The 72,089-nt window shown below is 42.8% G+C and overlaps 2 long non-coding RNA genes and 3 pseudogenes across 3 annotated transcripts; 2 read left to right on the plus strand and 3 right to left on the minus strand.

Moving 5' to 3' along the window:
• Positions 1-3,489: 3,489 nt before the first annotated feature.
• On the minus strand, positions 3,490-8,422 carry LOC132414242 (schlafen family member 5-like; annotated as a pseudogene).
• Positions 8,423-18,481: 10,059 nt separating this feature from the next.
• Positions 18,482-29,569, minus strand: LOC132414243 (schlafen family member 5-like; annotated as a pseudogene).
• On the plus strand, positions 24,319-40,658 carry LOC138413888 (uncharacterized). Its single transcript, XR_011246265.1, has 3 exons — positions 24,319-24,621; positions 33,962-35,510; positions 36,172-40,658. It is a non-coding gene; the product is annotated as an uncharacterized lncRNA (long non-coding RNA).
• A 4,855-nt stretch (positions 40,659-45,513) lies between these two features.
• Positions 45,514-61,793, plus strand: LOC132414543 (uncharacterized). 2 transcript variants are annotated; one of them, XR_011246264.1, is made up of 3 exons: positions 45,514-45,780; positions 56,387-56,645; positions 57,307-61,793. It is a non-coding gene; the product is annotated as an uncharacterized lncRNA (long non-coding RNA). The 2 variants fall into 2 exon arrangements; XR_009516972.1 differs by lacking the exon at positions 45,514-45,780 and having other exon boundaries at positions 55,900-56,645; positions 57,307-57,680; positions 57,891-61,793.
• On the minus strand, positions 45,796-50,728 carry LOC132414244 (schlafen family member 5-like; annotated as a pseudogene).
• Positions 61,794-72,089: the final 10,296 nt, after the last annotated feature.

Consider the following 72,089-nt stretch of genomic DNA (forward strand, 5'->3'; position numbering starts at 1 on the left):
TTCTTGTTTTTGAGCGTGACTATGTATATAGTAATGTTTTAAAATATCTTTTTCACTATTTCTATGAATTTTCTTTTGAGAGAGAGATTCCAACATGTGACCTTCAAGGTCTTTACACAAAGGTACAAACTCAATAGAATTAATTCCAGTAATACTGAAAGATAAAAGGAAGCAACAAATCACGCATAATCCAAGCAACCAAAAACATTCAATATTAAATTCCACAGAGCTGTTTTTTAAATACATCTGATAAAGTATAAAAACAGCTAGACAGAATTAGTTATGTTAAATGGAACTATATTACACATACTATTTTGAAATTATTTTTACATTTAATTAGCTTGAACTTAACTGAAGAAAAAGCAACTAATAAAATTGAAGACACAATTACTGAATATAATTTTTTTTAGCCCAAGAACTTTTAATTACTGAAAGAGTTATCCAATATTAAAATAACTAAATTGCAGAAGTGTTTAAAATGTTTGGAATCATTTTAACGTTATTTTGAAATATGTATTAGCATCCAGCAACTTCTTGCCATGAAAAATGACATTAGCAGTCAAACTTCCTCACTACCCCTACCATCCCCTTACTTTTGTTAATTACTGTAATGGGTATCTGTTGTTTTGATCTAACAAACATCCTCCCACCCTACTTTAGTAACTGATATTCTTTTGGGGAACTAACCAAACTAACCACTTTACATCAAGTCTTTCGGAGATTTTCAACCAAGATGTTTTCCCTATGCTAGTTAAGAGTTGAGTACGGTATCCAAGCTAGACAAATACGAGTCTCTGACTATAATTTGACCTTTATAAACCAAGTAAAGAAAATGATTGGAGCCAATTGACACCTGTGATCTATATCCTTGGAACCTCTCAGGTACCTGTCTTCTCTAAGGCCTATATAGTCAGCATGTCTTCTGATTCTGTGAGTGGTCCTCCCTCATGATTCCAGTAAAAGTTTTTATTGTTGTTTGTTTAAATTATCCAGAGCCTGCTTTTGTTGCTTGAAACAAAAAATCTATCTGATATAAAAAATATTTTTACTTTGTCAAGGTTTATAACATTCTTTTCCATAATTCCTATATAGTCATAATTCCTATATATCTTAATTATATACATGTTAATGGATTTAAAGTCCAGTTACCATTATCCTTTATTTTCACATATTGCCTGCTTAGCTGGATTTCCTCGCTGAATAATTTTTCTTCAAGAATGAATCAGGGGTCTTGTATTTATAGAATTCTTTCATGTTCAAAAAAATCCATGAGCTGCCTTTGTACTAGAATAATATTTTGGCTAGGTTTATTATTTTTAAGCTAAAATTTCTTTCCCTAAGAAAGAATTTCTTGCTTCATTGTCTTCTTAGATGCTTCTGGTCACGATGGAGTAACAGTGACCACTTTCTACTCTCCCTTCTGAAACAACTGCAAAATCAGACAAAATATATGAAACAACAGGTCTCAAGACACTGGAAATTAGGACTGTGATCCCTGAGATATGGGAAACTAATGAGGTGGAGGTCACTGCCCCAGCTTACTGCCTGCAGAAAGTTTCTAGGCTATAGTTCAGAGAGTGAAAACTCAGATACAGTTTGGCAGTCTCCATGAGGTGAATACAGAGTTGGGACCCTAGGGAGGGCAAGAAAACTAGAGATTGTAAGGCAGAATACCAAAGAGGACAGAGTTTCATAGACAGAAAATTCTAAAATCTGCAAAGCATTCTTTTTGAGTACTCAGCTGAATACTTATCAGCTTATGCCTGTGAGGAAACACTTGAGAATGGAGAAATATTCACCCCAAAGTATTAGAGGGAACAAGCCTTAGAGCTCACATAGGGCCAGAAATAGTATCTGCTCCTACCAACCAGAGTGAAAGACATCAAAATTCACAGGGCATTAGGTAGAGTACTCAGATGAGTTTTGCCTCAGTAGGTGCAAAAAGTGAACCCTAGACTAAATGCTGCTCTGGTCCTGTGTACAAAGCTTAAAAACAAGATCCAAAAGGATCAAACTATTTCCAATTAACTTAACCATGTCTCAGAACAAAGCTCATGAGTACTTATAAGAATACAAAAACATTCAGCACCCAAAGTGGTAAAACTCACAATGTCTAGCATCCAACAAAAAATTACCATGTGGGACTTCCCTGGCAGTCCAGTGGTTAAGACTCCACACTTCCACTGCAGGGGGCATGGATTCCATCCCTGGTCAGGGAACTAAGATCCTTCAGGCCATGTGGCATGTGCATGGCCAAAAAAATGTTTTTAATAAATAAATTAATTTTTTTTAATTTTTAAAAATTAAAAAGTTTTAATTTTTTTAATTTAAAAAATTAAAACGATTTTTAAATTTTTTTAATTAAAAGTTAAAAAAAATTTTAATTACCATGTCTGCAAAGGAGCTGGAAAATACCAACTATTAAGAGGAAAATAACCACTTGAAATTTTTTAAATAACTTTTAAAAATTTATTAATTTATTTATTTTTGGCTGCGTTGGGTATTCTTTGCTGTGCCCAGGCTTTCTCTAGTTGCGGTGAGCAGGGGGCTACTCTTCGTTGTGGTCAGCGGGCTTCTCATTGCGGTGGCTTCTCTTGTTATGGAGCATGGGCTCTAGGTGCCAGAGCTTCAGTAGCTGTGGCTCGCCGGCGGGCTCTAGAGCGCAGGCTCTGTAGCTGTGGCGCTCAGGCTTAGTTGCTCTGCAGCATGTGGGATGTTCCTAGACCAGGGCTCGAACCTGTGTCCCCTGCATTGGCAGGCGGATTCTTAACCACTGTGCCACCAGGGAAGCCCAACCATTTGAAATTGACTCAGAATTAACATAGATATATAATTAAGAGACTACAACATTAAAATATACGTTTTAACTGTATTCCATATGTTCAAGAAACTAGAAGAAAAATTAAACATGTTAAATAGAAACACGGAAAATATTAAAAGAGAATCCAAATCAAGCTTCTAGAGAAAGACTAGAAGATGAAACTATCTGAGGTGAAAAATATAGTGAATGTGATTAACGACACATTAGACAATGCATGCAGAAGAAAACATTAGTAACTTGAAGACGTAGCAACAGAAACAGCACAGAAAACATATTTTAAGCACAGAACATCAGTGAGGTGTAGAACAAAGTCAAGTGGCCTTATACACACATAACTGGAGTACCTGAGGAGAGTAAGGGGTATAGAAAATACATTGGAAGTCAGTGGGGGAAGCGCTCAAGCAGCTGGGCCCGGGGTTCCCGCTCCCTCTCCCGCACCAGCTCCAGCCCCAGCTCCAGCCCCAGCTCCCGCCCGCCGACGCGGACTTTGACCCCGACGTCGACCCGGACTTTGAGCCAGACGTCGACCCGGACGCCGACCCCAACCTCACGTTAACGCCGACCTCGACGTTGACCCCCGCCCCCCGGAAGCTCCTTCTCCTCACCGCATTCACGGAGCGAGAACCCCGGGCTGCAGGAGGAGAGCTTGCACGGTGAGCTGGGGGAAAAATGGGGGCCCTGGCGAGTGGGGGGCGCCTGCAGGGACGGGGCACCTGCAGGGGGACCCTCGGGAGGCTGGGCTCCGCGGGGTGGGGAAAGGGCGGCGTTCGGCCGGGGCCGTGGCTGGCCTGGCCTCCTCGCGGGTGGCTGGTCGGGTCTCTGCCGGGACTCCCGGTCTCCGGCTTCGGGTGGCCGAGGTGCGGACGGCGTTCAGAGCCCGCGCGGTGTCTCGTCTTCCGAGTGCAGCCCCGTGCTGGTGCGGGTGCCCGTGCCGCTGAGCAAACGCCTAGACTTGCGGATTGAATTTGTGGACTTGGGTTGTAAACCGCTTGCGGCACCGCCCCGAGTGACTGTTGGAAGGACGGGACCTCCCAGGGATTACGGGCTCAAGTCAGCGCAAGATGAACAGCTTTAAAAACGCGGCATGGGGGTGCGGCCAGCTTTTCCTTTAAGTTCATGTTCATTTGTCCTGGAGGGTCGTTCCAAAGCAAAGCTCGAAGTCGACTTGCGGGTTGAAATACCAGGACCCCGTGACCGCTGTGCAGCGCTGTCGAGCAGACACTTGTGGGACCCCTGCGCCAGCTGGTCGTCAGTGTCCAGACCCTTGTCCCCTTTCAGAAAGCCGGGCTTGGGTGGCAACCTTGAGACCCACCCCTGGATCTGGCCTCCGTGGGGCCGCCACCTGGGCCTTGCTCCTTCTGCCCCGTTGAGGAGCTCGAGGGCCCACGAGTTGGAGGAGGGTCCCGTGGTGGTCTGCCTTGGTATTCCCTGAAACAAAAGTTCAGTAGGCAGCAGGAGCACGTTTTGGAGAGGATCGTTGAAAACTCTGAGAGTGAATTTTTAAGTTTAATTAAGATTTTTAAAATCTTTATATTATCTGAATTTGGGGAGCTGCTAATTTATTCTTTAAAACAAGATTTTTACGAGACAAGACTTAGTCAAATACATTGTATAATATGTATTTAAAGCCACAACCACAGTTTAAAAATCCTGTAATCTCCCCTTAAATTTCGACATTGACTATTTTCTTTCAAATAAATTAAGAATCTTCTCGGTTTTTTCTCACAAAAGACCCAAGGAGTGTATTATAAACTGCCTTAAAATCACTCCTATTATCAAATCATTTAGTTTCTAACATTGTATATTTTATTTACTGGTTCAGATTTGTTAGAGTTTTTGTCAGAGTTATGAGTGCCCTGAGCAGGCTCTGTCTGAAGCCACAGTCCTTCTCGGATGGGACTGGAACTTGAACCCAGGATCCCTGTTTTAGGAGGGGATTCAGACCCACTGTCTTTTAATTAAAACCGCTCACTTGGTGTCAGGACTTAAACTGAAGCTCAGGTTCTTTTTTCTCCTTGCAGAAAGAATTCAGCATGAGGCAGAGTGGTAAGCTGAGTTTATTAGCATAGGACACTTGTGGGAGATACAAGCGGGCAGGCAAGGGAGCGCAACCCTGAGAACAAAAGGGGCTGCATTTTTGTAATCAAAGAAAGAGTGGGGAGGGGAGAAGACCACCTTCTTCATATGTGCCCGACGCACAGTGAGGCCAAACAATCCCAAAATGTAGGAGTTTGGAGCAGAGAAAGTTTTATTGCAGGGCCATGCAAGGAGACTGGTGGCTCATGCCTTTAAAACCCTGAACTCCCCGAAAACTTTCAGCAAAGCCCTTTTATAGGAAAGCCGACCCTATAGCTACAGGGGTGTGGTTAGTTGTTGCAAACTTCTTGGTGTCAGATCCTTTGTTCTTTTAAAATTTGTTTTTATTTATGTTATTTTTGGCTGTGTTGGGTCTTCGTTGCTGCACGCGGACTTTCTCTAGTTGTGGCGAGGGGAGCCTACTCATCGTTTTGTTGCACGGGCTTCTCATCGCGGTGGCTTCTCATTGCGGAGCACGGGCTCTAGGTGCATGGGCTTCAGTAGTTGTGGCACGTGGGCTCTAGAGCACAGGCTCAGTAGTTGTGGCGCACAGGCTTAGTTGTTCCACAGCATGTGGGATCTTCCCAGACCAGGGCTCGAACCCCGTGTCCCCTGCATTGGCAGGTGGATTCTTAACCACTGCGCCACCAGGGAAGCACCAGATCCCTTGTTCTTGAGGTCAGGTCACGGGCAGGTCACAATGTTCCTGTAAACCTCCACCAAAACAAATGTTATTCTCTGTTCTGACAAGAAAGGGCAAGGTCCTAAGGCTCAGCTTTCACCCTCTGAGGCCCAGGCCCTGGCTAAGAGGGAGTCCCTGGGCGGGCCAGTTACCCTGCATGGGAACGTTCGTCCAGCACTTGGTCTGGGTCTTTCCACCAGTGCCCAGGCTCGACCAGTGGGTGGCCATGGAGAGGGCTCTGGAGCTCTGCAGGACACAGCCCTCAGCCTGTCCCCAGGACCCCCAGCTCACCTGCCAGTCCTGAGGCTGGAGGGCCTGGAGGGCCCTGGGGAGAAGGCCACGATCTGCCTCTTACCATACTCTGCCTCCAGGACCTGTGTGACTGACTGTTACATGTGTGGGACCTCTAACCACCATGCTAAGGGTCACACACTAGCAACTTCATGCCTGCCCCGCCCCTGTTACAGGCTTACATCATTAGATCCTCCTTGAACCCTATATGATCTAACCGGGACTGTCATGGCGCTATTCAAATCGTATGTATATTAGCAAAAGTGTGGTAACATATACTAAAATGTGGTAATTCATTCAGGTTTCAGTATAATGTCCCCCTTCACCTACTTTCTTTCTCCTTTCACCTATTCCTCTCTTGGCTACATGCAGAAATGCTACTCGTCAAGGATCATTAACTCCGTGACTTCATGTAACAAGATTCAAACCCCATGTCTATTGTCTTGTGTTTTAACTGTAAGAACTTGTAGCTTGAGTGTGCCTGGTGCTTGGATGCACCTGGTCTTCCTTCAAGGTAGTGTAGATTGTTGCTAAGTTACTGGATTCTTTTCTTGAGTGCTCATTAGCTTACAGCAGTCTCCCAAACTCCCTTAAAATTCCCTCTTTGTCTTTAATCCTCTGGTGGGATTTCTAAACTATTTAATTATCCTACTCTATCCCTGTTTCGTTTTCACTGCTGAATAATACTCCATTATGCAAATATACTATAATACATTTATCCATTGTTGTGTCAATAAATAATTTGGTTGTTTTCCTGTTTGGGGCCATTGCAGATAGTGAGTCTATGAGCACTCCTGAGCATATCTCTAAATATATATATATGGATATGTATATATATATTATAAGTATAAGCACTATATATATAGTGCTTATATTTTTAAAAAAAATATGACTAGAAGATGTGAAGGTCAATGAATATAGATTTCTGAGAAGATCCTGAAAGGGACTTTGTTTTTCTGGACTCTTCTTGAAGTTACGATTGATTTTCTTTTGTCTGATATTATCTCAGGCTTTCCTTTTCCAAGGTGCATGCATATCACCAACACTACTCTTCAGCCTATCAGTCATGGTTAGCATCACATGTGGGCTTTTGAAAGGAAAAGTGAGAGAAGAGAGGTTTGATTGTGTTTTTGTTCAAAAATGGAAGTGAGGCTATGAGAAAGGGAGAATATTTGATGAGGGAACCATTACAAGAATGCAGAGGCAAGGAAAAGTGACAGTAAATTAAAGAAGACACATAGGTACATGTGAAAAAGGAATTTCCTGTATAAGTAAATGTGAGTTCATAATTAGAAAGGGAAAGAAGAGACTTGAATATGAACACAAGAAAGGATGTGGAAACAGAAATTGCTAGGTCAAACAGCCTTCTGCACCAACCTCTAGTGGGTCTACTAGGCCAGAGCATCTATTTGTTGAATGCAGGATATTCAAGATGGGCAGAGGGAAAGAGGGGCAATGACCCACCAACTGTATCTATAGGAATTAATGTCAGGCATCTGCAACTCTGAGGGTACCTCTCTTTTCCCAGATTCTAAAATAATATCTCCCTTTCCTCCTTCCTCACCTCCTCCCATCTCAGCAAACATTAAAATCATTGATGATTCTATTCCCATTCCTTGTGGCCAGCTCTCTCACACGATTGTCCTTCACCCACCAGGAATTATGCACTTTGGCAAACACTGCACAGCAGAATCGTTCCATGCTGACTGCACAGACATATCCATGGAGGGCCCCCTGCTTGTGTACTGCAACGAATTTTGTGGCATATTTTATCTCACGCCTCTGTGTACAGAAATGATGGACTGGTAACTTCCTAATATAGCGATCAGTAGAAGCCCTCAAGGTGGCAAGATGTGTTTTCTCTTTTTCACATCCAGTGACTTGATGGGTCTCATCATGCAGGCCAAAAAATACTTACCCTACCTCAGTGTTTGCAAATGCAGAAACACACTTGGGTAAAGCATTGTGTCATCTCTGTTGAGAACATCTTAAATTCAACGCGTGTGGACTTAGTAAAGTTGAACTTTTCCTGGTACTGAAGGTGGTGAGTGCTATCAAATAAAGCAGAAGCTGAAGCCTTTATGTTACCTTCATTTTGTACACGAACCTGAAATTTCTGTGGACTTAATGAATTGGAATCATTAATATTTGTAAGAGTCTGAATCCTGCCTTTGGGGAATGCCAGTGCTTCCTGAGAATTCATGACATTAGTACATGTTCTATGTCTGTGGCACAAAGAGGAGCACAGGTAAGCAAATCATATACCAGAGGCCTTTGGCATCCATGATTTCACAAAGATCAAAAAGAGATATCCCTGCTGCATCTCATCTAAATAGCCTTTGAAAGTTGAAGGCAGATACAATCCTACTCCATGACTATCATAATTATAGTCTTTGTTCTATAGAGCCTTGTGGAGCCTTGACCACTCCCCCTCCGGAATTCAGCAGAGCACATATTGCATGCACGATGCTTTCATGCTGTTTCTTCTGCAGTTTAGGGTTCATTCCACTCCTTTGCTCATTCCCAGGGGTGACTTTTCCTGCATTTAAAACATACAAAGTTCATTTCCAAATCAATTTTTTAAAAATAAATTTATGTATTTTTATTTCTGGCCACATGGAGTGTTTGTTGCTGCGTGCAGGCTTTCTCTAGTTGCAGCGAGCAGGGGCTACTCTTTGTTGCAGTATGTGGGCTTCTCATTGAGGTGGCTTCTCTTGTTGCAGAGCATGGGCTCTAGGCACGCGGTCTTCAGTAGTTGTGGCTCACGGGCTCTTGAACGCAGGCTCAGTAGTTGTGGCATGGGCTCAGTAGTTGTGGCTCACGGGCTCTACAGCACAGGCTCAGTAGTTGTGGAACATGGGCTTAGTTGCTCCGTGTCATGTGGGATCTTCCTGGACCAGGGCTTGAACCCATGTTCCTTGCATCGGCAGGCGGATTCCTAACCACTGCACCACCAGGGAAGTCCCTCCAAATCAATCTTGAGACTCATCTTCTCAGCACTTTTCCTGTTCTTACCCTGAAATGTTCTAAAAAACAGGAAGATACACCATTAGAATAGGCCAAGGATAGGGAAGGTGGGAAAATGGACAGTTTGAGGCCATTCTTCTGAAGTTGTTCACTTCATTTATTCCCACAGAGCTTGAGGCCAGATTCATGCAGGGATTAAGTATGCAGGGCAGGTTGAGGAGCTAAGTGTGGTGGAAGCCCACTGCCACCAGAGAAACGGTCAAGAGGTGATTTTTATGCTGTGATTTTGGTAACAGTTTCTGCCAGGTTCTCCTTGGCAATTGAAGAGCTTTCAGAGTGTCTCTAGGGTGTGCTGATGTGTATTGTTTTTCTTGGTGCTTTGTCTTTCCTCTCTCACTGAGACCTGGGCAGTCTCAGATTATTATTATTTTTAATAAATTTATTTATTTTATTTATTTATTTTTGGCTTTGTTGGGTCTTCATTGCTGTGCACGGGCTTTCTCTAGTTGTGGCGAGTGGGGGCTACTCTCTGTTGTGGTGCGCAGGCTTCTTATTGTGGTGGCTTCTCGTTACAGAGCACGGGCTGTAGGCACGCAGGCTTCAGTTGTTGTGGCTCGCAGGCTCAGTAGTTGTGGTGCACGGGCTTAGTTGCTCCGCGGCATGTGGGATCTTCCCGGACCAGGGCTCGAACCTGTGTCCCCTGCATTGGCAGGTGGATTCTTAACCACCGCGCCACCAGGGAAGGCCTCAGATTACTTTATAGCCCAATTTTTGGAAGCAGAAAATCTGATTGCGTTGATAATTTATCCTTATTGTAATGGAACAGATTCTTTAGCTTCCTCTGGTTCGTGCAGTTCCCATCTTGTGGAAAAAAAATGTATATCATATACTTTAATATATTATATGTTTTTGTAATAGAAATTTATTGTATACGTTATATATATGTATTTTTATATATATATTTATATTTATATATATATATATATATATATATATATAAATTTGTTTGGAACTTACAAATTATTGACTATTTGTTTGGAACAACCAGGCTGTCAGGTTGAGGTGGGTTTCAGCATTTCCTAAATGCAGTCCAGTTGTCCCAGCAAATAGGACTGGAACCATTGGATATCTTCATACAAAAGAAATGAACCTCAACTCATATTTACCCCACTTACAAAAATATACTTAAAATGTGTCATAGACCTAAATGTAAGACCGAAAATCATGTGGAAATAAATGAAGACTGCCCACATGAGAACAAGCAGAGGCTATTTTCTCAGAGCTCACTATATCAAGGGAATTGGCCACCATCACTTATGATGGCAGAAACTCAAGCACAGGCAGAGGAATGTGGAAGCTTTATAGTGAAAAGAGAGAGAGAAGGCTCAGGGATGCTCTGATCTGAGTTTGTTGATCTAGGGAAGCTGGAAGCGGGCTTACTGGAAGTGGGGCATCTCATGTCACTGGTTTGGAGACCCTATTTGGCTTTCTTCGGTTGGTCCTGAGTTGGAGTGGGGGCAGAAGTTAAGGACGCTAGCAGGTGTTGAGCAAGTCCTGACCACTTTTGGCCAGCTGCTGCAGGCGTTGTGGTTAGGCTTCCCAAGCTGGTTGGGAAGTCAGAGTTGTGTCAAGTTGTGAGTCACAACTCAAGGTTGTGAGTCAGAGTTCTGTTTTTATATATGTTCTGGCCAGTGTCCATTAGTATATTCAGTCTCTCAACTTCAGAACTTCTAGAGGAAAACATAGGAGAAAATATTTACCTTGAGTTCAGCAAACATTTCTTAAAGCTGACACTAAATGCACAATACATAAAAGGAAAAAATTGATATATTGGACTTTAAGAACGTTTCCTTAACAGTGAAAGACACTCTTAAGAGAATGAAAATATGAGCCCTTGACCAGAAGAAACTATTTGTAGATGATTATATGATTAAGAACTTGTATCTAGATTATATATAGAACTCTTGAAAGGCAATAATAAGAAAACAAACAACCCAATTTAAAAATGGGTAAAAGAGGGAATTCCCTGGCTGCCCAGTGGTTAGGGCTTCAAGCTTCCACTGCAGGGGGCATGGGTTCAATCCCTGGTTGGAGAACTAAGATCCCACAAACTGTGCAGTGTGGCCAAAAAATAAATAAATAAATAAATATCATTAAAAAAAAAAAACTACAGTAAGATAGCACCATTAGTCATTAGGGAAACACCAATTAAAACTGCACACCTGGGACTTCCCTGGCGGTCCAGTGGTTGGGACTTTGCCTTCCAGTGTGGGGCGGTGCGGGTTCGATCCCTGGTCAGGTGGCTGAGATCCTTCATGCCTCGTGGCCAAAAAAAACCCCAAACCAAAACATAGAGCAGAAACGATGTTGTAACAAATTCAATAAAATCTTTAAAAAAGATGGTCCACATCAAAAAAATCTTTAAAAACAAAACAAAACTACACACCTATTAGAATGGGGAAAATTATTAACCATACCAGGTGTCTGCAAGGATATGGAGGAAAGGGAACTCTCATACACTCCTGGTAGGAACATAAAGTACAACCATTTTTGGAAAGAGTTTGGTATTTTTATACATTTACTGTATGACCCAGTCATTCCACTCCTAAGTATTTACCCAAGAGAAATGAAAACATATCCGTACAAAGACTTGTACATGAATGTTCATAACACTTTTATTTGTAAAAGTCATAAACTGGAAACAACCCAAATGCCCATCAACAGAAACAAATTTTAGTTATCCATACAATGAAATACAATACAGAAATAAAAAATGAAAGAACTATTGGTACCCACAACATAAATAAACCTCAGAATAATTATTCTGAGTGAAAGAAGCCAAACTAAAAAAGAGTGCATATTTGATTCCATTTGTATAAAAGTCTAGAAAATGCAAACTATTCTATAGCGACAGGAAGCCAATCAATTGTTTCTTAGGGATGGTGGCAGGGTATGGAGAAGTGGGAGGGAGAGATTGCAAAAAAGCATTTTGGGGAATGGTATATATGTTCACTACCTTGATTGCAGTGATATGTTCACATGTCAAAATTTATGAAATTGTACACTTTATGTGCAGTTTATTATTTGTCAAAAATACCCAAATAACTCTATTAAAAACTACATATGTGAATGTGAAAACATAAGTAAAAATATTTTATTATACAGTAAGTCCCCTACACACGAACGAGTTCCGTTCTGAGAGCACGTTCGTAAGTCCAGTTTGTTCGTAAGTCCAACAAAGTTAGCCGAGGTACCCAACTAACGCAATTGGCTATATCGTACTGTACTGTAATAGATTTAAATACTTTTCACACAAATGATACATAAAAAACAAACACAAAAAATAAAACATTTCTAATCTTACAGTATAATACCTTAAAAAGTACAGTAGTACCAGCTACATCACCACTGCTTTTACACTTACTTCCGGACATCCTGGGCTTGAAATAAAGATACTATACTACTGTGTTCTATACAGTACTATACAGTAAAGTACACAAAAGCACAACCACTTGTAGAGGATGCAGCATGTGACAGTGTACGACAGACACGTGAACTAACGTGATTGGACATGTGAATGCACATTCGCATCTTTGAAAGTTCAAAACTTGAAGGTTCATATGTAGGGGACTTACTATAATTAGCTCAAAAATCAGTAGGATATTTAAGTGCCTGCTATTGTTAAGTTTTTTTCCATAGAAACTAAATCTATGATAAGATTAGTGGTATAGAGTCTGAAATTCTACATACTCCAGGTGGAGACCTTTGCCGCCATATTCATTTGATAATAATCACCACCCCACCCTGTCCTTTGTTTTACATATTGTAAATTTACACTTCTCAGGCCTGCCAAGTCCTTTCTCAGTGGAAATCTAGTGCTTGGTGTGGAAAACAGCAGGCCTTCCTAACTACTACTGAAAATTACCTCAACAAAATAAGAGAAAATGCTGTCTCCTCCCTTATAGGTGCATTAAAACAGAAAGTATTGCATTTCATAAAATTGCCCTTGTAGGGGCTTCCCTGGTGGCACAGTGGTTGAGAATCTGCCTGCCAGTGCAGGGGACGCGGGTTCAAGCCCTGGTCTGAGAAGATCCCACATGCTGAGGAGCAACTTAACCTGTGTGCAACAACTACTGAGCCTGTGCTCTAGAGCCTGCGAGCCACAACTACCGAAGCCTGTGTGTCTAGAGCCCATGCTCCACAACAAGAGAAGACACCACAATGAGAAGCCCACATATTGCAACGAAAAGTAGCCCCCGCTCGCTGCAACTAGAGAAAGCCCGTGCATAGCAACAAAGACCCAACGCAGCCAAAAATAAATAAAATAAATAAAACATTAAAAAAAATATTGCCCTTGTAGATTTTTTTTCTAGCAAAGGAGTCTTCCAAGACACCTGTTCTTTAGAGACTGTTACTCTGGCCTGTGAACCTGTGTGTTAGCCATGAAAGATACTGTAACTATGAACCATTGTTTACTTAATGTTCTGTTGTCATGACAATACTGAAATTGATTTGTTTTCTGATAGGCATAAACACCTGTGAAATTTCATAATCAGGGCACAAGCGGATCATCTTATTTCACTCTTTGTCCACTTGCAAGAAGGTCCTAAAATTTGTGATTGCTCATTTTCTTATTTAAGCAAAAGACTTGAAGAGTCTTGTGACATTTAAATGAACATTTCTGTCACAGGAAGCTGTCAGGCTTAGTGGCTTATCTTCCCTCCTTCTCTGGCCAAAAGAACTCATCCCCACCCCTGACAGACTGAAATGGAATCAGTTTCTGTTTCCCCATCAAGGTAGGCATAGCCTCACCACCTTCCAATAGAGGACGGCCAGGCAAACGTTATCCACAGCCACCATCCCCTCCTGGAGGCTCTGCCCTTTGGAGATCCACCATGGGTCTGGGAACTGGGAGGAGCCAACGCAGAAGTCCCACTGTCAGGCATCCCCTCCCTACTGCACTAGTCCTTAAGAATTTCCTTATGACAGTCACGTGCAGAAGGGGAACGGAATCACCACAGCCTAGCCTCTGCAGACACAGCACACCAGAGCTCTAGTTAGCCACTTGATGGGGGATACAGGGCTTTGTGGTCTACCCTGGGAGCCCACCCACCCTGCCCCATGCTGTTAACGGTTTGAGGACTGACATTCCAAGCCAGGGGCTTACAGGCAGTTTGCAGAACACAACCTTTTGTAATTAACTGGACACTGACTTATTTGCCCCAGGCCCACCATCTCACTGCCTTCATCTTTAGGAGCCTCGGTGTCTGGTTTAGTTGCTTCCTCTAAAGTTCTTCGTGCTTCTGAACCATGGGGAAATTTTACTAGACATGGTTTGGTAAGATTTAGGCCCTGATACTGTGCACCTCATCCTCATCCTCTCCCCGGCTCTCCTGGAGTTCCAAGCGTCCCAGCTGCCAGATCCTCCACTGTCCGCCTATTGTTGGAAGTTGCTCCTGAGAACCAACAAACCAGATCTCCCAGGGCAGTGCCACAGCCTGCTCGGGGAACCAGGTGAGGACCTGGGGAGGGAAAGAAGCCAAGCTTCTCAGGACCTGCGCAGAGGAGTGCGGGGGACTCATTACCTGCCAAGTGTCCCCTCTGCAGCATGCTCCTCCTGATTCCAAAGCAAAGGTTTTGAACCCTCTGGGTGAGGGCCTTGTATCAGTTACACTCGGTAACCCCTCACGGGAGTGGAGGTGACAGGGAGGACCGCACTGGAGGCAGAGCGACAGCCCAGCAGTATCGCCTCTGTGGACCGGGAAGCCCACTCCTGCAAGGACAACAGCCCTGGTTACCTTTGGTGTATATGGGTGCAACGTTTTGTTTTGGGGAGGGGGGGCTTCTTTGTTGCTTTTCTGTGTTTTCTGATTAATTTTTTTGAGATTTGCAGTTCTCTACCCCACCCAGGTGGGCGGGGGTAGAGGGGATCCCAATGCAAGCCCACATCCCCCAGCCCTCCCCGGCCCCACTCCAGCCCTTCCTGGGACTACCCAGGCTCAGTGCACTCTGCAGCTGTCTCCCCCGCAAGGCCTCCGTGCCCCTAGACTCCGGCTTGAATTGCCTTCCTGGGCCCTGCGCTGTGCTGAGCGCGATGCGGTAAATGAAGCTTTTGCCTTCGTTCCATCTCCACCCCATAACTGGAGAAAGTTGATTCTGCCTCTTTTCTTTTAAGGTACTTGAATTTGTAAAAGGGTGATGACTGTTGCTAAGGACTCCAAAGGAGACGGGCCGAGAGTGTCGTCACTTGGGAGAACTCCGCCAGGCTCACACGATGGAATTTCAGTGAAAGACAAGAGAAACTGTCCTTTTGATTCATCTGTCCACTGCAGACCTCATCACACCCAAGTCTTGTGCAGAACCATCAGTTTTCAGTTCACCCAGCCTGATCCTATCACCAAACGTGTTCTGGGCGCTCGCAAAGGTTCTGGCTCCACGCTCGCTCAGACTCCACCTGTGACTCTCCGGACTTGGACGAGCTGGAGGCGCACCACTGCTCCGCGGTGACCTTGCGGAGAGCCAGAGGGGCGGCCCAGCGTGGCGAAGGAGGTGAGGAACTGGCTGCCTGGGCACTGATTGGAGGCCATGGTCCCGGGGGTGTAAGTACCCTTGGGGACCCTTGGAGCATTTTGTCGGGTCCCTCCCTGAGGCACCCTCCTGTCTTCCTCCGACCTCTTAAAAGTCTTTTATTTATTTACAAAGCAAAATCAGCAGTTAAAATTCTTTTAAATAGATGTTTCTCCATCTCATCACTTCCAGCTCACATGGACCACTGGAGCCTTCCCAGCAAACACTCTCTCTCCCACCTTCTCCCCAAGAACTCGAGGTCTGAGTGAACTGGGCTGAAGAAACTGAGGCTGCCTATGGAGCCTGGGGCAGACAGGGATTTAGCCGCTGCAGTCTGGCCCGGGGACTCTCACTTTACTAGTTTACTTCTCAAGACCTGGTCAAGGATCAGGTCCAACCAGACCCTTTGGGGATGGGGTGTATCCGAAGCTTTTAGCTAATGGGAAAGGGGCTTGAAAAAGGTCATCTTAGGACTACAAACGTCTCTGGTGGGTCTAACTCGCTGCCCAAGCACATTCAAATCACTGCCCAGAACGGACAAGGCCCCGCTGAGCAAGGGATTCTGCCGAGCTGGGGCCGCCCAGGGGAACAACGGGGATGCTGGCCAGTTACTGGAAAATCATAGTGGAGGGAAACGTCTGGACATCACCTGTGGTCATCTCTGGGGACTGGGGTTAGGGGATGGTTCTTTAATTTTTAAAAGCATTGTTAAATAGCTAAGGTATATGAAAGTACAAAAATAATAATACATTCAACACCTATGTATTCACTAACCAGCTTAAATGACAAATTATTAGCAGAACCTGTGTGTATCCCGCACTGGTTTCCTTCCCTCATCCAGCCTGTCCCCTACTCACCTGATAACCAGTATAATTTTCTGAATTTTAAGTTAGTATCCCATGTAGTTCTTTATACTTTTATTACAGGTATATATGTCACTCATTGATGCATGGCTTTTTTTACATTTTATATACACTTAAACCATATGTAAATAGCATCATATGTAAATTGTGTGTATTCTGCAGAACTTGCTCCAACTCCTTTAAAACATTTTGTTTTAAAGATTATCTTTGTCTCTAGATCATGCCGTGAGCTGCTGTGTGAACAGGGTCCTTCCTGCTTACTATTCTTTTCATCCCCGTTGGTCCCCAAATTATCCAGGTCTCTTCAACTTTTCCTACAAAAGACCTCAGCTCCCACCCACTTTGGGGTCATAATTGCTCCCCACTACATGTTCATTTCTGATTCCAGCCCCTCTCTCCCATGCCCCCCTCCTGGTCTCAAGCTTCTGGAGGGTCAGGAGAAAGGGAGTGTTGGCCTTTCCAGTTGTTTGTATGTTTGTCTGTTTGGGATGAGGGGGAAGTGAATACAGAACATGATTAATTCTTAGTATTTTTCTCAAGATTAAAAGTGAAACTCTTCACTAGACTACAAAGACATTTTCAACTCCCCCCTCCCTTTTTTCACTCATTAAATTTTTTCTTAATTAAAAAAAAAAAAGTGAAACTCTTGTGTTTGCTCTGGCCAAGAATAGGAAATGCCAAGAGCCACTACTGGTCACTCACACACACGCATGCATGCGTGCGGTTAATGCAACATTTACATTTTTTTCCTTCAACAAGCTAAGAAAGGAGCAAGCTAATGAGAAGGGAGGTGGGTTAAAGGGACATATGACCTCATAAGTTAGTTTGGGCAGTCTCTCAGAGAAAGACAATCACTATATTAAAGAGAATCACTGCGTAGGCCAGCCACGTGTCGGTGACCTCTGCCAGCATAGGAGGTTGAAGTCACAGTATGGTTGGAGGCTGCATGCCATGGCGTGTATGTCTTGGTTCATAGATACCCGATTCAGCGTTCTCCATGAGAGACACACGGAGATTGATGCTGGGGCCCCATGCTCAGTCACATTGTGGCTGGTAAGACTTTTATGTTGAAATTCTTACTAGGGGACTGAGGGTTATTGCAGCCACAAGTGTTAGCATAGAGCCCTATCAGTGCCTCCACAGTCTTTCTTTCAAATCCAAGCAACTTGTCTATAACATTCACTTTTCAGGCAAAGACATATTTGTCAATTTTCTTTTTTTACTTTTCTCCATAACAAATTTTAAAAGTAAATTTTCTATACACATGGTTACAATATTTTGAGCAGTATTTGCCATTTTACAAAGTGGGGTGAAACTTCACCAAAACAAAATTTACTTGGAGGAGGGATGAGGCATCCCTTACAAATGTTTATACAAATCACACATCAGAGAGGTTGTTGGAGGGAATATCGGTTTTCTGGCCCTCCCAGCACCCGCATAGAGATCCAAGAGTATCCTGATGTTTTTCCTGTCCCAGTGGGTGATTATCCTTTTCCTGAAGGAGCCCAGCTGATATGAGCCCAATGCTCCATTTGCTTTTACATGTGTAGGGAAGGGAAAGTGTGACTCAGAATTTTCTCACCACACCCTCCCTCAGATCTTTAGCTCATTGAGAATGAGTGTGATAAGCACAATAATGGCCCCTTAAAGATGTCCACATCCCAATCCCCAGAACGTGTGAAGAGGTTATGTTATGTGGCAAGGGCATTAAGATTACAGGGGGAATTAAGGTTGCTAATTACTTGACCTTAAAATGATAAGATTATCCTGAATTATCTAGGTGGGCTCACAGTAATCACAAGGTCCTTTAAATAGAGAAGGAGGAGACAGAAGAGTGAGTGTCAGAGTGATGCACCCTGAGGAAGACTTGACCAGCCATTGCTAGCTTTGAAGACGGAAAGGGTCATGAGCCAGGGAATGCTGGCAGCCTAGAGTCTGGAAGAGCCAGAAACAAAATCTCCCCTAAAGCCTCCAGAAAGGAATGCGGTCCTGCTAACATTTTTAAAACATAAATTTATTTTTGGCTGTGTTGGGTCTTCGTTGTTGCGTGCAGTCTTTCTCTAGTTGTGGTGAGTGGGGGCTACTCTTCGTTGTGGTGCATGGGCTTCTCGTTGAGGTGGCTTCTCATTTCGGAGCACGGGCTCTAGGCGCGCGGGCTTCAGCAGTTGTGGTGCATGTGCCTAGTTGCTCTGCAGCATGTGGGATCTTGCCAGACTAGTGATCAAACCCGTGTCCCCTGCATTGGCAGGCAGATTCTTAACTACTGCGCCACCAGGGAAGCCCCTGCTGACATCTTGATTGTAGCGCAGTGAGACCCATTTTGGACTCTGATCCCCGGAACTGTATGGTAATAAAGTTGCATTGCTTTAAGCCACAAAATTTGTGATAATTTGATACAGCAGCCATAGGAAACTAAAACTGTGATTAGATTACAGTACAATAGTCATTAACTCACATGTTCCCCCATTCAGCAAAGAATCATGAAGATTCCACAATAACTTGAGAGAAATAGGACATTTAAGAACAGTTCTCATGATGTAGTCTCAGGAACCAAGACCCTTTCTGAGGGGCCACTAGGTCAAAACTAATTTCATTGTAATACCAAGACATTATTTACCTCTTCAGTCTCATTTTTTCACAAATGTACAATGGAGTTTTCCAGAGGCTTTATGATATGTGATATTGCAACAGACTGAATGCAGAAGCAGATACGAGATCTAGCTGTCTTCTCTTAAGCCAGATATCAGAGCTTTTCAGAATTATGAAAGAATGTCTCTGTTCTCACTATGATTTTTGTTTGCAAAATATCATAACTTTTCATTAAAGCATGGCATTAATGTCATTTTTGATAGTATCTTAATAAGATGCTGTCATTTCCCCCACCTCCCAGTCCCTGGTAACCACTGTTCTACTCTCTTGTTTTATGAGTTTAGCCTTTTAGATTCCATATTTAAGTGATACCTTGAAGTATTTGTCTTCCTCTGCCTGAGTTACTTCATTAGCATAATGCCCTGAAGTTTCATCCTTGTTGTTGCAAATGGTAGGATGCCTCAAGGGCATATTTTAAGTGGAGCTTTAGAAACCAAAGGGAGGTAGTCTATTTCCTGTCTCAGTGAGGATACAGTGGGGTCATGTCTATTTCCTTTTTATGATTCAGAGGGCAGCCTGAAACTACAGGAAAAGTGAGATGAGGAAAGTGAGTCACAGTGAGCTTAAGTGACCTACCCAAGTTGTGACGGGAGCGTTCACATCCCATTTGAAAGCAAAAGTCCAGTAAACATTTGATAGGCATAACCTTGACCCTCTCATCCATCTTGGCTCTATCACAGATACAACTATCCATCGGTCTCAAGTGTCCCATCTCTTCAGGGTAAGAGTTTTTGAAGGTGATCTCCATTTATATCTCTGAAGAATGAAACTGCATTTTAGCAAGAATGGAGATAATACCATACAAACATACCTTATTGGGTTGTGGTGAGAATTCAGTGAGTTCAGGAAGTGAAGAGCTCAGAACATAGGAAGTGCTTCATAAATGTTAGCTATTCTTATCCATTAGAAGGCAACCTCGAGAGCAACAGCCAGCTCTACCCACCATCAGTCCCACCCATCAGGAAACTTGCACAAGCCTCTTAGATAGCCTTATCCACCAGAAGGCAGACAGCAGAAGCAAGAAGAACTACAGTCCTGCAGCCCGTGGAACAAAATCCACATTCACAGAAAGACAAGATGAAAAGGCAGAGGGCTATGTTCCAGATGAAGAAACAAGATAAAACCCCAGAAAAACAACTAAATGAAGTGGATATAGGCAACCTTCCAGAAAAAGAATTCAGAATAATGATAGTGAAGATGATCTAGGACCTCAGAAAAAGAATGGAGGCAAAGGTCGAGAAGATGCAAGAAATGTTTAACAAAGACCTAGAAGAATTAAAGAACAAACAAGCAGAGATGAACAATACAATAACCGAAATGAAAACTACACTAGAAGGAATCAATAGCAGAATAACTGAGGCAGAAGAACGGATAAGTGACCTGGAAGACAAAATGGTGGAATTCTTGAAACAGCTGCTTTCTTCTTGGGTCATTTTTCTCTCATAGAAGGACATTATTCAGTGATTCTTTAGGGGATGGGCTATGATTGATTTTTTTTTAATCCCTAGTCGTTGCAAGTCTGAAAATTTATTTATTTTGCCCTCAACCTTAATGATAGTTTGATCAGGGAGAGAAGTCTAAGTTCAAAGTTGTTTTTCCACAGTACTTTGATCATACAGCCCATATTCTTTTTGCATCTAATCTTGCTCATGAAATAGTTATTGTCAAATTTATTCTTCTTTTTGTAGACTATCTAAACTTTTTTCTCTTTAGGATTAAAAAAAATCTTTACTGTTCTGAATCTTTACTATAGTGTGTTACATGTTTGACTTATATATCCTGCCCACTATTCTGGAAACTCTTTTAGTCTAAGGAGGTATGATGGTGGTGATTTTGCACACACACCCTGGGGACATTTAGCAATATTTGGAGATATTTTTACTTGTCACAACTGGGGACGGAAGGATTTGCTGCTAAACATCTTATGATCCCCAGGAAGGCCCCTCACAGCAAAGAATTATCCAGCCCAAACTGCCAATAGTGCCATCACTGAGAAACCCTGAAGTATGGGATTTTAGTTCTAGGCCTTGGTCTGGCCAAGTGGGTGAAAATTGGATTTGGCCTCAGCCTCAGGGTAACAGTTTCTGGCTGGGGGGGATTCAATCTTGGCTTTGCAACAGTGGTTGTCCTGGCCCTGAGGTGGTGGCAGCCTCTGTTTTTTACTATGGTTTACCTCACTTTTTCCTACTTGTACAAATGCCTCATAGTTTTTGGTCCATGAAGAGGTGCTTTTCTTGTTTTTGAGCGTGACTATGTATATAGTAATGTTTTAAAATATCTTTTTCACTATTTCTATGAATTTTCTTTTGAGAGAGAGATTCCAACATGTGACCTTCAAGGTCTTTACACAAAGGTACAAACTCAATAGAATTAATTCCAGTAATACTGAAAGATAAAAGGAAGCAACAAATCACGCATAATCCAAGCAACCAAAAACATTCAATATTAAATTCCACAGAGCTGTTTTTTAAATACATCTGATAAAGTATAAAAACAGCTAGACAGAATTAGTTATGTTAAATGGAACTATATTACACATACTATTTTGAAATTATTTTTACATTTAATTAGCTTGAACTTAACTGAAGAAAAAGCAACTAATAAAATTGAAGACACAATTACTGAATATAATTTTTTTTAGCCCAAGAACTTTTAATTACTGAAAGAGTTATCCAATATTAAAATAACTAAATTGCAGAAGTGTTTAAAATGTTTGGAATCATTTTAAAGTTATTTTGAAATATGTATTAGCATCCAGCAACTTCTTGCCATGAAAAATGACATTAGCAGTCAAACTTCCTCACTACCCCTACCATCCCCTTACTTTTGTTAATTACTGTAATGGGTATCTGTTGTTTTGATCTAACAAACATCCTCCCACCCTACTTTAGTAACTGATATTCTTTTGGGGAACTAACCAAACTAACCACTTTACATCAAGTCTTTCGGAGATTTTCAACCAAGATGTTTTCCCTATGCTAGTTAAGAGTTGAGTACGGTATCCAAGCTAGACAAATACGAGTCTCTGACTATAATTTGACCTTTATAAACCAAGTAAAGAAAATGATTGGAGCCAATTGACACCTGTGATCTATATCCTTGGAACCTCTCAGGTACCTGTCTTCTCTAAGGCCTATATAGTCAGCATGTCTTCTGATTCTGTGAGTGGTCCTCCCTCATGATTCCAGTAAAAGTTTTTATTGTTGTTTGTTTAAATTATCCAGAGCCTGCTTTTGTTGCTTGAAACAAAAAATCTATCTGATATAAAAAATATTTTTACTTTGTCAAGGTTTATAACATTCTTTTCCATAATTCCTATATAGTCATAATTCCTATATATCTTAATTATATACATGTTAATGGATTTAAAGTCCAGTTACCATTATCCTTTATTTTCACATATTGCCTGCTTAGCTGGATTTCCTCGCTGAATAATTTTTCTTCAAGAATGAATCAGGGGTCTTGTATTTATAGAATTCTTTCATGTTCAAAAAAATCCATGAGCTGCCTTTGTACTAGAATAATATTTTGGCTAGGTTTATTATTTTTAAGCTAAAATTTCTTTCCCTAAGAAAGAATTTCTTGCTTCATTGTCTTCTTAGATGCTTCTGGTCACGATGGAGTAACAGTGACCACTTTCTACTCTCCCTTCTGAAACAACTGCAAAATCAGACAAAATATATGAAACAACAGGTCTCAAGACACTGGAAATTAGGACTGTGATCCCTGAGATATGGGAAACTAATGAGGTGGAGGTCACTGCCCCAGCTTACTGCCTGCAGAAAGTTTCTAGGCTATAGTTCAGAGAGTGAAAACTCAGATACAGTTTGGCAGTCTCCATGAGGTGAATACAGAGTTGGGACCCTAGGGAGGGCAAGAAAACTAGAGATTGTAAGGCAGAATACCAAAGAGGACAGAGTTTCATAGACAGAAAATTCTAAAATCTGCAAAGCATTCTTTTTGAGTACTCAGCTGAATACTTATCAGCTTATGCCTGTGAGGAAACACTTGAGAATGGAGAAATATTCACCCCAAAGTATTAGAGGGAACAAGCCTTAGAGCTCACATAGGGCCAGAAATAGTATCTGCTCCTACCAACCAGAGTGAAAGACATCAAAATTCACAGGGCATTAGGTAGAGTACTCAGATGAGTTTTGCCTCAGTAGGTGCAAAAAGTGAACCCTAGACTAAATGCTGCTCTGGTCCTGTGTACAAAGCTTAAAAACAAGATCCAAAAGGATCAAACTATTTCCAATTAACTTAACCATGTCTCAGAACAAAGCTCATGAGTACTTATAAGAATACAAAAACATTCAGCACCCAAAGTGGTAAAACTCACAATGTCTAGCATCCAACAAAAAATTACCATGTGGGACTTCCCTGGCAGTCCAGTGGTTAAGACTCCACACTTCCACTGCAGGGGGCATGGATTCCATCCCTGGTCAGGGAACTAAGATCCTTCAGGCCATGTGGCATGTGCATGGCCAAAAAAATGTTTTTAATAAATAAATTAATTTTTTTTAATTTTTAAAAATTAAAAAGTTTTAATTTTTTTAATTTAAAAAATTAAAACGATTTTTAAATTTTTTTAATTAAAAGTTAAAAAAAATTTTAATTACCATGTCTGCAAAGGAGCTGGAAAATACCAACTATTAAGAGGAAAATAACCACTTGAAATTTTTTAAATAACTTTTAAAAATTTATTAATTTATTTATTTTTGGCTGCGTTGGGTATTCTTTGCTGTGCCCAGGCTTTCTCTAGTTGCGGTGAGCAGGGGGCTACTCTTCGTTGTGGTCAGCGGGCTTCTCATTGCGGTGGCTTCTCTTGTTATGGAGCATGGGCTCTAGGTGCCAGAGCTTCAGTAGCTGTGGCTCGCCGGCGGGCTCTAGAGCGCAGGCTCTGTAGCTGTGGCGCTCAGGCTTAGTTGCTCTGCAGCATGTGGGATGTTCCTAGACCAGGGCTCGAACCTGTGTCCCCTGCATTGGCAGGCGGATTCTTAACCACTGTGCCACCAGGGAAGCCCAACCATTTGAAATTGACTCAGAATTAACATAGATATATAATTAAGAGACTACAACATTAAAATATACGTTTTAACTGTATTCCATATGTTCAAGAAACTAGAAGAAAAATTAAACATGTTAAATAGAAACACGGAAAATATTAAAAGAGAATCCAAATCAAGCTTCTAGAGAAAGACTAGAAGATGAAACTATCTGAGGTGAAAAATATAGTGAATGTGATTAACGACACATTAGACAATGCATGCAGAAGAAAACATTAGTAACTTGAAGACGTAGCAACAGAAACAGCACAGAAAACATATTTTAAGCACAGAACATCAGTGAGGTGTAGAACAAAGTCAAGTGGCCTTATACACACATAACTGGAGTACCTGAGGAGAGTAAGGGGTATAGAAAATACATTGGAAGTCAGTGGGGGAAGCGCTCAAGCAGCTGGGCCCGGGGTTCCCGCTCCCTCTCCCGCACCAGCTCCAGCCCCAGCTCCAGCCCCAGCTCCCGCCCGCCGACGCGGACTTTGACCCCGACGTCGACCCGGACTTTGAGCCAGACGTCGACCCGGACGCCGACCCCAACCTCACGTTAACGCCGACCTCGACGTTGACCCCCGCCCCCCGGAAGCTCCTTCTCCTCACCGCATTCACGGAGCGAGAACCCCGGGCTGCAGGAGGAGAGCTTGCACGGTGAGCTGGGGGAAAAATGGGGGCCCTGGCGAGTGGGGGGCGCCTGCAGGGACGGGGCACCTGCAGGGGGACCCTCGGGAGGCTGGGCTCCGCGGGGTGGGGAAAGGGCGGCGTTCGGCCGGGGCCGTGGCTGGTCTGGCCTCCTCGCGGGTGGCTGGTCGGGTCTCTGCCGGGACTCCCGGTCTCCGGCTTCGGGTGGCCGAGGTGCGGACGGCGTTCAGAGCCCGCGCGGTGTCTCGTCTTCCGAGTGCAGCCCCGTGCTGGTGCGGGTGCCCGTGCCGCTGAGCAAACGCCTAGACTTGCGGATTGAATTTGTGGACTTGGGTTGTAAACCGCTTGCGGCACCGCCCCGAGTGACTGTTGGAAGGACGGGACCTCCCAGGGATTACGGGCTCAAGTCAGCGCAAGATGAACAGCTTTAAAAACGCGGCATGGGGGTGCGGCCAGCTTTTCCTTTAAGTTCATGTTCATTTGTCCTGGAGGGTCGTTCCAAAGCAAAGCTCGAAGTCGACTTGCGGGTTGAAATACCAGGACCCCGTGACCGCTGTGCAGCGCTGTCGAGCAGACACTTGTGGGACCCCTGCGCCAGCTGGTCGTCAGTGTCCAGACCCTTGTCCCCTTTCAGAAAGCCGGGCTTGGGTGGCAACCTTGAGACCCACCCCCGGATCTGGCCTCCGTGGGGCCGCCACCTGGGCCTTGCTCCTTCTGCCCCGTTGAGGAGCTCGAGGGCCCACGAGTTGGAGGAGGGTCCCGTGGTGGTCTGCCTTGGTATTCCCTGAAACAAAAGTTCAGTAGGCAGCAGGAGCACGTTTTGGAGAGGATCGTTGAAAACTCTGAGAGTGAATTTTTAAGTTTAATTAAGATTTTTAAAATCTTTATATTATCTGAATTTGGGGAGCTGCTAATTTATTCTTTAAAACAAGATTTTTACGAGACAAGACTTAGTCAAATACATTGTATAATATGTATTTAAAGCCACAACCACAGTTTAAAAATCCTGTAATCTCCCCTTAAATTTCGACATTGACTATTTTCTTTCAAATAAATTAAGAATCTTCTCGGTTTTTTCTCACAAAAGACCCAAGGAGTGTATTATAAACTGCCTTAAAATCACTCCTATTATCAAATCATTTAGTTTCTAACATTGTATATTTTATTTACTGGTTCAGATTTGTTAGAGTTTTTGTCAGAGTTATGAGTGCCCTGAGCAGGCTCTGTCTGAAGCCACAGTCCTTCTCGGATGGGACTGGAACTTGAACCCAGGATCCCTGTTTTAGGAGGGGATTCAGACCCACTGTCTTTTAATTAAAACCGCTCACTTGGTGTCAGGACTTAAACTGAAGCTCAGGTTCTTTTTTCTCCTTGCAGAAAGAATTCAGCATGAGGCAGAGTGGTAAGCTGAGTTTATTAGCATAGGACACTTGTGGGAGATACAAGCGGGCAGGCAAGGGAGCGCAACCCTGAGAACAAAAGGGGCTGCATTTTTGTAATCAAAGAAAGAGTGGGGAGGGGAGAAGACCACCTTCTTCATATGTGCCCGACGCACAGTGAGGCCAAACAATCCCAAAATGTAGGAGTTTGGAGCAGAGAAAGTTTTATTGCAGGGCCATGCAAGGAGACTGGTGGCTCATGCCTTTAAAACCCTGAACTCCCCGAAAACTTTCAGCAAAGCCCTTTTATAGGAAAGCCGACCCTATAGCTACAGGGGTGTGGTTAGTTGTTGCAAACTTCTTGGTGTCAGATCCTTTGTTCTTTTAAAATTTGTTTTTATTTATGTTATTTTTGGCTGTGTTGGGTCTTCGTTGCTGCACGCGGACTTTCTCTAGTTGTGGCGAGGGGAGCCTACTCATCGTTTTGTTGCACGGGCTTCTCATCGCGGTGGCTTCTCATTGCGGAGCACGGGCTCTAGGTGCATGGGCTTCAGTAGTTGTGGCACGTGGGCTCTAGAGCACAGGCTCAGTAGTTGTGGCGCACAGGCTTAGTTGTTCCACAGCATGTGGGATCTTCCCAGACCAGGGCTCGAACCCCGTGTCCCCTGCATTGGCAGGTGGATTCTTAACCACTGCGCCACCAGGGAAGCACCAGATCCCTTGTTCTTGAGGTCAGGTCACGGGCAGGTCACAATGTTCCTGTAAACCTCCACCAAAACAAATGTTATTCTCTGTTCTGACAAGAAAGGGCAAGGTCCTAAGGCTCAGCTTTCACCCTCTGAGGCCCAGGCCCTGGCTAAGAGGGAGTCCCTGGGCGGGCCAGTTACCCTGCATGGGAACGTTCGTCCAGCACTTGGTCTGGGTCTTTCCACCAGTGCCCAGGCTCGACCAGTGGGTGGCCATGGAGAGGGCTCTGGAGCTCTGCAGGACACAGCCCTCAGCCTGTCCCCAGGACCCCCAGCTCACCTGCCAGTCCTGAGGCTGGAGGGCCTGGAGGGCCCTGGGGAGAAGGCCACGATCTGCCTCTTACCATACTCTGCCTCCAGGACCTGTGTGACTGACTGTTACATGTGTGGGACCTCTAACCACCATGCTAAGGGTCACACACTAGCAACTTCATGCCTGCCCCGCCCCTGTTACAGGCTTACATCATTAGATCCTCCTTGAACCCTATATGATCTAACCGGGACTGTCATGGCGCTATTCAAATCGTATGTATATTAGCAAAAGTGTGGTAACATATACTAAAATGTGGTAATTCATTCAGGTTTCAGTATAATGTCCCCCTTCACCTACTTTCTTTCTCCTTTCACCTATTCCTCTCTTGGCTACATGCAGAAATGCTACTCGTCAAGGATCATTAACTCCGTGACTTCATGTAACAAGATTCAAACCCCATGTCTATTGTCTTGTGTTTTAACTGTAAGAACTTGTAGCTTGAGTGTGCCTGGTGCTTGGATGCACCTGGTCTTCCTTCAAGGTAGTGTAGATTGTTGCTAAGTTACTGGATTCTTTTCTTGAGTGCTCATTAGCTTACAGCAGTCTCCCAAACTCCCTTAAAATTCCCTCTTTGTCTTTAATCCTCTGGTGGGATTTCTAAACTATTTAATTATCCTACTCTATCCCTGTTTCGTTTTCACTGCTGAATAATACTCCATTATGCAAATATACTATAATACATTTATCCATTGTTGTGTCAATAAATAATTTGGTTGTTTTCCTGTTTGGGGCCATTGCAGATAGTGAGTCTATGAGCACTCCTGAGCATATCTCTAAATATATATATATGGATATGTATATATATATTATAAGTATAAGCACTATATATATAGTGCTTATATTTTTAAAAAAAATATGACTAGAAGATGTGAAGGTCAATGAATATAGATTTCTGAGAAGATCCTGAAAGGGACTTTGTTTTTCTGGACTCTTCTTGAAGTTACGATTGATTTTCTTTTGTCTGATATTATCTCAGGCTTTCCTTTTCCAAGGTGCATGCATATCACCAACACTACTCTTCAGCCTATCAGTCATGGTTAGCATCACATGTGGGCTTTTGAAAGGAAAAGTGAGAGAAGAGAGGTTTGATTGTGTTTTTGTTCAAAAATGGAAGTGAGGCTATGAGAAAGGGAGAATATTTGATGAGGGAACCATTACAAGAATGCAGAGGCAAGGAAAAGTGACAGTAAATTAAAGAAGACACATAGGTACATGTGAAAAAGGAATTTCCTGTATAAGTAAATGTGAGTTCATAATTAGAAAGGGAAAGAAGAGACTTGAATATGAACACAAGAAAGGATGTGGAAACAGAAATTGCTAGGTCAAACAGCCTTCTGCACCAACCTCTAGTGGGTCTACTAGGCCAGAGCATCTATTTGTTGAATGCAGGATATTCAAGATGGGCAGAGGGAAAGAGGGGCAATGACCCACCAACTGTATCTATAGGAATTAATGTCAGGCATCTGCAACTCTGAGGGTACCTCTCTTTTCCCAGATTCTAAAATAATATCTCCCTTTCCTCCTTCCTCACCTCCTCCCATCTCAGCAAACATTAAAATCATTGATGATTCTATTCCCATTCCTTGTGGCCAGCTCTCTCACACGATTGTCCTTCACCCACCAGGAATTATGCACTTTGGCAAACACTGCACAGCAGAATCGTTCCATGCTGACTGCACAGACATATCCATGGAGGGCCCCCTGCTTGTGTACTGCAACGAATTTTGTGGCATATTTTATCTCACGCCTCTGTGTACAGAAATGATGGACTGGTAACTTCCTAATATAGCGATCAGTAGAAGCCCTCAAGGTGGCAAGATGTGTTTTCTCTTTTTCACATCCAGTGACTTGATGGGTCTCATCATGCAGGCCAAAAAATACTTACCCTACCTCAGTGTTTGCAAATGCAGAAACACACTTGGGTAAAGCATTGTGTCATCTCTGTTGAGAACATCTTAAATTCAACGCGTGTGGACTTAGTAAAGTTGAACTTTTCCTGGTACTGAAGGTGGTGAGTGCTATCAAATAAAGCAGAAGCTGAAGCCTTTATGTTACCTTCATTTTGTACACGAACCTGAAATTTCTGTGGACTTAATGAATTGGAATCATTAATATTTGTAAGAGTCTGAATCCTGCCTTTGGGGAATGCCAGTGCTTCCTGAGAATTCATGACATTAGTACATGTTCTATGTCTGTGGCACAAAGAGGAGCACAGGTAAGCAAATCATATACCAGAGGCCTTTGGCATCCATGATTTCACAAAGATCAAAAAGAGATATCCCTGCTGCATCTCATCTAAATAGCCTTTGAAAGTTGAAGGCAGATACAATCCTACTCCATGACTATCATAATTATAGTCTTTGTTCTATAGAGCCTTGTGGAGCCTTGACCACTCCCCCTCCGGAATTCAGCAGAGCACATATTGCATGCACGATGCTTTCATGCTGTTTCTTCTGCAGTTTAGGGTTCATTCCACTCCTTTGCTCATTCCCAGGGGTGACTTTTCCTGCATTTAAAACATACAAAGTTCATTTCCAAATCAATTTTTTAAAAATAAATTTATGTATTTTTATTTCTGGCCACATGGAGTGTTTGTTGCTGCGTGCAGGCTTTCTCTAGTTGCAGCGAGCAGGGGCTACTCTTTGTTGCAGTATGTGGGCTTCTCATTGAGGTGGCTTCTCTTGTTGCAGAGCATGGGCTCTAGGCACGTGGTCTTCAGTAGTTGTGGCTCACGGGCTCTTGAACGCAGGCTCAGTAGTTGTGGCATGGGCTCAGTAGTTGTGGCTCACGGGCTCTACAGCACAGGCTCAGTAGTTGTGGAACATGGGCTTAGTTGCTCCGTGTCATGTGGGATCTTCCTGGACCAGGGCTTGAACCCATGTTCCTTGCATCGGCAGGCGGATTCCTAACCACTGCACCACCAGGGAAGTCCCTCCAAATCAATCTTGAGACTCATCTTCTCAGCACTTTTCCTGTTCTTACCCTGAAATGTTCTAAAAAACAGGAAGATACACCATTAGAATAGGCCAAGGATAGGGAAGGTGGGAAAATGGACAGTTTGAGGCCATTCTTCTGAAGTTGTTCACTTCATTTATTCCCACAGAGCTTGAGGCCAGATTCATGCAGGGATTAAGTATGCAGGGCAGGTTGAGGAGCTAAGTGTGGTGGAAGCCCACTGCCACCAGAGAAACGGTCAAGAGGTGATTTTTATGCTGTGATTTTGGTAACAGTTTCTGCCAGGTTCTCCTTGGCAATTGAAGAGCTTTCAGAGTGTCTCTAGGGTGTGCTGATGTGTATTGTTTTTCTTGGTGCTTTGTCTTTCCTCTCTCACTGAGACCTGGGCAGTCTCAGATTATTATTATTTTTAATAAATTTATTTATTTTATTTATTTATTTTTGGCTTTGTTGGGTCTTCATTGCTGTGCACGGGCTTTCTCTAGTTGTGGCGAGTGGGGGCTACTCTCTGTTGTGGTGCGCAGGCTTCTTATTGTGGTGGCTTCTCGTTGCAGAGCACGGGCTGTAGGCACGCAGGCTTCAGTTGTTGTGGCTCGCAGGCTCAGTAGTTGTGGTGCACGGGCTTAGTTGCTCCGCGGCATGTGGGATCTTCCCGGACCAGGGCTCGAACCTGTGTCCCCTGCATTGGCAGGTGGATTCTTAACCACCGCGCCACCAGGGAAGGCCTCAGATTACTTTATAGCCCAATTTTTGGAAGCAGAAAATCTGATTGCGTTGATAATTTATCCTTATTGTAATGGAACAGATTCTTTAGCTTCCTCTGGTTCGTGCAGTTCCCATCTTGTGGAAAAAAAATGTATATCATATACTTTAATATATTATATGTTTTTGTAATAGAAATTTATTGTATACGTTATATATATGTATTTTTATATATATATTTTTATATATATATATATATATATATATATATATATATATATATATATAAATTTGTTTGGAACTTACAAATTATTGACTATTTGTTTGGAACAACCAGGCTGTCAGGTTGAGGTGGGTTTCAGCATTTCCTAAATGCAGTCCAGTTGTCCCAGCAAATAGGACTGGAACCATTGGATATCTTCATACAAAAGAAATGAACCTCAACTCATATTTACCCCACTTACAAAAATATACTTAAAATGTGTCATAGACCTAAATGTAAGACCGAAAATCATGTGGAAATAAATGAAGACTGCCCACATGAGAACAAGCAGAGGCTATTTTCTCAGAGCTCACTATATCAAGGGAATTGGCCACCATCACTTATGATGGCAGAAACTCAAGCACAGGCAGAGGAATGTGGAAGCTTTATAGTGAAAAGAGAGAGAGAAGGCTCAGGGATGCTCTGATCTGAGTTTGTTGATCTAGGGAAGCTGGAAGCGGGCTTACTGGAAGTGGGGCATCTCATGTCACTGGTTTGGAGACCCTATTTGGCTTTCTTCGGTTGGTCCTGAGTTGGAGTGGGGGCAGAAGTTAAGGACGCTAGCAGGTGTTGAGCAAGTCCTGACCACTTTTGGCCAGCTGCTGCAGGCGTTGTGGTTAGGCTTCCCAAGCTGGTTGGGAAGTCAGAGTTGTGTCAAGTTGTGAGTCACAACTCAAGGTTGTGAGTCAGAGTTCTGTTTTTATATATGTTCTGGCCAGTGTCCATTAGTATATTCAGTCTCTCAACTTCAGAACTTCTAGAGGAAAACATAGGAGAAAATATTTACCTTGAGTTCAGCAAACATTTCTTAAAGCTGACACTAAATGCACAATACATAAAAGGAAAAAATTGATATATTGGACTTTAAGAACGTTTCCTTAACAGTGAAAGACACTCTTAAGAGAATGAAAATATGAGCCCTTGACCAGAAGAAACTATTTGTAGATGATTATATGATTAAGAACTTGTATCTAGATTATATATAGAACTCTTGAAAGGCAATAATAAGAAAACAAACAACCCAATTTAAAAATGGGTAAAAGAGGGAATTCCCTGGCTGCCCAGTGGTTAGGGCTTCAAGCTTCCACTGCAGGGGGCATGGGTTCAATCCCTGGTTGGAGAACTAAGATCCCACAAACTGTGCAGTGTGGCCAAAAAATAAATAAATAAATAAATATCATTAAAAAAAAAAAACTACAGTAAGATAGCACCATTAGTCATTAGGGAAACACCAATTAAAACTGCACACCTGGGACTTCCCTGGCGGTCCAGTGGTTGGGACTTTGCCTTCCAGTGTGGGGCGGTGCGGGTTCGATCCCTGGTCAGGTGGCTGAGATCCTTCATGCCTCGTGGCCAAAAAAAACCCCAAACCAAAACATAGAGCAGAAACGATGTTGTAACAAATTCAATAAAATCTTTAAAAAAGATGGTCCACATCAAAAAAATCTTTAAAAACAAAACAAAACTACACACCTATTAGAATGGGGAAAATTATTAACCATACCAGGTGTCTGCAAGGATATGGAGGAAAGGGAACTCTCATACACTCCTGGTAGGAACATAAAGTACAACCATTTTTGGAAAGAGTTTGGTATTTTTATACATTTACTGTATGACCCAGTCATTCCACTCCTAAGTATTTACCCAAGAGAAATGAAAACATATCCGTACAAAGACTTGTACATGAATGTTCATAACACTTTTATTTGTAAAAGTCATAAACTGGAAACAACCCAAATGCCCATCAACAGAAACAAATTTTAGTTATCCATACAATGAAATACAATACAGAAATAAAAAATGAAAGAACTATTGGTACCCACAACATAAATAAACCTCAGAATAATTATTCTGAGTGAAAGAAGCCAAACTAAAAAAGAGTGCATATTTGATTCCATTTGTATAAAAGTCTAGAAAATGCAAACTATTCTATAGCGACAGGAAGCCAATCAATTGTTTCTTAGGGATGGTGGCAGGGTATGGAGAAGTGGGAGGGAGAGATTGCAAAAAAGCATTTTGGGGAATGGTATATATGTTCACTACCTTGATTGCAGTGATATGTTCACATGTCAAAATTTATGAAATTGTACACTTTATGTGCAGTTTATTATTTGTCAAAAATACCCAAATAACTCTATTAAAAACTACATATGTGAATGTGAAAACATAAGTAAAAATATTTTATTATACAGTAAGTCCCCTACACACGAACGAGTTCCGTTCTGAGAGCACGTTCGTAAGTCCAGTTTGTTCGTAAGTCCAACAAAGTTAGCCGAGGTACCCAACTAACGCAATTGGCTATATCGTACTGTACTGTAATAGATTTAAATACTTTTCACACAAATGATACATAAAAAACAAACACAAAAAATAAAACATTTCTAATCTTACAGTATAATACCTTAAAAAGTACAGTAGTACCAGCTACATCACCACTGCTTTTACACTTACTTCCGGACATCCTGGGCTTGAAATAAAGATACTATACTACTGTGTTCTATACAGTACTATACAGTAAAGTACACAAAAGCACAACCACTTGTAGAGGATGCAGCATGTGACAGTGTACGACAGACACGTGAACTAACGTGATTGGACATGTGAATGCACATTCGCATCTTTGAAAGTTCAAAACTTGAAGGTTCATATGTAGGGGACTTACTATAATTAGCTCAAAAATCAGTAGGATATTTAAGTGCCTGCTATTGTTAAGTTTTTTTCCATAGAAACTAAATCTATGATAAGATTAGTGGTATAGAGTCTGAAATTCTACATACTCCAGGTGGAGACCTTTGCCGCCATATTCATTTGATAATAATCACCACCCCACCCTGTCCTTTGTTTTACATATTGTAAATTTACACTTCTCAGGCCTGCCAAGTCCTTTCTCAGTGGAAATCTAGTGCTTGGTGTGGAAAACAGCAGGCCTTCCTAACTACTACTGAAAATTACCTCAACAAAATAAGAGAAAATGCTGTCTCCTCCCTTATAGGTGCATTAAAACAGAAAGTATTGCATTTCATAAAATTGCCCTTGTAGGGGCTTCCCTGGTGGCACAGTGGTTGAGAATCTGCCTGCCAGTGCAGGGGACGCGGGTTCAAGCCCTGGTCTGAGAAGATCCCACATGCTGAGGAGCAACTTAACCTGTGTGCAACAACTACTGAGCCTGTGCTCTAGAGCCTGCGAGCCACAACTACCGAAGCCTGTGTGTCTAGAGCCCATGCTCCACAACAAGAGAAGACACCACAATGAGAAGCCCACATATTGCAACGAAAAGTAGCCCCCGCTCGCTGCAACTAGAGAAAGCCCGTGCATAGCAACAAAGACCCAACGCAGCCAAAAATAAATAAAATAAATAAAACATTAAAAAAAATATTGCCCTTGTAGATTTTTTTTCTAGCAAAGGAGTCTTCCAAGACACCTGTTCTTTAGAGACTGTTACTCTGGCCTGTGAACCTGTGTGTTAGCCATGAAAGATACTGTAACTATGAACCATTGTTTACTTAATGTTCTGTTGTCATGACAATACTGAAATTGATTTGTTTTCTGATAGGCATAAACACCTGTGAAATTTCATAATCAGGGCACAAGCGGATCATCTTATTTCACTCTTTGTCCACTTGCAAGAAGGTCCTAAAATTTGTGATTGCTCATTTTCTTATTTAAGCAAAAGACTTGAAGAGTCTTGTGACATTTAAATGAACATTTCTGTCACAGGAAGCTGTCAGGCTTAGTGGCTTATCTTCCCTCCTTCTCTGGCCAAAAGAACTCATCCCCACCCCTGACAGACTGAAATGGAATCAGTTTCTGTTTCCCCATCAAGGTAGGCATAGCCTCACCACCTTCCAATAGAGGACGGCCAGGCAAACGTTATCCACAGCCACCATCCCCTCCTGGAGGCTCTGCCCTTTGGAGATCCACCATGGGTCTGGGAACTGGGAGGAGCCAACGCAGAAGTCCCACTGTCAGGCATCCCCTCCCTACTGCACTAGTCCTTAAGAATTTCCTTATGACAGTCACGTGCAGAAGGGGAACGGAATCACCACAGCCTAGCCTCTGCAGACACAGCACACCAGAGCTCTAGTTAGCCACTTGATGGGGGATACAGGGCTTTGTGGTCTACCCTGGGAGCCCACCCACCCTGCCCCATGCTGTTAACGGTTTGAGGACTGACATTCCAAGCCAGGGGCTTACAGGCAGTTTGCAGAACACAACCTTTTGTAATTAACTGGACACTGACTTATTTGCCCCAGGCCCACCATCTCACTGCCTTCATCTTTAGGAGCCTCGGTGTCTGGTTTAGTTGCTTCCTCTAAAGTTCTTCGTGCTTCTGAACCATGGGGAAATTTTACTAGACATGGTTTGGTAAGATTTAGGCCCTGATACTGTGCACCTCATCCTCATCCTCTCCCCGGCTCTCCTGGAGTTCCAAGCGTCCCAGCTGCCAGATCCTCCACTGTCCGCCTATTGTTGGAAGTTGCTCCTGAGAACCAACAAACCAGATCTCCCAGGGCAGTGCCACAGCCTGCTCGGGGAACCAGGTGAGGACCTGGGGAGGGAAAGAAGCCAAGCTTCTCAGGACCTGCGCAGAGGAGTGCGGGGGACTCATTACCTGCCAAGTGTCCCCTCTGCAGCATGCTCCTCCTGATTCCAAAGCAAAGGTTTTGAACCCTCTGGGTGAGGGCCTTGTATCAGTTACACTCGGTAACCCCTCACGGGAGTGGAGGTGACAGGGAGGACCGCACTGGAGGCAGAGCGACAGCCCAGCAGTATCGCCTCTGTGGACCGGGAAGCCCACTCCTGCAAGGACAACAGCCCTGGTTACCTTTGGTGTATATGGGTGCAACGTTTTGTTTTGGGGAGGGGGGGCTTCTTTGTTGCTTTTCTGTGTTTTCTGATTAATTTTTTTGAGATTTGCAGTTCTCTACCCCACCCAGGTGGGCGGGGGTAGAGGGGATCCCAATGCAAGCCCACATCCCCCAGCCCTCCCCGGCCCCACTCCAGCCCTTCCTGGGACTACCCAGGCTCAGTGCACTCTGCAGCTGTCTCCCCCGCAAGGCCTCCGTGCCCCTAGACTCCGGCTTGAATTGCCTTCCTGGGCCCTGCGCTGTGCTGAGCGCGATGCGGTAAATGAAGCTTTTGCCTTCGTTCCATCTCCACCCCATAACTGGAGAAAGTTGATTCTGCCTCTTTTCTTTTAAGGTACTTGAATTTGTAAAAGGGTGATGACTGTTGCTAAGGACTCCAAAGGAGACGGGCCGAGAGTGTCGTCACTTGGGAGAACTCCGCCAGGCTCACACGATGGAATTTCAGTGAAAGACAAGAGAAACTGTCCTTTTGATTCATCTGTCCACTGCAGACCTCATCACACCCAAGTCTTGTGCAGAACCATCAGTTTTCAGTTCACCCAGCCTGATCCTATCACCAAACGTGTTCTGGGCGCTCGCAAAGGTTCTGGCTCCACGCTCGCTCAGACTCCACCTGTGACTCTCCGGACTTGGACGAGCTGGAGGCGCACCACTGCTCCGCGGTGACCTTGCGGAGAGCCAGAGGGGCGGCCCAGCGTGGCGAAGGAGGTGAGGAACTGGCTGCCTGGGCACTGATTGGAGGCCATGGTCCCGGGGGTGTAAGTACCCTTGGGGACCCTTGGAGCATTTTGTCGGGTCCCTCCCTGAGGCACCCTCCTGTCTTCCTCCGACCTCTTAAAAGTCTTTTATTTATTTACAAAGCAAAATCAGCAGTTAAAATTCTTTTAAATAGATGTTTCTCCATCTCATCACTTCCAGCTCACATGGACCACTGGAGCCTTCCCAGCAAACACTCTCTCTCCCACCTTCTCCCCAAGAACTCGAGGTCTGAGTGAACTGGGCTGAAGAAACTGAGGCTGCCTATGGAGCCTGGGGCAGACAGGGATTTAGCCGCTGCAGTCTGGCCCGGGGACTCTCACTTTACTAGTTTACTTCTCAAGACCTGGTCAAGGATCAGGTCCAACCAGACCCTTTGGGGATGGGGTGTATCCGAAGCTTTTAGCTAATGGGAAAGGGGCTTGAAAAAGGTCATCTTAGGACTACAAACGTCTCTGGTGGGTCTAACTCGCTGCCCAAGCACATTCAAATCACTGCCCAGAACGGACAAGGCCCCGCTGAGCAAGGGATTCTGCCGAGCTGGGGCCGCCCAGGGGAACAACGGGGATGCTGGCCAGTTACTGGAAAATCATAGTGGAGGGAAACGTCTGGACATCACCTGTGGTCATCTCTGGGGACTGGGGTTAGGGGATGGTTCTTTAATTTTTAAAAGCATTGTTAAATAGCTAAGGTATATGAAAGTACAAAAATAATAATACATTCAACACCTATGTATTCACTAACCAGCTTAAATGACAAATTATTAGCAGAACCTGTGTGTATCCCGCACTGGTTTCCTTCCCTCATCCAGCCTGTCCCCTACTCACCTGATAACCAGTATAATTTTCTGAATTTTAAGTTAGTATCCCATGTAGTTCTTTATACTTTTATTACAGGTATATATGTCACTCATTGATGCATGGCTTTTTTTACATTTTATATACACTTAAACCATATGTAAATAGCATCATATGTAAATTGTGTGTATTCTGCAGAACTTGCTCCAACTCCTTTAAAACATTTTGTTTTAAAGATTATCTTTGTCTCTAGATCATGCCGTGAGCTGCTGTGTGAACAGGGTCCTTCCTGCTTACTATTCTTTTCATCCCCGTTGGTCCCCAAATTATCCAGGTCTCTTCAACTTTTCCTACAAAAGACCTCAGCTCCCACCCACTTTGGGGTCATAATTGCTCCCCACTACATGTTCATTTCTGATTCCAGCCCCTCTCTCCCATGCCCCCCTCCTGGTCTCAAGCTTCTGGAGGGTCAGGAGAAAGGGAGTGTTGGCCTTTCCAGTTGTTTGTATGTTTGTCTGTTTGGGATGAGGGGGAAGTGAATACAGAACATGATTAATTCTTAGTATTTTTCTCAAGATTAAAAGTGAAACTCTTCACTAGACTACAAAGACATTTTCAACTCCCCCCTCCCTTTTTTCACTCATTAAATTTTTTCTTAATTAAAAAAAAAAAAGTGAAACTCTTGTGTTTGCTCTGGCCAAGAATAGGAAATGCCAAGAGCCACTACTGGTCACTCACACACACGCATGCATGCGTGCGGTTAATGCAACATTTACATTTTTTTCCTTCAACAAGCTAAGAAAGGAGCAAGCTAATGAGAAGGGAGGTGGGTTAAAGGGACATATGACCTCATAAGTTAGTTTGGGCAGTCTCTCAGAGAAAGACAATCACTATATTAAAGAGAATCACTGCGTAGGCCAGCCACGTGTCGGTGACCTCTGCCAGCATAGGAGGTTGAAGTCACAGTATGGTTGGAGGCTGCATGCCATGGCGTGTATGTCTTGGTTCATAGATACCCGATTCAGCGTTCTCCATGAGAGACACACGGAGATTGATGCTGGGGCCCCATGCTCAGTCACATTGTGGCTGGTAAGACTTTTATGTTGAAATTCTTACTAGGGGACTGAGGGTTATTGCAGCCACAAGTGTTAGCATAGAGCCCTATCAGTGCCTCCACAGTCTTTCTTTCAAATCCAAGCAACTTGTCTATAACATTCACTTTTCAGGCAAAGACATATTTGTCAATTTTCTTTTTTTACTTTTCTCCATAACAAATTTTAAAAGTAAATTTTCTATACACATGGTTACAATATTTTGAGCAGTATTTGCCATTTTACAAAGTGGGGTGAAACTTCACCAAAACAAAATTTACTTGGAGGAGGGATGAGGCATCCCTTACAAATGTTTATACAAATCACACATCAGAGAGGTTGTTGGAGGGAATATCGGTTTTCTGGCCCTCCCAGCACCCGCATAGAGATCCAAGAGTATCCTGATGTTTTTCCTGTCCCAGTGGGTGATTATCCTTTTCCTGAAGGAGCCCAGCTGATATGAGCCCAATGCTCCATTTGCTTTTACATGTGTAGGGAAGGGAAAGTGTGACTCAGAATTTTCTCACCACACCCTCCCTCAGATCTTTAGCTCATTGAGAATGAGTGTGATAAGCACAATAATGGCCCCTTAAAGATGTCCACATCCCAATCCCCAGAACGTGTGAAGAGGTTATGTTATGTGGCAAGGGCATTAAGATTACAGGGGGAATTAAGGTTGCTAATTACTTGACCTTAAAATGATAAGATTATCCTGAATTATCTAGGTGGGCTCACAGTAATCACAAGGTCCTTTAAATAGAGAAGGAGGAGACAGAAGAGTGAGTGTCAGAGTGATGCACCCTGAGGAAGACTTGACCAGCCATTGCTAGCTTTGAAGACGGAAAGGGTCATGAGCCAGGGAATGCTGGCAGCCTAGAGTCTGGAAGAGCCAGAAACAAAATCTCCCCTAAAGCCTCCAGAAAGGAATGCGGTCCTGCTAACATTTTTAAAACATAAATTTATTTTTGGCTGTGTTGGGTCTTCGTTGTTGCGTGCAGTCTTTCTCTAGTTGTGGTGAGTGGGGGCTACTCTTCGTTGTGGTGCATGGGCTTCTCGTTGAGGTGGCTTCTCATTTCGGAGCACGGGCTCTAGGCGCGCGGGCTTCAGCAGTTGTGGTGCATGTGCCTAGTTGCTCTGCAGCATGTGGGATCTTGCCAGACTAGTGATCAAACCCGTGTCCCCTGCATTGGCAGGCAGATTCTTAACTACTGCGCCACCAGGGAAGCCCCTGCTGACATCTTGATTGTAGCGCAGTGAGACCCATTTTGGACTCTGATCCCCGGAACTGTATGGTAATAAAGTTGCATTGCTTTAAGCCACAAAATTTGTGATAATTTGATACAGCAGCCATAGGAAACTAAAACTGTGATTAGATTACAGTACAATAGTCATTAACTCACATGTTCCCCCATTCAGCAAAGAATCATGAAGATTCCACAATAACTTGAGAGAAATAGGACATTTAAGAACAGTTCTCATGATGTAGTCTCAGGAACCAAGACCCTTTCTGAGGGGCCACTAGGTCAAAACTAATTTCATTGTAATACCAAGACATTATTTACCTCTTCAGTCTCATTTTTTCACAAATGTACAATGGAGTTTTCCAGAGGCTTTATGATATGTGATATTGCAACAGACTGAATGCAGAAGCAGATACGAGATCTAGCTGTCTTCTCTTAAGCCAGATATCAGAGCTTTTCAGAATTATGAAAGAATGTCTCTGTTCTCACTATGATTTTTGTTTGCAAAATATCATAACTTTTCATTAAAGCATGGCATTAATGTCATTTTTGATAGTATCTTAATAAGATGCTGTCATTTCCCCCACCTCCCAGTCCCTGGTAACCACTGTTCTACTCTCTTGTTTTATGAGTTTAGCCTTTTAGATTCCATATTTAAGTGATACCTTGAAGTATTTGTCTTCCTCTGCCTGAGTTACTTCATTAGCATAATGCCCTGAAGTTTCATCCTTGTTGTTGCAAATGGTAGGATGCCTCAAGGGCATATTTTAAGTGGAGCTTTAGAAACCAAAGGGAGGTAGTCTATTTCCTGTCTCAGTGAGGATACAGTGGGGTCATGTCTATTTCCTTTTTATGATTCAGAGGGCAGCCTGAAACTACAGGAAAAGTGAGATGAGGAAAGTGAGTCACAGTGAGCTTAAGTGACCTACCCAAGTTGTGACGGGAGCGTTCACATCCCATTTGAAAGCAAAAGTCCAGTAAACATTTGATAGGCATAACCTTGACCCTCTCATCCATCTTGGCTCTATCACAGATACAACTATCCATCGGTCTCAAGTGTCCCATCTCTTCAGGGTAAGAGTTTTTGAAGGTGATCTCCATTTATATCTCTGAAGAATGAAACTGCATTTTAGCAAGAATGGAGATAATACCATACAAACATACCTTATTGGGTTGTGGTGAGAATTCAGTGAGTTCAGGAAGTGAAGAGCTCAGAACATAGGAAGTGCTTCATAAATGTTAGCTATTCTTATCCATTAGAAGGCAACCTCGAGAGCAACAGCCAGCTCTACCCACCATCAGTCCCACCCATCAGGAAACTTGCACAAGCCTCTTAGATAGCCTTATCCACCAGAAGGCAGACAGCAGAAGCAAGAAGAACTACAGTCCTGCAGCCCGTGGAACAAAATCCACATTCACAGAAAGACAAGATGAAAAGGCAGAGGGCTATGTTCCAGATGAAGAAACAAGATAAAACCCCAGAAAAACAACTAAATGAAGTGGATATAGGCAACCTTCCAGAAAAAGAATTCAGAATAATGATAGTGAAGATGATCTAGGACCTCAGAAAAAGAATGGAGGCAAAGGTCGAGAAGATGCAAGAAATGTTTAACAAAGACCTAGAAGAATTAAAGAACAAACAAGCAGAGATGAACAATACAATAACCGAAATGAAAACTACACTAGAAGGAATCAATAGCAGAATAACTGAGGCAGAAGAACGGATAAGTGACCTGGAAGACAAAATGGTGGAATTCTTGAAACAGCTGCTTTCTTCTTGGGTCATTTTTCTCTCATAGAAGGACATTATTCAGTGATTCTTTAGGGGATGGGCTATGATTGATTTTTTTTTAATCCCTAGTCGTTGCAAGTCTGAAAATTTATTTATTTTGCCCTCAACCTTAATGATAGTTTGATCAGGGAGAGAAGTCTAAGTTCAAAGTTGTTTTTCCACAGTACTTTGATCATACAGCCCATATTCTTTTTGCATCTAATCTTGCTCATGAAATAGTTATTGTCAAATTTATTCTTCTTTTTGTAGACTATCTAAACTTTTTTCTCTTTAGGATTAAAAAAAATCTTTACTGTTCTGAATCTTTACTATAGTGTGTTACATGTTTGACTTATATATCCTGCCCACTATTCTGGAAACTCTTTTAGTCTAAGGAGGTATGATGGTGGTGATTTTGCACACACACCCTGGGGACATTTAGCAATATTTGGAGATATTTTTACTTGTCACAACTGGGGACGGAAGGATTTGCTGCTAAACATCTTATGATCCCCAGGAAGGCCCCTCACAGCAAAGAATTATCCAGCCCAAACTGCCAATAGTGCCATCACTGAGAAACCCTGAAGTATGGGATTTTAGTTCTAGGCCTTGGTCTGGCCAAGTGGGTGAAAATTGGATTTGGCCTCAGCCTCAGGGTAACAGTTTCTGGCTGGGGGGGATTCAATCTTGGCTTTGCAACAGTGGTTGTCCTGGCCCTGAGGTGGTGGCAGCCTCTGTTTTTTACTATGGTTTACCTCACTTTTTCCTACTTGTACAAATGCCTCATAGTTTTTGGTCCATGAAGAGGTGCTTTTCTTGTTTTTGAGCGTGACTATGTATATAGTAATGTTTTAAAATATCTTTTTCACTATTTCTATGAATTTTCTTTTGAGAGAGAGATTCCAACATGTGACCTTCAAGGTCTTTACACAAAGGTACAAACTCAATAGAATTAATTCCAGTAATACTGAAAGATAAAAGGAAGCAACAAATCACGCATAATCCAAGCAACCAAAAACATTCAATATTAAATTCCACAGAGCTGTTTTTTAAATACATCTGATAAAGTATAAAAACAGCTAGACAGAATTAGTTATGTTAAATGGAACTATATTACACATACTATTTTGAAATTATTTTTACATTTAATTAGCTTGAACTTAACTGAAGAAAAAGCAACTAATAAAATTGAAGACACAATTACTGAATATAATTTTTTTTAGCCCAAGAACTTTTAATTACTGAAAGAGTTATCCAATATTAAAATAACTAAATTGCAGAAGTGTTTAAAATGTTTGGAATCATTTTAAAGTTATTTTGAAATATGTATTAGCATCCAGCAACTTCTTGCCATGAAAAATGACATTAGCAGTCAAACTTCCTCACTACCCCTACCATCCCCTTACTTTTGTTAATTACTGTAATGGGTATCTGTTGTTTTGATCTAACAAACATCCTCCCACCCTACTTTAGTAACTGATATTCTTTTGGGGAACTAACCAAACTAACCACTTTACATCAAGTCTTTCGGAGATTTTCAACCAAGATGTTTTCCCTATGCTAGTTAAGAGTTGAGTACGGTATCCAAGCTAGACAAATACGAGTCTCTGACTATAATTTGACCTTTATAAACCAAGTAAAGAAAATGATTGGAGCCAATTGACACCTGTGATCTATATCCTTGGAACCTCTCAGGTACCTGTCTTCTCTAAGGCCTATATAGTCAGCATGTCTTCTGATTCTGTGAGTGGTCCTCCCTCATGATTCCAGTAAAAGTTTTTATTGTTGTTTGTTTAAATTATCCAGAGCCTGCTTTTGTTGCTTGAAACAAAAAATCTATCTGATATAAAAAATATTTTTACTTTGTCAAGGTTTATAACATTCTTTTCCATAATTCCTATATAGTCATAATTCCTATATATCTTAATTATATACATGTTAATGGATTTAAAGTCCAGTTACCATTATCCTTTATTTTCACATATTGCCTGCTTAGCTGGATTTCCTCGCTGAATAATTTTTCTTCAAGAATGAATCAGGGGTCTTGTATTTATAGAATTCTTTCATGTTCAAAAAAATCCATGAGCTGCCTTTGTACTAGAATAATATTTTGGCTAGGTTTATTATTTTTAAGCTAAAATTTCTTTCCCTAAGAAAGAATTTCTTGCTTCATTGTCTTCTTAGATGCTTCTGGTCACGATGGAGTAACAGTGACCACTTTCTACTCTCCCTTCTGAAACAACTGCAAAATCAGACAAAATATATGAAACAACAGGTCTCAAGACACTGGAAATTAGGACTGTGATCCCTGAGATATGGGAAACTAATGAGGTGGAGGTCACTGCCCCAGCTTACTGCCTGCAGAAAGTTTCTAGGCTATAGTTCAGAGAGTGAAAACTCAGATACAGTTTGGCAGTCTCCATGAGGTGAATACAGAGTTGGGACCCTAGGGAGGGCAAGAAAACTAGAGATTGTAAGGCAGAATACCAAAGAGGACAGAGTTTCATAGACAGAAAATTCTAAAATCTGCAAAGCATTCTTTTTGAGTACTCAGCTGAATACTTATCAGCTTATGCCTGTGAGGAAACACTTGAGAATGGAGAAATATTCACCCCAAAGTATTAGAGGGAACAAGCCTTAGAGCTCACATAGGGCCAGAAATAGTATCTGCTCCTACCAACCAGAGTGAAAGACATCAAAATTCACAGGGCATTAGGTAGAGTACTCAGATGAGTTTTGCCTCAGTAGGTGCAAAAAGTGAACCCTAGACTAAATGCTGCTCTGGTCCTGTGTACAAAGCTTAAAAACAAGATCCAAAAGGATCAAACTATTTCCAATTAACTTAACCATGTCTCAGAACAAAGCTCATGAGTACTTATAAGAATACAAAAACATTCAGCACCCAAAGTGGTAAAACTCACAATGTCTAGCATCCAACAAAAAATTACCATGTGGGACTTCCCTGGCAGTCCAGTGGTTAAGACTCCACACTTCCACTGCAGGGGGCATGGATTCCATCCCTGGTCAGGGAACTAAGATCCTTCAGGCCATGTGGCATGTGCATGGCCAAAAAAATGTTTTTAATAAATAAATTAATTTTTTTTAATTTTTAAAAATTAAAAAGTTTTAATTTTTTTAATTTAAAAAATTAAAACGATTTTTAAATTTTTTTAATTAAAAGTTAAAAAAAATTTTAATTACCATGTCTGCAAAGGAGCTGGAAAATACCAACTATTAAGAGGAAAATAACCACTTGAAATTTTTTAAATAACTTTTAAAAATTTATTAATTTATTTATTTTTGGCTGCGTTGGGTATTCTTTGCTGTGCCCAGGCTTTCTCTAGTTGCGGTGAGCAGGGGGCTACTCTTCGTTGTGGTCAGCGGGCTTCTCATTGCGGTGGCTTCTCTTGTTATGGAGCATGGGCTCTAGGTGCCAGAGCTTCAGTAGCTGTGGCTCGCCGGCGGGCTCTAGAGCGCAGGCTCTGTAGCTGTGGCGCTCAGGCTTAGTTGCTCTGCAGCATGTGGGATGTTCCTAGACCAGGGCTCGAACCTGTGTCCCCTGCATTGGCAGGCGGATTCTTAACCACTGTGCCACCAGGGAAGCCCAACCATTTGAAATTGACTCAGAATTAACATAGATATATAATTAAGAGACTACAACATTAAAATATACGTTTTAACTGTATTCCATATGTTCAAGAAACTAGAAGAAAAATTAAACATGTTAAATAGAAACACGGAAAATATTAAAAGAGAATCCAAATCAAGCTTCTAGAGAAAGACTAGAAGATGAAACTATCTGAGGTGAAAAATATAGTGAATGTGATTAACGACACATTAGACAATGCATGCAGAAGAAAACATTAGTAACTTGAAGACGTAGCAACAGAAACAGCACAGAAAACATATTTTAAGCACAGAACATCAGTGAGGTGTAGAACAAAGTCAAGTGGCCTTATACACACATAACTGGAGTACCTGAGGAGAGTAAGGGGTATAGAAAATACATTGGAAGTCAGTGGGGGAAGCGCTCAAGCAGCTGGGCCCGGGGTTCCCGCTCCCTCTCCCGCACCAGCTCCAGCCCCAGCTCCAGCCCCAGCTCCCGCCCGCCGACGCGGACTTTGACCCCGACGTCGACCCGGACTTTGAGCCAGACGTCGACCCGGACGCCGACCCCAACCTCACGTTAACGCCGACCTCGACGTTGACCCCCGCCCCCCGGAAGCTCCTTCTCCTCACCGCATTCACGGAGCGAGAACCCCGGGCTGCAGGAGGAGAGCTTGCACGGTGAGCTGGGGGAAAAATGGGGGCCCTGGCGAGTGGGGGGCGCCTGCAGGGACGGGGCACCTGCAGGGGGACCCTCGGGAGGCTGGGCTCCGCGGGGTGGGGAAAGGGCGGCGTTCGGCCGGGGCCGTGGCTGGCCTGGCCTCCTCGCGGGTGGCTGGTCGGGTCTCTGCCGGGACTCCCGGTCTCCGGCTTCGGGTGGCCGAGGTGCGGACGGCGTTCAGAGCCCGCGCGGTGTCTCGTCTTCCGAGTGCAGCCCCGTGCTGGTGCGGGTGCCCGTGCCGCTGAGCAAACGCCTAGACTTGCGGATTGAATTTGTGGACTTGGGTTGTAAACCGCTTGCGGCACCGCCCCGAGTGACTGTTGGAAGGACGGGACCTCCCAGGGATTACGGGCTCAAGTCAGCGCAAGATGAACAGCTTTAAAAACGCGGCATGGGGGTGCGGCCAGCTTTTCCTTTAAGTTCATGTTCATTTGTCCTGGAGGGTCGTTCCAAAGCAAAGCTCGAAGTCGACTTGCGGGTTGAAATACCAGGACCCCGTGACCGCTGTGCAGCGCTGTCGAGCAGACACTTGTGGGACCCCTGCGCCAGCTGGTCGTCAGTGTCCAGACCCTTGTCCCCTTTCAGAAAGCCGGGCTTGGGTGGCAACCTTGAGACCCACCCCTGGATCTGGCCTCCGTGGGGCCGCCACCTGGGCCTTGCTCCTTCTGCCCCGTTGAGGAGCTCGAGGGCCCACGAGTTGGAGGAGGGTCCCGTGGTGGTCTGCCTTGGTATTCCCTGAAACAAAAGTTCAGTAGGCAGCAGGAGCACGTTTTGGAGAGGATCGTTGAAAACTCTGAGAGTGAATTTTTAAGTTTAATTAAGATTTTTAAAATCTTTATATTATCTGAATTTGGGGAGCTGCTAATTTATTCTTTAAAACAAGATTTTTACGAGACAAGACTTAGTCAAATACATTGTATAATATGTATTTAAAGCCACAACCACAGTTTAAAAATCCTGTAATCTCCCCTTAAATTTCGACATTGACTATTTTCTTTCAAATAAATTAAGAATCTTCTCGGTTTTTTCTCACAAAAGACCCAAGGAGTGTATTATAAACTGCCTTAAAATCACTCCTATTATCAAATCATTTAGTTTCTAACATTGTATATTTTATTTACTGGTTCAGATTTGTTAGAGTTTTTGTCAGAGTTATGAGTGCCCTGAGCAGGCTCTGTCTGAAGCCACAGTCCTTCTCGGATGGGACTGGAACTTGAACCCAGGATCCCTGTTTTAGGAGGGGATTCAGACCCACTGTCTTTTAATTAAAACCGCTCACTTGGTGTCAGGACTTAAACTGAAGCTCAGGTTCTTTTTTCTCCTTGCAGAAAGAATTCAGCATGAGGCAGAGTGGTAAGCTGAGTTTATTAGCATAGGACACTTGTGGGAGATACAAGCGGGCAGGCAAGGGAGCGCAACCCTGAGAACAAAAGGGGCTGCATTTTTGTAATCAAAGAAAGAGTGGGGAGGGGAGAAGACCACCTTCTTCATATGTGCCCGACGCACAGTGAGGCCAAACAATCCCAAAATGTAGGAGTTTGGAGCAGAGAAAGTTTTATTGCAGGGCCATGCAAGGAGACTGGTGGCTCATGCCTTTAAAACCCTGAACTCCCCGAAAACTTTCAGCAAAGCCCTTTTATAGGAAAGCCGACCCTATAGCTACAGGGGTGTGGTTAGTTGTTGCAAACTTCTTGGTGTCAGATCCTTTGTTCTTTTAAAATTTGTTTTTATTTATGTTATTTTTGGCTGTGTTGGGTCTTCGTTGCTGCACGCGGACTTTCTCTAGTTGTGGCGAGGGGAGCCTACTCATCGTTTTGTTGCACGGGCTTCTCATCGCGGTGGCTTCTCATTGCGGAGCACGGGCTCTAGGTGCATGGGCTTCAGTAGTTGTGGCACGTGGGCTCTAGAGCACAGGCTCAGTAGTTGTGGCGCACAGGCTTAGTTGTTCCACAGCATGTGGGATCTTCCCAGACCAGGGCTCGAACCCCGTGTCCCCTGCATTGGCAGGTGGATTCTTAACCACTGCGCCACCAGGGAAGCACCAGATCCCTTGTTCTTGAGGTCAGGTCACGGGCAGGTCACAATGTTCCTGTAAACCTCCACCAAAACAAATGTTATTCTCTGTTCTGACAAGAAAGGGCAAGGTCCTAAGGCTCAGCTTTCACCCTCTGAGGCCCAGGCCCTGGCTAAGAGGGAGTCCCTGGGCGGGCCAGTTACCCTGCATGGGAACGTTCGTCCAGCACTTGGTCTGGGTCTTTCCACCAGTGCCCAGGCTCGACCAGTGGGTGGCCATGGAGAGGGCTCTGGAGCTCTGCAGGACACAGCCCTCAGCCTGTCCCCAGGACCCCCAGCTCACCTGCCAGTCCTGAGGCTGGAGGGCCTGGAGGGCCCTGGGGAGAAGGCCACGATCTGCCTCTTACCATACTCTGCCTCCAGGACCTGTGTGACTGACTGTTACATGTGTGGGACCTCTAACCACCATGCTAAGGGTCACACACTAGCAACTTCATGCCTGCCCCGCCCCTGTTACAGGCTTACATCATTAGATCCTCCTTGAACCCTATATGATCTAACCGGGACTGTCATGGCGCTATTCAAATCGTATGTATATTAGCAAAAGTGTGGTAACATATACTAAAATGTGGTAATTCATTCAGGTTTCAGTATAATGTCCCCCTTCACCTACTTTCTTTCTCCTTTCACCTATTCCTCTCTTGGCTACATGCAGAAATGCTACTCGTCAAGGATCATTAACTCCGTGACTTCATGTAACAAGATTCAAACCCCATGTCTATTGTCTTGTGTTTTAACTGTAAGAACTTGTAGCTTGAGTGTGCCTGGTGCTTGGATGCACCTGGTCTTCCTTCAAGGTAGTGTAGATTGTTGCTAAGTTACTGGATTCTTTTCTTGAGTGCTCATTAGCTTACAGCAGTCTCCCAAACTCCCTTAAAATTCCCTCTTTGTCTTTAATCCTCTGGTGGGATTTCTAAACTATTTAATTATCCTACTCTATCCCTGTTTCGTTTTCACTGCTGAATAATACTCCATTATGCAAATATACTATAATACATTTATCCATTGTTGTGTCAATAAATAATTTGGTTGTTTTCCTGTTTGGGGCCATTGCAGATAGTGAGTCTATGAGCACTCCTGAGCATATCTCTAAATATATATATATGGATATGTATATATATATTATAAGTATAAGCACTATATATATAGTGCTTATATTTTTAAAAAAAATATGACTAGAAGATGTGAAGGTCAATGAATATAGATTTCTGAGAAGATCCTGAAAGGGACTTTGTTTTTCTGGACTCTTCTTGAAGTTACGATTGATTTTCTTTTGTCTGATATTATCTCAGGCTTTCCTTTTCCAAGGTGCATGCATATCACCAACACTACTCTTCAGCCTATCAGTCATGGTTAGCATCACATGTGGGCTTTTGAAAGGAAAAGTGAGAGAAGAGAGGTTTGATTGTGTTTTTGTTCAAAAATGGAAGTGAGGCTATGAGAAAGGGAGAATATTTGATGAGGGAACCATTACAAGAATGCAGAGGCAAGGAAAAGTGACAGTAAATTAAAGAAGACACATAGGTACATGTGAAAAAGGAATTTCCTGTATAAGTAAATGTGAGTTCATAATTAGAAAGGGAAAGAAGAGACTTGAATATGAACACAAGAAAGGATGTGGAAACAGAAATTGCTAGGTCAAACAGCCTTCTGCACCAACCTCTAGTGGGTCTACTAGGCCAGAGCATCTATTTGTTGAATGCAGGATATTCAAGATGGGCAGAGGGAAAGAGGGGCAATGACCCACCAACTGTATCTATAGGAATTAATGTCAGGCATCTGCAACTCTGAGGGTACCTCTCTTTTCCCAGATTCTAAAATAATATCTCCCTTTCCTCCTTCCTCACCTCCTCCCATCTCAGCAAACATTAAAATCATTGATGATTCTATTCCCATTCCTTGTGGCCAGCTCTCTCACACGATTGTCCTTCACCCACCAGGAATTATGCACTTTGGCAAACACTGCACAGCAGAATCGTTCCATGCTGACTGCACAGACATATCCATGGAGGGCCCCCTGCTTGTGTACTGCAACGAATTTTGTGGCATATTTTATCTCACGCCTCTGTGTACAGAAATGATGGACTGGTAACTTCCTAATATAGCGATCAGTAGAAGCCCTCAAGGTGGCAAGATGTGTTTTCTCTTTTTCACATCCAGTGACTTGATGGGTCTCATCATGCAGGCCAAAAAATACTTACCCTACCTCAGTGTTTGCAAATGCAGAAACACACTTGGGTAAAGCATTGTGTCATCTCTGTTGAGAACATCTTAAATTCAACGCGTGTGGACTTAGTAAAGTTGAACTTTTCCTGGTACTGAAGGTGGTGAGTGCTATCAAATAAAGCAGAAGCTGAAGCCTTTATGTTACCTTCATTTTGTACACGAACCTGAAATTTCTGTGGACTTAATGAATTGGAATCATTAATATTTGTAAGAGTCTGAATCCTGCCTTTGGGGAATGCCAGTGCTTCCTGAGAATTCATGACATTAGTACATGTTCTATGTCTGTGGCACAAAGAGGAGCACAGGTAAGCAAATCATATACCAGAGGCCTTTGGCATCCATGATTTCACAAAGATCAAAAAGAGATATCCCTGCTGCATCTCATCTAAATAGCCTTTGAAAGTTGAAGGCAGATACAATCCTACTCCATGACTATCATAATTATAGTCTTTGTTCTATAGAGCCTTGTGGAGCCTTGACCACTCCCCCTCCGGAATTCAGCAGAGCACATATTGCATGCACGATGCTTTCATGCTGTTTCTTCTGCAGTTTAGGGTTCATTCCACTCCTTTGCTCATTCCCAGGGGTGACTTTTCCTGCATTTAAAACATACAAAGTTCATTTCCAAATCAATTTTTTAAAAATAAATTTATGTATTTTTATTTCTGGCCACATGGAGTGTTTGTTGCTGCGTGCAGGCTTTCTCTAGTTGCAGCGAGCAGGGGCTACTCTTTGTTGCAGTATGTGGGCTTCTCATTGAGGTGGCTTCTCTTGTTGCAGAGCATGGGCTCTAGGCACGCGGTCTTCAGTAGTTGTGGCTCACGGGCTCTTGAACGCAGGCTCAGTAGTTGTGGCATGGGCTCAGTAGTTGTGGCTCACGGGCTCTACAGCACAGGCTCAGTAGTTGTGGAACATGGGCTTAGTTGCTCCGTGTCATGTGGGATCTTCCTGGACCAGGGCTTGAACCCATGTTCCTTGCATCGGCAGGCGGATTCCTAACCACTGCACCACCAGGGAAGTCCCTCCAAATCAATCTTGAGACTCATCTTCTCAGCACTTTTCCTGTTCTTACCCTGAAATGTTCTAAAAAACAGGAAGATACACCATTAGAATAGGCCAAGGATAGGGAAGGTGGGAAAATGGACAGTTTGAGGCCATTCTTCTGAAGTTGTTCACTTCATTTATTCCCACAGAGCTTGAGGCCAGATTCATGCAGGGATTAAGTATGCAGGGCAGGTTGAGGAGCTAAGTGTGGTGGAAGCCCACTGCCACCAGAGAAACGGTCAAGAGGTGATTTTTATGCTGTGATTTTGGTAACAGTTTCTGCCAGGTTCTCCTTGGCAATTGAAGAGCTTTCAGAGTGTCTCTAGGGTGTGCTGATGTGTATTGTTTTTCTTGGTGCTTTGTCTTTCCTCTCTCACTGAGACCTGGGCAGTCTCAGATTATTATTATTTTTAATAAATTTATTTATTTTATTTATTTATTTTTGGCTTTGTTGGGTCTTCATTGCTGTGCACGGGCTTTCTCTAGTTGTGGCGAGTGGGGGCTACTCTCTGTTGTGGTGCGCAGGCTTCTTATTGTGGTGGCTTCTCGTTGCAGAGCACGGGCTGTAGGCACGCAGGCTTCAGTTGTTGTGGCTCGCAGGCTCAGTAGTTGTGGTGCACGGGCTTAGTTGCTCCGCGGCATGTGGGATCTTCCCGGACCAGGGCTCGAACCTGTGTCCCCTGCATTGGCAGGTGGATTCTTAACCACCGCGCCACCAGGGAAGGCCTCAGATTACTTTATAGCCCAATTTTTGGAAGCAGAAAATCTGATTGCGTTGATAATTTATCCTTATTGTAATGGAACAGATTCTTTAGCTTCCTCTGGTTCGTGCAGTTCCCATCTTGTGGAAAAAAAATGTATATCATATACTTTAATATATTATATGTTTTTGTAATAGAAATTTATTGTATACGTTATATATATGTATTTTTATATATATATTTATATATATATATATATATATATAAATTTGTTTGGAACTTACAAATTATTGACTATTTGTTTGGAACAACCAGGCTGTCAGGTTGAGGTGGGTTTCAGCATTTCCTAAATGCAGTCCAGTTGTCCCAGCAAATAGGACTGGAACCATTGGATATCTTCATACAAAAGAAATGAACCTCAACTCATATTTACCCCACTTACAAAAATATACTTAAAATGTGTCATAGACCTAAATGTAAGACCGAAAATCATGTGGAAATAAATGAAGACTGCCCACATGAGAACAAGCAGAGGCTATTTTCTCAGAGCTCACTATATCAAGGGAATTGGCCACCATCACTTATGATGGCAGAAACTCAAGCACAGGCAGAGGAATGTGGAAGCTTTATAGTGAAAAGAGAGAGAGAAGGCTCAGGGATGCTCTGATCTGAGTTTGTTGATCTAGGGAAGCTGGAAGCGGGCTTACTGGAAGTGGGGCATCTCATGTCACTGGTTTGGAGACCCTATTTGGCTTTCTTCGGTTGGTCCTGAGTTGGAGTGGGGGCAGAAGTTAAGGACGCTAGCAGGTGTTGAGCAAGTCCTGACCACTTTTGGCCAGCTGCTGCAGGCGTTGTGGTTAGGCTTCCCAAGCTGGTTGGGAAGTCAGAGTTGTGTCAAGTTGTGAGTCACAACTCAAGGTTGTGAGTCAGAGTTCTGTTTTTATATATGTTCTGGCCAGTGTCCATTAGTATATTCAGTCTCTCAACTTCAGAACTTCTAGAGGAAAACATAGGAGAAAATATTTACCTTGAGTTCAGCAAACATTTCTTAAAGCTGACACTAAATGCACAATACATAAAAGGAAAAAATTGATATATTGGACTTTAAGAACGTTTCCTTAACAGTGAAAGACACTCTTAAGAGAATGAAAATATGAGCCCTTGACCAGAAGAAACTATTTGTAGATGATTATATGATTAAGAACTTGTATCTAGATTATATATAGAACTCTTGAAAGGCAATAATAAGAAAACAAACAACCCAATTTAAAAATGGGTAAAAGAGGGAATTCCCTGGCTGCCCAGTGGTTAGGGCTTCAAGCTTCCACTGCAGGGGGCATGGGTTCAATCCCTGGTTGGAGAACTAAGATCCCACAAACTGTGCAGTGTGGCCAAAAAATAAATAAATAAATAAATATCATTAAAAAAAAAAAACTACAGTAAGATAGCACCATTAGTCATTAGGGAAACACCAATTAAAACTGCACACCTGGGACTTCCCTGGCGGTCCAGTGGTTGGGACTTTGCCTTCCAGTGTGGGGCGGTGCGGGTTCGATCCCTGGTCAGGTGGCTGAGATCCTTCATGCCTCGTGGCCAAAAAAAACCCCAAACCAAAACATAGAGCAGAAACGATGTTGTAACAAATTCAATAAAATCTTTAAAAAAGATGGTCCACATCAAAAAAATCTTTAAAAACAAAACAAAACTACACACCTATTAGAATGGGGAAAATTATTAACCATACCAGGTGTCTGCAAGGATATGGAGGAAAGGGAACTCTCATACACTCCTGGTAGGAACATAAAGTACAACCATTTTTGGAAAGAGTTTGGTATTTTTATACATTTACTGTATGACCCAGTCATTCCACTCCTAAGTATTTACCCAAGAGAAATGAAAACATATCCGTACAAAGACTTGTACATGAATGTTCATAACACTTTTATTTGTAAAAGTCATAAACTGGAAACAACCCAAATGCCCATCAACAGAAACAAATTTTAGTTATCCATACAATGAAATACAATACAGAAATAAAAAATGAAAGAACTATTGGTACCCACAACATAAATAAACCTCAGAATAATTATTCTGAGTGAAAGAAGCCAAACTAAAAAAGAGTGCATATTTGATTCCATTTGTATAAAAGTCTAGAAAATGCAAACTATTCTATAGCGACAGGAAGCCAATCAATTGTTTCTTAGGGATGGTGGCAGGGTATGGAGAAGTGGGAGGGAGAGATTGCAAAAAAGCATTTTGGGGAATGGTATATATGTTCACTACCTTGATTGCAGTGATATGTTCACATGTCAAAATTTATGAAATTGTACACTTTATGTGCAGTTTATTATTTGTCAAAAATACCCAAATAACTCTATTAAAAACTACATATGTGAATGTGAAAACATAAGTAAAAATATTTTATTATACAGTAAGTCCCCTACACACGAACGAGTTCCGTTCTGAGAGCACGTTCGTAAGTCCAGTTTGTTCGTAAGTCCAACAAAGTTAGCCGAGGTACCCAACTAACGCAATTGGCTATATCGTACTGTACTGTAATAGATTTAAATACTTTTCACACAAATGATACATAAAAAACAAACACAAAAAATAAAACATTTCTAATCTTACAGTATAATACCTTAAAAAGTACAGTAGTACCAGCTACATCACCACTGCTTTTACACTTACTTCCGGACATCCTGGGCTTGAAATAAAGATACTATACTACTGTGTTCTATACAGTACTATACAGTAAAGTACACAAAAGCACAACCACTTGTAGAGGATGCAGCATGTGACAGTGTACGACAGACACGTGAACTAACGTGATTGGACATGTGAATGCACATTCGCATCTTTGAAAGTTCAAAACTTGAAGGTTCATATGTAGGGGACTTACTATAATTAGCTCAAAAATCAGTAGGATATTTAAGTGCCTGCTATTGTTAAGTTTTTTTCCATAGAAACTAAATCTATGATAAGATTAGTGGTATAGAGTCTGAAATTCTACATACTCCAGGTGGAGACCTTTGCCGCCATATTCATTTGATAATAATCACCACCCCACCCTGTCCTTTGTTTTACATATTGTAAATTTACACTTCTCAGGCCTGCCAAGTCCTTTCTCAGTGGAAATCTAGTGCTTGGTGTGGAAAACAGCAGGCCTTCCTAACTACTACTGAAAATTACCTCAACAAAATAAGAGAAAATGCTGTCTCCTCCCTTATAGGTGCATTAAAACAGAAAGTATTGCATTTCATAAAATTGCCCTTGTAGGGGCTTCCCTGGTGGCACAGTGGTTGAGAATCTGCCTGCCAGTGCAGGGGACGCGGGTTCAAGCCCTGGTCTGAGAAGATCCCACATGCTGAGGAGCAACTTAACCTGTGTGCAACAACTACTGAGCCTGTGCTCTAGAGCCTGCGAGCCACAACTACCGAAGCCTGTGTGTCTAGAGCCCATGCTCCACAACAAGAGAAGACACCACAATGAGAAGCCCACATATTGCAACGAAAAGTAGCCCCCGCTCGCTGCAACTAGAGAAAGCCCGTGCATAGCAACAAAGACCCAACGCAGCCAAAAATAAATAAAATAAATAAAACATTAAAAAAAATATTGCCCTTGTAGATTTTTTTTCTAGCAAAGGAGTCTTCCAAGACACCTGTTCTTTAGAGACTGTTACTCTGGCCTGTGAACCTGTGTGTTAGCCATGAAAGATACTGTAACTATGAACCATTGTTTACTTAATGTTCTGTTGTCATGACAATACTGAAATTGATTTGTTTTCTGATAGGCATAAACACCTGTGAAATTTCATAATCAGGGCACAAGCGGATCATCTTATTTCACTCTTTGTCCACTTGCAAGAAGGTCCTAAAATTTGTGATTGCTCATTTTCTTATTTAAGCAAAAGACTTGAAGAGTCTTGTGACATTTAAATGAACATTTCTGTCACAGGAAGCTGTCAGGCTTAGTGGCTTATCTTCCCTCCTTCTCTGGCCAAAAGAACTCATCCCCACCCCTGAAAGACTGAAATGGAATCAGTTTCTGTTTCCCCATCAAGGTAGGCATAGCCTCACCACCTTCCAATAGAGGACGGCCAGGCAAACGTTATCCACAGCCACCATCCCCTCCTGGAGGCTCTGCCCTTTGGAGATCCACCATGGGTCTGGGAACTGGGAGGAGCCAACGCAGAAGTCCCACTGTCAGGCATCCCCTCCCTACTGCACTAGTCCTTAAGAATTTCCTTATGACAGTCACGTGCAGAAGGGGAACGGAATCACCACAGCCTAGCCTCTGCAGACACAGCACACCAGAGCTCTAGTTAGCCACTTGATGGGGGATACAGGGCTTTGTGGTCTACCCTGGGAGCCCACCCACCCTGCCCCATGCTGTTAACGGTTTGAGGACTGACATTCCAAGCCAGGGGCTTACAGGCAGTTTGCAGAACACAACCTTTTGTAATTAACTGGACACTGACTTATTTGCCCCAGGCCCACCATCTCACTGCCTTCATCTTTAGGAGCCTCGGTGTCTGGTTTAGTTGCTTCCTCTAAAGTTCTTCGTGCTTCTGAACCATGGGGAAATTTTACTAGACATGGTTTGGTAAGATTTAGGCCCTGATACTGTGCACCTCATCCTCATCCTCTCCCCGGCTCTCCTGGAGTTCCAAGCGTCCCAGCTGCCAGATCCTCCACTGTCCGCCTATTGTTGGAAGTTGCTCCTGAGAACCAACAAACCAGATCTCCCAGGGCAGTGCCACAGCCTGCTCGGGGAACCAGGTGAGGACCTGGGGAGGGAAAGAAGCCAAGCTTCTCAGGACCTGCGCAGAGGAGTGCGGGGGACTCATTACCTGCCAAGTGTCCCCTCTGCAGCATGCTCCTCCTGATTCCAAAGCAAAGGTTTTGAACCCTCTGGGTGAGGGCCTTGTATCAGTTACACTCGGTAACCCCTCACGGGAGTGGAGGTGACAGGGAGGACCGCACTGGAGGCAGAGCGACAGCCCAGCAGTATCGCCTCTGTGGACCGGGAAGCCCACTCCTGCAAGGACAACAGCCCTGGTTACCTTTGGTGTATATGGGTGCAACGTTTTGTTTTGGGGAGGGGGGGCTTCTTTGTTGCTTTTCTGTGTTTTCTGATTAATTTTTTTGAGATTTGCAGTTCTCTACCCCACCCAGGTGGGCGGGGGTAGAGGGGATCCCAATGCAAGCCCACATCCCCCAGCCCTCCCCGGCCCCACTCCAGCCCTTCCTGGGACTACCCAGGCTCAGTGCACTCTGCAGCTGTCTCCCCCGCAAGGCCTCCGTGCCCCTAGACTCCGGCTTGAATTGCCTTCCTGGGCCCTGCGCTGTGCTGAGCGCGATGCGGTAAATGAAGCTTTTGCCTTCGTTCCATCTCCACCCCATAACTGGAGAAAGTTGATTCTGCCTCTTTTCTTTTAAGGTACTTGAATTTGTAAAAGGGTGATGACTGTTGCTAAGGACTCCAAAGGAGACCGGCCGAGAGTGTCGTCACTTGGGAGAACTCCGCCAGGCTCACACGATGGAATTTCAGTGAAAGACAAGAGAAACTGTCCTTTTGATTCATCTGTCCACTGCAGACCTCATCACACCCAAGTCTTGTGCAGAACCATCAGTTTTCAGTTCACCCAGCCTGATCCTATCACCAAACGTGTTCTGGGCGCTCGCAAAGGTTCTGGCTCCACGCTCGCTCAGACTCCACCTGTGACTCTCCGGACTTGGACGAGCTGGAGGCGCACCACTGCTCCGCGGTGACCTTGCGGAGAGCCAGAGGGGCGGCCCAGCGTGGCGAAGGAGGTGAGGAACTGGCTGCCTGGGCACTGATTGGAGGCCATGGTCCCGGGGGTGTAAGTACCCTTGGGGACCCTTGGAGCATTTTGTCGGGTCCCTCCCTGAGGCACCCTCCTGTCTTCCTCCGACCTCTTAAAAGTCTTTTATTTATTTACAAAGCAAAATCAGCAGTTAAAATTCTTTTAAATAGATGTTTCTCCATCTCATCACTTCCAGCTCACATGGACCACTGGAGCCTTCCCAGCAAACACTCTCTCTCCCACCTTCTCCCCAAGAACTCGAGGTCTGAGTGAACTGGGCTGAAGAAACTGAGGCTGCCTATGGAGCCTGGGGCAGACAGGGATTTAGCCGCTGCAGTCTGGCCCGGGGACTCTCACTTTACTAGTTTACTTCTCAAGACCTGGTCAAGGATCAGGTCCAACCAGACCCTTTGGGGATGGGGTGTATCCGAAGCTTTTAGCTAATGGGAAAGGGGCTTGAAAAAGGTCATCTTAGGACTACAAACGTCTCTGGTGGGTCTAACTCGCTGCCCAAGCACATTCAAATCACTGCCCAGAACGGACAAGGCCCCGCTGAGCAAGGGATTCTGCCGAGCTGGGGCCGCCCAGGGGAACAACGGGGATGCTGGCCAGTTACTGGAAAATCATAGTGGAGGGAAACGTCTGGACATCACCTGTGGTCATCTCTGGGGACTGGGGTTAGGGGATGGTTCTTTAATTTTTAAAAGCATTGTTAAATAGCTAAGGTATATGAAAGTACAAAAATAATAATACATTCAACACCTATGTATTCACTAACCAGCTTAAATGACAAATTATTAGCAGAACCTGTGTGTATCCCGCACTGGTTTCCTTCCCTCATCCAGCCTGTCCCCTACTCACCTGATAACCAGTATAATTTTCTGAATTTTAAGTTAGTATCCCATGTAGTTCTTTATACTTTTATTACAGGTATATATGTCACTCATTGATGCATGGCTTTTTTTACATTTTATATACACTTAAACCATATGTAAATAGCATCATATGTAAATTGTGTGTATTCTGCAGAACTTGCTCCAACTCCTTTAAAACATTTTGTTTTAAAGATTATCTTTGTCTCTAGATCATGCCGTGAGCTGCTGTGTGAACAGGGTCCTTCCTGCTTACTATTCTTTTCATCCCCGTTGGTCCCCAAATTATCCAGGTCTCTTCAACTTTTCCTACAAAAGACCTCAGCTCCCACCCACTTTGGGGTCATAATTGCTCCCCACTACATGTTCATTTCTGATTCCAGCCCCTCTCTCCCATGCCCCCCTCCTGGTCTCAAGCTTCTGGAGGGTCAGGAGAAAGGGAGTGTTGGCCTTTCCAGTTGTTTGTATGTTTGTCTGTTTGGGATGAGGGGGAAGTGAATACAGAACATGATTAATTCTTAGTATTTTTCTCAAGATTAAAAGTGAAACTCTTCACTAGACTACAAAGACATTTTCAACTCCCCCCTCCCTTTTTTCACTCATTAAATTTTTTCTTAATTAAAAAAAAAAAAGTGAAACTCTTGTGTTTGCTCTGGCCAAGAATAGGAAATGCCAAGAGCCACTACTGGTCACTCACACACACGCATGCATGCGTGCGGTTAATGCAACATTTACATTTTTTTCCTTCAACAAGCTAAGAAAGGAGCAAGCTAATGAGAAGGGAGGTGGGTTAAAGGGACATATGACCTCATAAGTTAGTTTGGGCAGTCTCTCAGAGAAAGACAATCACTATATTAAAGAGAATCACTGCGTAGGCCAGCCACGTGTCGGTGACCTCTGCCAGCATAGGAGGTTGAAGTCACAGTATGGTTGGAGGCTGCATGCCATGGCGTGTATGTCTTGGTTCATAGATACCCGATTCAGCGTTCTCCATGAGAGACACACGGAGATTGATGCTGGGGCCCCATGCTCAGTCACATTGTGGCTGGTAAGACTTTTATGTTGAAATTCTTACTAGGGGACTGAGGGTTATTGCAGCCACAAGTGTTAGCATAGAGCCCTATCAGTGCCTCCACAGTCTTTCTTTCAAATCCAAGCAACTTGTCTATAACATTCACTTTTCAGGCAAAGACATATTTGTCAATTTTCTTTTTTTACTTTTCTCCATAACAAATTTTAAAAGTAAATTTTCTATACACATGGTTACAATATTTTGAGCAGTATTTGCCATTTTACAAAGTGGGGTGAAACTTCACCAAAACAAAATTTACTTGGAGGAGGGATGAGGCATCCCTTACAAATGTTTATACAAATCACACATCAGAGAGGTTGTTGGAGGGAATATCGGTTTTCTGGCCCTCCCAGCACCCGCATAGAGATCCAAGAGTATCCTGATGTTTTTCCTGTCCCAGTGGGTGATTATCCTTTTCCTGAAGGAGCCCAGCTGATATGAGCCCAATGCTCCATTTGCTTTTACATGTGTAGGGAAGGGAAAGTGTGACTCAGAATTTTCTCACCACACCCTCCCTCAGATCTTTAGCTCATTGAGAATGAGTGTGATAAGCACAATAATGGCCTCTTAAAGATGTCCACATCCCAATCCCCAGAACGTGTGAAGAGGTTATGTTATGTGGCAAGGGCATTAAGATTACAGGGGGAATTAAGGTTGCTAATTACTTGACCTTAAAATGATAAGATTATCCTGAATTATCTAGGTGGGCTCACAGTAATCACAAGGTCCTTTAAATAGAGAAGGAGGAGACAGAAGAGTGAGTGTCAGAGTGATGCACCCTGAGGAAGACTTGACCAGCCATTGCTAGCTTTGAAGACGGAAAGGGTCATGAGCCAGGGAATGCTGGCAGCCTAGAGTCTGGAAGAGCCAGAAACAAAATCTCCCCTAAAGCCTCCAGAAAGGAATGCGGTCCTGCTAACATTTTTAAAACATAAATTTATTTTTGGCTGTGTTGGGTCTTCGTTGTTGCGTGCAGTCTTTCTCTAGTTGTGGTGAGTGGGGGCTACTCTTCGTTGTGGTGCATGGGCTTCTCGTTGAGGTGGCTTCTCATTTCGGAGCACGGGCTCTAGGCGCGCGGGCTTCAGCAGTTGTGGTGCATGTGCCTAGTTGCTCTGCAGCATGTGGGATCTTGCCAGACTAGTGATCAAACCCGTGTCCCCTGCATTGGCAGGCAGATTCTTAACTACTGCGCCACCAGGGAAGCCCCTGCTGACATCTTGATTGTAGCGCAGTGAGACCCATTTTGGACTCTGATCCCCGGAACTGTATGGTAATAAAGTTGCATTGCTTTAAGCCACAAAATTTGTGATAATTTGATACAGCAGCCATAGGAAACTAAAACTGTGATTAGATTACAGTACAATAGTCATTAACTCACATGTTCCCCCATTCAGCAAAGAATCATGAAGATTCCACAATAACTTGAGAGAAATAGGACATTTAAGAACAGTTCTCATGATGTAGTCTCAGGAACCAAGACCCTTTCTGAGGGGCCACTAGGTCAAAACTAATTTCATTGTAATACCAAGACATTATTTACCTCTTCAGTCTCATTTTTTCACAAATGTACAATGGAGTTTTCCAGAGGCTTTATGATATGTGATATTGCAACAGACTGAATGCAGAAGCAGATACGAGATCTAGCTGTCTTCTCTTAAGCCAGATATCAGAGCTTTTCAGAATTATGAAAGAATGTCTCTGTTCTCACTATGATTTTTGTTTGCAAAATATCATAACTTTTCATTAAAGCATGGCATTAATGTCATTTTTGATAGTATCTTAATAAGATGCTGTCATTTCCCCCACCTCCCAGTCCCTGGTAACCACTGTTCTACTCTCTTGTTTTATGAGTTTAGCCTTTTAGATTCCATATTTAAGTGATACCTTGAAGTATTTGTCTTCCTCTGCCTGAGTTACTTCATTAGCATAATGCCCTGAAGTTTCATCCTTGTTGTTGCAAATGGTAGGATGCCTCAAGGGCATATTTTAAGTGGAGCTTTAGAAACCAAAGGGAGGTAGTCTATTTCCTGTCTCAGTGAGGATACAGTGGGGTCATGTCTATTTCCTTTTTATGATTCAGAGGGCAGCCTGAAACTACAGGAAAAGTGAGATGAGGAAAGTGAGTCACAGTGAGCTTAAGTGACCTACCCAAGTTGTGACGGGAGCGTTCACATCCCATTTGAAAGCAAAAGTCCAGTAAACATTTGATAGGCATAACCTTGACCCTCTCATCCATCTTGGCTCTATCACAGATACAACTATCCATCGGTCTCAAGTGTCCCATCTCTTCAGGGTAAGAGTTTTTGAAGGTGATCTCCATTTATATCTCTGAAGAATGAAACTGCATTTTAGCAAGAATGGAGATAATACCATACAAACATACCTTATTGGGTTGTGGTGAGAATTCAGTGAGTTCAGGAAGTGAAGAGCTCAGAACATAGGAAGTGCTTCATAAATGTTAGCTATTCTTATCCATTAGAAGGCAACCTCGAGAGCAACAGCCAGCTCTACCCACCATCAGTCCCACCCATCAGGAAACTTGCACAAGCCTCTTAGATAGCCTTATCCACCAGAAGGCAGACAGCAGAAGCAAGAAGAACTACAGTCCTGCAGCCCGTGGAACAAAATCCACATTCACAGAAAGACAAGATGAAAAGGCAGAGGGCTATGTTCCAGATGAAGAAACAAGATAAAACCCCAGAAAAACAACTAAATGAAGTGGATATAGGTAACCTTCCAGAAAAAGAATTCAGAATAATGATAGTGAAGATGATCTAGGACCTCAGAAAAAGAATGGAGGCAAAGGTCGAGAAGATGCAAGAAATGTTTAACAAAGACCTAGAAGAATTAAAGAACAAACAAGCAGAGATGAACAATACAATAACCGAAATGAAAACTACACTAGAAGGAATCAATAGCAGAATAACTGAGGCAGAAGAACGGATAAGTGACCTGGAAGACAAAATGGTGGAATTCACTGCTGCAGAACAGACTAAAGAAAAAAGAATGAAAAGAAATGAAGACAGCCTAAGAGACATCTGGGAAAACATTAAACGCAACAACATTCGCATTATAGGGGTCCCAGAAGGAGAAAGGACCTGAGAAAATATTTGAAGAGATTATAGTCGAAAACTTCCCTAACATGGGAAAGGAAATAGCCACCCAAGTCCAGGAAGCACAGCGAGTCCCATACAGGATAAACCCAAGGAGAAACACGCTGAGACACATCGTAATCAAACTGGCAAAAATTAAAGACAATAATTGTTGAAAGCAGCAAGGGAAAAATGACAAATAACATACAAGGGAACATATAAGGTTAACAGCTGATTTCTCAGCAGAAACTCTACAAGCCAGAGGGGAGTGGCATGATATACTTAAAGTGATGAAAGGGAAGAACCTACAACCAAGATTACTCTACCTGGCAAGGATCTCATTCAGATTCGATGGAGAAATCAAAAGCTTTACAGACAAGCAAAAGCTAAGAGAATTCAGCACTGCCAAACCAGCTCTACAACAAATGCTAAAGGAATTTCTCTAAGTGGGAAACACAAGAGAAGAAAAGGACCTACAAAAACAAACCCAAAACAATTAAGAAAATGGTCATAGGAACATACATATCGATAATTACCTTAAACGTGAATGGATTAAATGCTCCAACCAAAAGACACAGGCTTGCTGAATGGATACAAAAACAAGACCAATATATATGCTGTCTACAGGAGACCCACTTCAGACCTAGGGGACACATACAGACTGAAAGTGAGGAGATGGAAAAAGATATTCCATGCAAATGGAAATCAGAAGAAAGCTGGAGTAGCAATACTCATATCAGATAAAATAGACTTTAAAATAAAAGAATGTTGGGCTTCCCTGGTGGTGCAGAGGTTGAGAGTCCGCCTGCTGATTCAGGGGACAGGGGTCGTGCCCCGGTCCAGGAAGATCCCACATGCCGTGGAGTGGCTGGGCCCGTGAGCCATGGCCGCTGAGCCTGCGTGTCTGGAGCCTGTGCTCCGCAATGGGAGAGGCCACAACAGTGAGAGGCCCGCGTACAGCAAAAAATATATATAAATAAAATAAAATAAAGAATGTTACAAGAGACAAGGAAGGACACTACATAATGATTAAGGGATCAATCCAAGAAGAAGATATAACAATTATAAATATATATGCACCCAACATAGGAGCACCTCAATACATAAGGCAACTGCTAACAGCTATAAAAGATGAAATCAACAGTAACAGAGTAATAGTGAGGGACTTCTAACACCTCACTTACACCCATGGACAGATCATCCAAACAGAAAATTAATAAGGAAACACACGCTTTAAATGACACAATAGACCAGATTTAATTGATATTTATGGGACATGCCATCCAAAAACAGCAGATTACACTTTTCTTCTCAAGTGCGCACAGAACATTCTCCAGGATAGATCACATCTTGGGTCACAAATCAAGCCTCAATAAAGTTAAGAAAATCGAAATCATATCAGGCATCTTTTCTGACCACAACGCTATGAGATTAGAAATGAATTACAGGGGAAAAAACGTAAAAAACACAAACACATGGAGGTTAAACAATACGTTACTAAATAACCAGGAGATCACTGAGGAATTCAAAGAGGAAATCAAAAAATACCTAGAGACAAATGACAATGAAAACACCACGATCCAAAACCTATGAGATGCAGCAAAAGCGGTTCTAAGAGGGAAGTTTATAGCTGTAAAAGCCTACCTCAAGAAACAAGAAAAATCTCAGTCTAACCTTACAGCTAAAGGAACTAGAGAAAGAAGAACAAACAAAACCCAAAGTTAGCAGAAGGAAAGAAACCATAAAGATCAGAGCAGAAATAAATGAAATAGAAACAAAGAAAACAGTAGCAAAGATCAATAAAACTAAAAGCTGGTTCTTTGAGAAGATAAACAAAATTGATAAACCATTAGCCAGACTCATCAAGAAAAAGAGGGAGAGGACTCAAATCAATAAAATTAGAAATGAAAAAGGAGAAGTTACAACAGACACCACAGAAATACAAAGCATCCTAAGAGACTACTACAAGCAACTCTATGCCAATAAAATGGACAACCTGGAAGAAATGGACAAATTCTTAGAAGGGTATAACCTTCCAAGACTGAACCAGGAAGAAATAGAAAATATGAACAGACCAGTCACAAGGAATGAAATTGAAACTGTGATTAAAAGTCTTCCAACAAACAGAAGTCCAGGATCAGATGGCTTCACAGGTGAATTCTATCAAACATTTAGAGAAGAGCTAACACCCATCCTTCTCAAAATCTTCCAAAAAATTGTGGAGGAGGGAACACTCCCAAACTCATTCTATGAGGCCACCATCACCCTGATACCAAAACCAGACAAAGATACTACAAAAAAAGAAAATTACAGACCAGTATAACTGATGAATATAGATGCAAAAATCCACAACAAAATACTAGCAGACAGACTCCAACAATACATTAAAAGGATCATACACCATGATCAAGTGGGATTTATCCCAGGGATGCAAGAATTCTTCAATATACGCAAATCAATCAATGTGATACACCATATTAACAAATTGAAGAATAAAAACAATATGATCATCTCAATAGATGCAGAAAAAGCTCTTGACAAAATTCAACACCCATTTATGATAACCCTCCAGAAAGTGGGCATAGAGGGAACCTACCTCAACATAACAAAGGCCATATATGACAAACCCACAGCAAACATCATTCTCAATGGTGAAAAACTGAAAGCATTTCCTCTAAAATCAGGAACAAGACAAGGATATCCACTCTCACCACTATTATTCAACATAGTTTTGGAAGTCCTAGCCATGGCAATCAGAGAAGAAAGAAATAAAAGGAATACAAATCGGAAAAGAAGTAAAACTGTCACTGTCTGCAGATGACATGATACTATACATAGAGAATCCTAAAGATGCTACCAGAAAACTACTAGAGCTAATCAATGAATTTTGGTAAAGTTGCAGGATACGAAATTAATGCACAGAAACCTCTTGCATTCCTATATACTAATGATGAAAAATCTGAAAGAAATATTAAGGAAACACTCCCATTTACCATTGCAACAAAAAGAATAAAATACCTAGGAATAAACCTACCTAGGGAGACAAAAGACATGTATGCAGAAAACTGTAAGACACTGATGAAAGAAATTAAAGATGATACCAACAGGTGGAGAGATATACCATGTTCTTGGATTGGAAGAATCAATATTGTGAAAATGACTATACTACCCAAAGCAATCTACAGATTCAATGCAATCCCTATCAAACTACCAATGGCATTTTTCACAAAACTAGAACAAAAAATTTCACAATTTGTATGGAAACACAAAAGACCCCGAATAGCCAAAGCAGTTTTGAGGGAAAAAAAGTAGAGCTGGAGGAATCAGACTCCCTGACTTCAGACTATACTACAAAGCTACAGTAATCAAGACAATATGGTGCTGGCACAAAAACAGAAATATAGATCAATGGAACAGGATATAAAGCCCAGAGATAAACCCACGCACCTATGGTCAACTAATCTGTGACAGAGGAGGCAAGGATATACAATGGAGAAAAGACAGTCTCTTCAGTAAGCGGTGCTGGGAAAACTGGACAGCTACATGTAAAAGAATGAAATTAAAACAGTCCCTAACACCATACACAAAAATAAACTGAAAATGGATTAGAGACCTAAATGTAAGACCAGACACCATAAAACTCTTAGAGGAAAACATAGGAAGAACACTCTTAAGACATAAATCACAGCAAGATATTTTTTAATCCACCTCTTAGAGTAATGGAAATAAAAACAAAAATAAACAAATGGGACCTAATGAAACTTCAAAGCTTTTGCACAGCAAAGGAAGCCTTAGACAGGATGAAAAGACAACTCTCAGAATGGGAGAAGATATTTACAAATGAATCGGCGGACAAAGGATTAATCTCCAGAATATATAAACAGCTCATGCAGCTCAATATTAAAAAAACAAACAACCCAATCCAAAAATGGGCCAAAGACCTAAATAGACAGTTCTCCAAAAAAGATATACAGATGGCCAAGAAGCACATGAAAAGCTGCTCAACATCACTAATTATTAGAGAAATGCAAATGAAAACTACAATGAGGTATCACCTCACACCAGTTAGAATGGGCATCATCAGAAAATCTACAAACAACAAATGCTGGAGAGGGTGTGGAGAAAAGGGAACCCTCTTGCACTGTTGGTGGGAATGTAAATTGATACAGCCACTATGGAGAACAATATGGAGCTTCCTTTAAAAAGTAAAAATAAAATTACTGTATGATCCAGCAGTCCCACTACTGGCATATACCCAGAGAAAACCATAATTCAAAAAGATACATGCACCCCAATATTCATTGCAGCACTGTTTACAATACCCAGGTCATGGAAGCAACCTAATGCCCATCAACAGATGAATGGATAAAGAAGCTGTGGTACATATATACAATGGAATATTACTCAGCCATAAAAAGGAACGAAATTGGGTCATTTGTTGAGACCTGGATGGATCTAGAGACTGCCATACAGAGTGAAGTAAGTCAGAAAGAGAAAAACAAATATCGTAAATTAACGCACATATGTGGAACCTAGAAAAATGGTACAGATGAACCGGTTTGCAGGGCAGAAATTGAGACACAGATGTAGAGAACAAACGTATGGACACCAAGGGGGGAAAGCAGTTGGGGGGTGGGGGTTGGGGGTGATGAATTGGGCGATTGGGATTGACATGTATACACTGATGTGTATAAAATTGATGACTAATAAGAACCTGCTGTATAAAAAAATAAATAAAATTCAAAGATAGAAAAAAAACATTAGGGGAAATAACATTTCCTCTACAATTTCAAATTACTTTCATATACAAAAGTCTATGTGTTCATATTCACACTTTTAAAAACATGTCATTGTTCACCTTAGTGAATTCATGCTAGGGCACTAAATCATCATTTCAAAAATTGACAAGGGGAAATGATTAAGCATTTATACTCCTTTCCTGTATGAATTCTATTTCAGAGCAAAGAGATGATGAGAAACGTTTTGCACGGAAACGTGTCCAGTAATAAACTCAGAAAAAAATGATGGAATTAGGAAGAACCACCATTTTGCAAGCCCTAGTGAAATGATGAATCTCAGTAACAATCACCAATGGATGCTGAAATTACCAGGATAGTGGTTCTATACCTTGGCTGCCCAGGAGACATATTAGAAGTCTCACTGTGTAGGCTGCACTCCAGACCAAGTGAATAAGAACCTTTGAGTTGACTGTAAAGATCCCCAGGTGATTCCAAATGTGCAGCCAAGGCTAAGGACCAACCACTTCACTAGGTGAAAGGTTGATGGGAAACTTTATAATAGATGGATCAGAATGACAGTTCTTCAATCGGCTCACCAGTCAGAGGTTATTATGAGACATTATGTACATTAGCAAATATGCAACACCACCTAGGAGGTCTTCTAGCAAATGGCCTCCCCTTCAACACACACACATCAATGAACGTAAAAGTATTCAGTCCTATAGGTCTAATTGCCAGGTTAGGTGAAACACAGGCATTGAGGAAGAAGTTAAATGGCACCATGAGGAGGCAGTCAACTGAATCATGAATGTAGGAAGTTCAACAGGATAAATGAACAGGATTTTTCAACAAGTAACTGGAGAGAAAAGGGAGGGTTAATGCTATAGATTAAGAGGGACTTAAGTCACCTATCAACTAAATGCAATATGTGGACCTTGTTTGGATCCTGATTTAAACAAACAAAATGTAACAAAACTTGTGACAGTCAGGGAACTCTGACAATGACTGGGTATTGGATTATAATAATAAATTATTAGCAATTTTGTATAGTGTGATAACGGCATAGTGGTCATACTTTTTTTGTTTTGTGTGTGTGTGTGTGTTTTTGTGTGTGTGTGTGGTACACGGGCCTCTCACTGTTGTGGCCTCTCCCGTTACGGAGCACAGGCTCCGGACGTGCAGGCTCAGCGGCCATGGCTCACGGGCCAAGCCGCTCCGCGGCATGTGGGATCCTCCCGGACCGGGGCACGAACCGGTGTCCCCAGTATCAGCAGGCGGACTCTCAACCACTGCACCACCAGGGAAGCCCGGTTATACGTTTTTAAATGTTCTTATCTGTTGGAGATATATTGATACATTACAGCAGATATATCTGCTGTAATGTATCAATATATAAGTAAAATGATATACTGTCTAGAATTTGCTTTAAAATAATCTAGAAAACAAAGCTGGGTGGAAATTAGGGAATTGGAAAAAATGTTGATAATTGTTGAAGCTGAGTGATGAATATATGGAGGTTCACTGTGTTATTATTTCTACCTTCATGTTCATCTGAAAATTTCTACAACAAAAGGTTGTATATATGTGTTGCATACATACATACATACATAATCAAATACATATAATTGAGTTTTAAAAAGCAAGTTGATGGGCTTCCCTGGTGGCGCAGTGGTTGAGAGTCGGCCTGCCGATGCAGGGGACACAGGTTTGTGCCCCAGTCCGGGAGAATCCCACATGCCGCGGAGCGGCTGGGCCCGTGAGCCATGGCCACTGAGCCTGTGCGTCCAGAGCCTGTGCTCCGCAACGGGAGAGGCCACAACAGTGAGAGGCCCGTGTACGACAAAAAAAAAAAAAAAAAAGTAAGTTGACAAATATGTATATGTAACATATATGTGAAGAAAACACCCAAACCTATTCTTTACAATTTATATAGGTACATATATACATAAAATTTTAAACATCTCATGTACACAAAACTGAAAAAAATGTGTGTGTGATGGAGGACTGAGGAGTGGGAGTAGGGGACATATGATTGGAGTTAGAGTCAAAGCGTCTTTAGGTCTAATTGTAATGTCCTATTTTTAAGAAGAATAGATTAATTACTCACTTATTAAATTTAAAAGTAAGTGGAATAGGGACTTTCCTGGTTGTCTAGTGGTAAAGAATCTGCCTTACAATTCAGGGGACGTGAGTTCGATCCCTGGTCAGGGAACTAGGATCCCATGTGCCACGGGGCAACTAAGCCTGCACACCACAACTACTGAGCTTGCGCGCCTCAACTAGAGAGCCTGTGTGCCGCAAACTACAGAGCCCATGTGCTCTGGGACCTGCGCTCCACAACTACAGAACCCACGCGCCCTGGAGCCCTCACGCCACAACTAGAAAGAAGCCCGCATGCCACAACAAAAGATCCCACACGCCTCAACGAAGATCCTGAGTGCCACAACTAAGATCTGACGCAGTCAAAAACAAAAACAAAACACTAAATTAATAAATAATAAATAAACCTTAAAAGTAAGTGGAGTAAAACAGAAAGCAAAGAAAGAATTAATAATTTGCTGATTGCCTACAAGGTAGCAGGCACCTTACACATATTTTCTTGATCTGAGGCTTGAGCCTTTTCCTCTTCTTTCATCCAGTTGTATTGGTTACTCCTCCAGCCCCCATACAGCCATGGGTGCAAACTAGTTCAAATGTGGTGGGTGACATCGGGTAGAGAGGTGGGATCTGGGCTACCTGTTCATGCAGCTTACTTGTGCCCTGTTCTGCTCAGGCTCAGTTTGCATGTGCCATATCTGTCTTTCGATGAACAGCTGCTGGGCCCATCCAACTTGTTGGATGTTGTTGGACTTGGTGGGTCCAACAAAACACAGCTCATAACAGACAGTTCTAGGTGAATGAACAGTTTGTATCCTGTGATTGAGAGAGAGTTTGTTCTTCATGAGAGCCGACTAACATGCCATGAGCTGTTTTTCAAAGACCATGTGGGAACTGGCCCTTGAAGGATGAGCAGTTCTTAGGTGAACAAGGTGAACACAGCATCAGAGGCACAAAGAACATTGTTCATAGTCACAGAGGTCCCAGATTACATGGCGAGTGGTGAATAGCTTTATGTAGCTGATGCAGAATACATAGGGGATGGGGAGGATTTTGTGGCCCAAAATTTTCTTTTGGACCTCTAGGTCTCTTTTATTTATTTATTTTTCTAAAAATTTTTATTAGAGTATAGTTGATTTACAATGTTATGTTAGTTTCCAAATTTTCTAACTACTGTGTGAAATACAAAAGACATTGAAGAACCACTTCCTGCCTTCAAGAATCGTATGATTTCCTTGAGGAAAATGTACCATTGTGCAAGTAAAGAAAAAAAAAGTAAATGATGAGGTGAATCATGTGTGACACTGACATAGAGGGCTACAATTGTGTTTTCTCACCACTCGGGAGAAGTGGTCTTTTTGGCTTAAGATAGTGAAGTGTTGTAGAAAGAGAGAGAGACCAAGATTCAGGTCCTGACTCGGCCGTTTCCTGGTTCTGTGACTGCCAGATCACTTTGACTGCCTTAAGCCTCAGCCGGTGTCAAAGCCAATGACACATGTTTTAGATTTTTGTTACATCAATACCTCAATTCCAGGGGTGAATTTCTATTTCAGTTATTGTTAGTAACAAAGCACCCTAAAACTTAGTGGATTAAACCAAAACCTTTCTGTCTGCTCATAATTCTGAGTTGAGTGGGTCTCAGCTGGACAGTTCTTATGCTGGTCTCCCTTGTTACCCCAGAGTCATGAAGGCACATATTTTAAAGGAGATGGAGAGTGGCCCGGGCTGGGACATCCAAGACAGTGCTCCGCCCAGGTGGCTGGTGCCTTGGAGGGAATGGATAGGAGCAGGAAGCAGCTGGGACACTGGTTTGGCTGGGCCTTTTTCTCTCTCCATGTGGGCTCTCCAGGTGGGTAGCCATACTTCCCATGTGACAGCTCAGATCTCTCAAGAGCACAAAAGGAGAAGTTGCCAGACTTCTTAAGGCTGAGGCCCAGACCTGACACAGTATCATTTCTACCTCATTATGTTGATTAAGGCCAGTTATTTTCCCAGCCCAGATATTCAAGAGGAGGAAACTGCCCCAAACCATGAATACATAGCCCATTGGGGGTCACTAATGTAAACAGACTACCACAAAACACACATTTTCTTTTTGAAAGTTTTTGAAAAAGCATTTTTTTAAAGGCTAACTATGAAAAAGACAAGGTAGCAGTGCTTATGAGTATATACTTCAGTCAGACTAAGCTAGAGTTCCACATGGACGGGACATGGGCAAACTAACCTCTAAACCCCTCATGTTGCTCATCTAGAGATGCTTCCTTCATAGGGCTATGGTAGAATTTAAGAGATAATGGGTCTAAGAACCTTGCACACAGTAGGTGCTCAATAGATGATAGCTGCGGCTGTATTATTAAAATTGTCATGGTTGTTGTGTTATTATTAATTACTGAAAGATCTTCCCATCAATGCAGTGACAAGTGATTAATACAGCACATTTCTCATAAACTAAGGAGGAATGTTATTTTCATTATCTTCTTCAATTTCAGTTGACTCTTTTACATCTTCATTTTGTCTTATTTT

Source organism: Delphinus delphis, chromosome 19, assembly GCF_949987515.2.
Source record: "Delphinus delphis chromosome 19, mDelDel1.2, whole genome shotgun sequence".
NCBI lineage: Eukaryota > Metazoa > Chordata > Mammalia > Artiodactyla > Delphinidae > Delphinus > Delphinus delphis.